General features: G+C 51.6%; 5 protein-coding genes and 1 non-coding gene across 7 annotated transcripts; 2 read left to right on the forward strand and 4 right to left on the reverse strand.

The window, feature by feature from the left end:
* Positions 1-9,034: 9,034 nt before the first annotated feature.
* Positions 9,035-25,804, reverse strand: fbxw10 (F-box and WD repeat domain containing 10). The gene is made up of 14 exons (XM_028408791.1): positions 25,318-25,804; positions 25,086-25,229; positions 24,868-24,998; positions 24,684-24,788; positions 24,497-24,603; positions 24,204-24,407; positions 24,004-24,125; positions 23,783-23,937; positions 23,565-23,707; positions 23,336-23,494; positions 23,062-23,261; positions 22,682-22,965; positions 9,160-9,440; positions 9,035-9,092 (listed from the first exon to the last, which is right to left on the reverse strand). The coding sequence occupies exons 1-14, from the start codon at positions 25,802-25,804 to the stop codon at positions 9,035-9,037; spliced, it is 2,580 nt and encodes an 859-aa protein (XP_028264592.1).
* A 213-nt stretch (positions 25,805-26,017) lies between these two features.
* trnag-ccc (transfer RNA glycine (anticodon CCC)) lies at positions 26,018-26,088 on the reverse strand. The gene has a single exon. It is a non-coding gene; the product is annotated as a tRNA-Gly (tRNA).
* Positions 26,089-26,306: 218 nt separating this feature from the next.
* On the forward strand, positions 26,307-30,006 carry LOC114437287 (histone-lysine N-methyltransferase PRDM9-like). Its single transcript, XM_028407895.1, has 7 exons — positions 26,307-26,420; positions 26,750-26,863; positions 26,934-27,020; positions 27,107-27,384; positions 27,463-27,530; positions 27,613-27,803; positions 27,890-30,006. The coding sequence occupies exons 2-7, from the start codon at positions 26,761-26,763 to the stop codon at positions 29,821-29,823; spliced, it is 2,661 nt and encodes an 886-aa protein (XP_028263696.1). The 5' UTR covers positions 26,307-26,420; positions 26,750-26,760; the 3' UTR covers positions 29,824-30,006.
* Positions 30,007-30,692: 686 nt separating this feature from the next.
* Positions 30,693-42,028, reverse strand: LOC114437288 (neurabin-2-like). The gene is made up of 10 exons (XM_028407896.1): positions 40,730-42,028; positions 34,602-34,734; positions 34,074-34,194; positions 33,805-33,909; positions 32,625-32,757; positions 31,936-32,088; positions 31,806-31,859; positions 31,499-31,728; positions 31,320-31,416; positions 30,693-31,244 (listed from the first exon to the last, which is right to left on the reverse strand). The coding sequence occupies exons 1-10, from the start codon at positions 42,026-42,028 to the stop codon at positions 31,194-31,196; spliced, it is 2,376 nt and encodes a 791-aa protein (XP_028263697.1). The 3' UTR covers positions 30,693-31,193.
* A 1,075-nt stretch (positions 42,029-43,103) lies between these two features.
* On the forward strand, positions 43,104-45,930 carry sgca (sarcoglycan, alpha). Its single transcript, XM_028408102.1, has 10 exons — positions 43,104-43,219; positions 43,655-43,783; positions 43,875-44,026; positions 44,375-44,441; positions 44,526-44,724; positions 44,797-44,965; positions 45,043-45,251; positions 45,340-45,366; positions 45,447-45,626; positions 45,711-45,930. Exons 1-10 carry the CDS (start codon positions 43,186-43,188, stop codon positions 45,739-45,741), a joined length of 1,197 nt encoding a protein of 398 aa, XP_028263903.1. The 5' UTR covers positions 43,104-43,185; the 3' UTR covers positions 45,742-45,930.
* Positions 45,931-46,419: 489 nt separating this feature from the next.
* col1a1b (collagen, type I, alpha 1b) lies at positions 46,420-58,864 on the reverse strand. 2 transcript variants are annotated; one of them, XM_028407634.1, is made up of 50 exons: positions 58,635-58,864; positions 57,325-57,519; positions 56,787-56,812; positions 56,661-56,696; positions 56,168-56,260; positions 55,791-55,859; positions 55,673-55,717; positions 55,513-55,566; positions 55,289-55,342; positions 55,158-55,211; positions 54,983-55,036; positions 54,857-54,910; positions 54,723-54,767; positions 54,582-54,635; positions 54,447-54,491; positions 54,286-54,339; positions 53,572-53,670; positions 53,451-53,495; positions 53,266-53,364; positions 53,119-53,172; positions 52,925-53,032; positions 52,741-52,794; positions 52,557-52,655; positions 52,425-52,478; positions 52,240-52,338; positions 52,103-52,156; positions 51,969-52,022; positions 51,831-51,884; positions 51,688-51,741; positions 51,555-51,599; positions 51,374-51,472; positions 50,918-51,025; positions 50,738-50,845; positions 50,565-50,618; positions 50,428-50,481; positions 50,221-50,328; positions 50,082-50,135; positions 49,952-50,005; positions 49,704-49,865; positions 49,519-49,626; positions 49,332-49,439; positions 49,200-49,253; positions 48,999-49,106; positions 48,750-48,911; positions 48,611-48,664; positions 48,390-48,497; positions 48,031-48,313; positions 47,758-47,948; positions 47,422-47,664; positions 46,420-47,341 (listed from the first exon to the last, which is right to left on the reverse strand). In XM_028407634.1, exons 1-50 carry the CDS (start codon positions 58,714-58,716, stop codon positions 47,195-47,197), a joined length of 4,353 nt encoding a protein of 1,450 aa, XP_028263435.1. In that variant the 5' UTR covers positions 58,717-58,864; the 3' UTR covers positions 46,420-47,194. The 2 variants fall into 2 exon arrangements, with proteins under 2 accessions (XP_028263435.1, XP_028263436.1); XM_028407635.1 differs by lacking the exons at positions 48,611-48,664; positions 48,750-48,911; positions 48,999-49,106; ... (4 more) ...; positions 49,952-50,005; positions 50,082-50,135.
* Between the last annotated feature and the right edge of the window lie 9,306 nt (positions 58,865-68,170).

A 68,170-nucleotide genomic window follows, 5' to 3' on the forward strand; every position in this document is an offset into this window, starting at 1 on the left:
GATGCTGCTCACTTCTCCAAACTCCTAAAGAGATTAGCACTTTGAACTCGGCTGGCTTCGTTTAAACTTCTTTTTTTTTTTTAAGGTAAAGTGCGTCAGATGACACAAAAAAAAAAGTTTGAGAAACTTTGTAAGATGCAAAAAACTTGAAGCTGATCAATATGAAGCAAACGATTAAAGCTGGAACATGCCCCGGCTCAGCAGGATGTTCTGTGGTTTACTCCGCTCGTCTAGACAGTGATGATAAATTTTAATGCTCCTCGTGCAGCGGGACAGATGCCAGGAACAAAAGCAGCGTTAATGGGAAGGTACCCGCACGCATGTAAACATTTATGGTCCAAACCCTGAATCCTCAGGCAAGAATAATCTGCATAATCACAATTTATATTACAATTTGCTGCAGTCACTGAGGTCTGAAGAGCAACTTTTTTTAACCCATAATGCCCTCTGGCTTTACAGTAGTGCACAGAAACCACACGGGCTGCTCTGAGCCGAGCGGCACCGCGGCGGCCTGAGCCGCTCGTCGTATGTGCAGATCGTTGGGCAAAGACTGTTTTCCCAGCTGTCTCCGGCACGCCAGGCATGAGAGAACGACAGAGGAGTGACGGATCCATATCCCCGAGGATTAGCATCCAGAAGACATCCTGGTGCAGAGCAGGAGCGGATTTAAAAGCACTTTGCTGATAATAATGAAACTCGTAAGTTGGCAGACTGAGGAGGAGGAGACCTCATCCCAGCACTGGGCGAGGAACCACCTGCTCTGTGAGAAGCGTTCAAAGGCATTCTTCTACTTTATGTGCTCATGTTTACTGACACAAATGGAACATTAACTTGTGCACATGCGCAACCGGACATTTTTTTGGATCTACTGCTGCAGAGACGCAATAAACAGGAACACTAGCATAGCAGGCGTCAGAGCTGCAGTAAACGGAGGCCTCCAGAACGCCTCTATGAAAACATGCAGAGCGTCTGTGGGTTCTGCTTCCTCATACAGCACAGTGACCAGCAGCAGGCCGAGGACGTCCTTTGTTTGAAGAACAGTCCAGTTATCAGCTCACATTTCCAAACCTTCTTCTTCAAAGTTTGTTTTCAAAGCTTTCTGTTTTGTGCGTCTCAATCAGCTGTCAGTATGAGGGACGCTCATCCATCGCATTGATCTCAGCATGCATCAGAGGCCCCCAACAGCAGCCTCCGTCACGCCACAGGTGGAGGATCTGCTGTGAAATGGCACCATTGTCATCTCTCTGTACCATCTGCCTCACTTTCTCCACACGCACCCCACCCCCCCGCTGCCACTTGTTGTCGTCACGGCGCAGCCACAATGGGCTGTCACCTTATAATGAACCCTGAGAGAGCGCGGCACTGATTTAAAGTCCCATTACCGTCACAATGCCAGGGGACCGCAGGAATGATGGCCGCTCGGCTGGCTCCGAGCACAGATGGTGCTTTTTCACACAGTGAGTGTTGCTGGGTAAACGGTGCAGAGGCGCTGCGACGATAAAGGTGAAAGTGTGCGCTGCAACAGATTGCTGAGTTTCCTGCGTCTCTGGACAGAAAACGTCTGCAGAAATCTGTTGAGTAGTTTGTGAAAGTGAGGCTGCAATCCTCCGCACCAGTGGAGAGGAAAATGAAAACAGACTTTTAGAAATTAATGAGCTTCTTTGAAAGACGCAGGTATGTTGCTGATGAATTCACAGAGGCCTTTGTGGAGCGAAAGAAAAGGACATGACTTCTGTTGTGTGTCATCGTGTTGACTCTTGTTGCCCAAGCTGCCCCGTGTCGTCGCTCTCTCCATGTGAGCTGCGTCTGAAAAGGCAGCGAGCAGCATGAGGCGTCTGCTCGCGTCACATGTTCCTTTTCATCTCTCCGTGCTGCCATTACGGCAGGTCGCAGGGTGAAGGGCACCACGGTGGCAAAGCATGCTGGGATACATGGACTGTGAGCCGCTCTCCCACCGGCGCCCGCAGCCCTGGAGAGTTGATGGTAGCTGTTGCTAGGGTACGCTGGCAGCTGCCGCAGCGCTGCGTGGTAACCGACCTGTGGGGCTGTTTGTTCCGGTCAGAGCGCCACGGGACGTCACTCAGCAGCTGCTTTTTAATTCTTCATCTCTTTTCAGACGGACCCAAGAGTTGCATCATTAGAGGTCGACAGGAAAAAATAAGATCCTGTCAGTTAATCACCTGCTCAGCCTGCTCTGAAGTTAAACTACGTGGGCTCCGTCCCTGTGTGTTAGCGCCATGTGTAGCCTCCAAAAAGGCAGCAGCCATCAAGAACATTTGAACTGTGTTTTTCTGCCCTTCCATCCATCACTGTGTCATCTTCTCTTATGTCTGCCTCACAATAATGGACAGAAACGTGAGCGAGAGTGAGGAGAATTCTAATTTGAGTGTGACTAAAGCTTGGCGCTCTCAGCCGCTCTGTGATGGACGTGCTACGTGTGGATTTTCAAATAAAAACAGCCAAGGATTACAGATGCTGAGGCTGTCACATCACTCAGAGAAACATCTGGATCAAACCTCCAGCTCAGCGTTCCCAGGAATCACCGCGGCGACCCGTGTGAACGCCGCGGGACTGACGGGGAGGTGTTGCGTTACACGTGGGGGAGACGTCTGTTTGAGGCAGTGTCGGTGCACATTTGTTCATCAGGTTGATGGTTTACATTGAACAGGTTGATTAGTGAATGTGCTTATCAAGGCTGTCAGCCTTTTGTTTCATTACACGTCTTTTTTTTAACCACTTGTGCTCATGAACCTGTTAACCTGCCAACTTTTTGCACAATGTTCTCTTCTAATCCACCACAGTGAGACATGGCAGCCATTACACCAAACAGACATCTCAGGCACTTTGTCAGAGAATAAAAGCTTGTTTTTGACCAAAAATAAAAGATCAGAGCCAGACGATCAAACTGAATTATCGAGTTAAGGCTGCGGCTGGACGCCGGCCTGACTTTTATGGAGACAAAGCAATAATAATCTCTGGACAGCAGAGCATGCTGAGCTCACGCCGTGAACGAGGCCATGAAAAAGAAGGGAGCATCCTCCACCACACTCATCAGGCATGCGGCCCCAGCTGGCGTGGAGGCAATATGAAAGACATAAACCCTTCTGATATTAATGACTCTGTCGAGCTGAAAGCCTCTGATGCTATTCGGAGATAGGCGCTAAATGTCCCCGAGTGCTGGGAGCACAACATTATATGCATTCATATAAATATCCCCTCATCTGCACAACACTGCCGTCCTTGAGTTCCCATGAAGATAATAAGAGGTGGGCCTCCTGTAACTCAATACCCAGATATTGCCTGCAATGGTGGCGCCGAGAGATGAAATGAAATCAGAACAAGGTGATGACAATGATGCCACTTGTGGTCGAGTTGGAGACTTAAGGATTCATTTCCCTCCTCCTCCTCCTCCTGATCCCCACCACCCCTCTCTAGCCTCCTCTGTGACTTTAAAATAAAATGCACTGACTGGAAAAGGATTACATTATAATATACTGAGTATCTGTGACAGCTGATCCATCCGAGCTCTGTTCAGTTTCAGCAACTTTAAAGTCAAAAAGTGTTCTACGAACACTCAGACATGTGACACCAGCAAAATGTCCAGAAGGGCGAAGGCTAAAAAAAAGATGACCAAGATGCCACTGTTCTTTGGCTAAGGAAGGTCTGACTGTGGTGGAGGACACCCCCAGCAGCCAGGCCTCTAATCACTTCTTGAGACGGGCCAAGAGCCTGTCATCTCTGGGGGGTCCCTGACGTCCTTTAACGCCCAAATCTGTCACACACCTGCCCCCGTCCTTTACGGGGCCTGAGGGGCAGCTCGCACACTGGATCTGAGCCGATGAGACCAGTTATCAGCCCCTCCTGCAGCACTTCAATAACAACGTCCGTGTCAGGTTACCCTACACACACAGACAGGGGGGGAATCAAAGGCCACTCTCAACATTAGGGAAGATTGACCAGAATTTAACCCTCGCCTGACCTCCTTGCAGGAGCCTCTGTGAGACAGTGTCCGGTTTCTCTGCTAGTTTAGCCCCTGAACTGTGAGGACGGATGGAGGGCTAGCTGAGCCTCTCACAGAGACCTCCAGGGACGGACGGCAGACTGAAGGCCTTTTAGGCTCAGCCTTTGTTGTCTCGCCATCCCTGATGTTTCCTGTGTGGGAATTCCCCGTAAAGAAGCTTGTTGCTCAGGTAAAGTTGTAAGAACGGCCCTGTGAAGCAGAATCATCTCAAATGAGGTCAGACTGCCCAGAGCGCGGTGCCACAGTCCATCATCAGCACGCCGCTCTGCCAACACAACACTCTCCACTCCTGCACCTGATTCCTCAGCAAAATGAGAGAGGAGAGGAGGAATTATTTTGGGATGTTGTACTCATTCTCTCTTTTCATGCCTGACGGGTAAAAGGGAAAAACCAGACTTAAATCACAGGCGACAGAGTGGTAAACCCGGGCTGGGTGCAGTGTTTGAATTGGACCAGCGTGCCCTCTTCATGAGACCAAGACCTTAAAGCGGCCCTGACAAATCCCCACCTCTGCTCCGCCGCAGATGGCAGAGCAATCCCCCCGGCCAATGAATAAAGGAGGAGGTGTTGAGCCCTAATATCCCGCTGCCATTCTGAGGTGACAGTCGCAGCCAAGTCAAACAGCACCGTGCAAAAATGACCCGATCACTGCAGCAGCTGTTCACTTAGGTACACAGGGATCCGTACAAGCAGATAATTGGACAGAAACTGATGCCGTGTTCAATGACGTCTGTGCAATCAGGTCTTTCCTCTGAACTCCTGCGCCACTCGGCCAAACCACCGTCAGACACGCTTCGTGTTGTTCTTACAGCTCTGTGTACTGAAGGCCTTCGCCATAATAATACTTATTTCTGCAACAGCCTGTGTGTGTGAGGGAGCAGGGATATATTTCATAACTCACTCACAGCCCGTCTCATGACATCAGGATGATAATTTTATGATGTACCGTTACTCTTATTAGGCTCATACAGGGGAGCATTGGTTCACTTTACCCAACAAGGAGCGAGAAGAAGAACTCAGCGGTAAAGAAGACACGCTGTTTGACAGAAAGAGCAGCTGATTGCGTGCAAGACCAAACACGTCAGATTACACCAAAGCCTCTTCCATCCGTGATATAATGACGCACGACAAAATAAAATAAACAATAAAGTGATCCCCGGCTGGAATGACCCACACGGATCCTGATTCTGCACGGCAGCTTTAGGAATCCATCTGTCTCTGGCCTGTCAAGTCCCACACAGAGCATCCTGCAGAAGTGAAGAGCAAACACGGCCCGCCATCTTTCATTTTCCTTTTATACGACACGGTTCTCACATGACTAGATAAATAAATCTGCGGCCTCTGTCCGACAGCTGGGCCATGCAAAGAGGAGGGAACAGGTGGGAGAAGCAGCTACTGTATCTGAGCTGAGGTCAGGGCCCAGGCTGAGGAGCCAATGACTCGATCACATCTGAAATTAATACGTTCTGATATTTAAATGTGCCATGAGCAGGGAAATACAATCAAATCTGACAAACAAGATTCAGTCCTGTCCTCCTCAGCAGCCAGCAGGACGCTATGATGGAGTCACATGACCAACACTCAGAGAGTCTCTGACCTGCAGCTGATCTCTGTCTGAATACCTGAGTGATTCTGCACACACACACTCTGCCTGCTCTCTGCCTGCAGACAGGATGGTGTGTGTGAGATATTCCAGGATTTGTCAGCCTGCATCTTCAGAGACAGTAAAATCTTGTCCTGGACTAAAACAGAACATCATCATCTAAATTCCCCGCGGCTGCAAACACCATTAAGGAATATGAATTCCATTCCACTCATGCCATCATCAAAGAATCAAATTAACATCTGTTGTTGTTTTACTTCAATTTGCTTGTAACATAAAAGCGTCATAAAAGTCTGGAGGGCTGACAGTGAGCTTACAGGATGCAGGAAAACGCACAATCCAGGCAGAGAGGAGGCGGTGATGACAGCTTCTGATGGTCTATGCATAGAGACATTAGTCCATCATCTGCAGCAGGCACCAACCCAAAACAAATGGCAGTCTGTGACAGCGGGACACAATCCATTAACCCCTATCACACAGCTCCCACTCTGAAGACGGAGCACGCCGATGTCCCACAGATAAGACAGAAAGACGGAGCCAGGGATGGGAGGGGCGATGTGTGGAGAGACGAGACGGAGATAACGGTGAGGAATTAAACTGCCATCATGAAAGCACAAAGCTCTTTGGTCATAGATTGTTTTGTTAATTGCCACAGGCTGAACTTCAGTTCCTGTCTTACTGGAAAACAGTAGCCGTGCGGTGTACGCAGGCCACTCGGTGGGTCTTCATTAAAACCAAACCGCAGCGTGAGGAGGAGGAGGAGGCCGCGGTCTCACTGCTCTCTGTGGGCGGCGTTGGCTTTGTCAGCCCTTCTTTGTAATTAGAACAGACCTCCTCCTCCTCCCACTGTAATTAAGAGCCAGAGGAAGTGTGCTGCAATTCAGCCTCCTGCTTTGTCATGCTGATCTGTCTCTGGGTCCAGGCTGATGCTGGGTGGGCCGCGGCTCAGACTGCTGCTGCAACATCAGCACGTATCGCTGATTACTGTAACAACAGATCAGATATTAACCGACTGTTTTGCCTCATGTATGATGTTCGGTTCAGTGGTTCAGTTGCTGGGAGCCTTCACAGGGTCACGTTACACTGAAATGTGTTTGATATTCTTCCTGTTTGTGAAAGTCAAACACATTTACTTCACACATAGAGAGCATCCACCCGTTTTAGATCATGTAAGGAACACAGTACGTATGTTTGAGACTTCCCGCTGACAACATTCAGTCAGGTTTGTTTTTTAATGACGACACTAAATGAAGTGTAACCGCTTTCACACACACAACGCACCACAAAGAGTCCATTTTCACCATCTTTCCTCTCTGTACGTGTCAGACGCTGCTTCCTCCACAACAACAATGGCGGCTGAAGTTGAGGTGCTGCTGCAAATTTACAGTGCTGTCCACAGAGAACTAGAGCCGTGTCACCAAAAGGTGCAAGAGTAACACACCAAATGTCATTTTGTGTGTGTTTGTGTGTAGTTAAAAGGTAAAAGTTGTGTTATACACCATGACGTGGTGTCACATTTCATGGCTGAAGTGTCAAACTGTCTGTCCTCCTGGTTGTGGTCCGGTCGGTCTGAGGTCAGTTGTCAGACGTCCTGGTCCTTGTTAGTCCATCACAGGTCTGATGGCAGCTGCACAGATGCATTGTTGGAGGGTGTGGTTGGAGTGAAGACATGCACGGGATGCTTCTGACCCTTAATAATCTGCCCCACAGATCAGTCAGGCCGTTTCTATTTATTTTCAGCTGATGACAGGTCAAGACGCGGATGGCGGCCATCGCACATTCTCAGGATGCATCCATGGGTTTTGATGTGGATTAAGGAGAGCTGTGATTGGCTGCTGGATGGTGACCTGAGTGTCTGATGCCACAGCGGGCCACACATTCCCAAAGGGACATCTCTGTTAGCACAGGGTGGGGATGTTTTCTGCTGCCGGTGAAGCATCCACTCCTGCTCCACCCGCTCCGCCTCGTCTCTCTGCTAACAAGACTGTGATTGGATGATATTTTTAACCTGTTTGTCCAAAGGTCCTTGGCATACCGAGGAAAGGAAAAAAAAGAGGAGCGACGTCTGGGAAGAAAGATGAGCCGTCATCGGAGCACATTTGTGTCAGGCCGTGTACGATGTGTTGCAGTAATCTATGGGAGCGCTTACGTCTGAGATGTGAAGGGGCATTCATCACGCTCCTCCTCAGTCTGTGGCAGAGGAAGAATTTTAATGCAACACTCGGAGATACATCACAGGTGGACAGTGAGGCACTCTCAGCACTGTGAGGGTCCTCAGTGAGAGCATCAGGAGGTCCAAAGCCTAAAGCCTACAAGCCAAGTCTCTTCTGAGCTCTGCCCTTTGAAGGACACAGTCTACAGAGGTGTGTCCACCTTAGGCGCCAAAGGTCGAGTCTGGAATGGCGGATGTGACGGACCATGATCTGCTTAAATCAAAGGCAGCCGGGCTCCACACTGATCCTCCAAACCGGCCAAAGAAGCAGCTCCATAAACACAGACATGTGGAATCAGGTTTCTGACATTTATATGCACCTGATATCAAAGCCAGGACAGTCCAGAAAGCAGAGCCTGAAGGCTCCTTCAAACTAAAGAAAGATGTCCCGCAGCCTCCTCAGACATCTCTTTATTCCTGAGACAAAGGAATGTTAGAACTCAGAACGCGTGTCTGTGTATTATTAGCACCTGTATAATGATAATGATGGAGAACATCAGTCACACAAACAGCTTCCCTCTGTTCAGATGTGTTTTTGATACACTGTGTGCTGATGCATCCTTCAAGTAAAAGAAAGCTGGATTTGTAGGAGCCTTCAGAATGAGACAGCAGTGCCGTGCCTCTACGATGCAGTTTAGTTTATCTGCATTTGACATCCTATAAGAAAGTCTCACCATCTGACTTGGCTGGAATCACACAGCATGCACACAGAATCGTCCCAAACCCCGGTACACATGCTCCGCCTCTCCTGATGCTGTAAAGATTCACTGCAGGGAGAAACACTTCCAGTTAATCTAAGTTCTTTCACGGACGCACAAACAGAAACACGGAGGATTTACAGGCCGTTGTGGTCGTGCTATAAAGAGCCTGCAGGCTGGATCTTCACCGAGATAAAAGGACGAGCTGATAATCTGTTCTGTCTCGGGCTGGGAGGTCATGAAATACACAGAGCTGCAACAATTACCCAGCAGCCCTGTGTGGACCAGGCCTGACGTTATATATTTATGAAGCTGTTCCAGAATGAAAGTGTCAGCAGTTTAAAAATCAAATTATCCATGGTGACAAAAACAGCCCAGATACACAGAGATAATCACGTGTGCAGCACAGAGCAGGCTGCATTTAACAACATGAAATCCGCCACCGTCTGCGCGCGGCTCGCCATCGTCTGGGCGGGATGTGTTTGTTGCAGCTGATGAGATCAGTGGTGGATCACGGCCGTCTGACAGCTCTGAGAACAGATCGGGTCAGGGTGTAATCTGAGGAAAACAAACTGAAACCATGAGTCATTACACACACCTGTGTCTTCCTCTGCGACACCCTGACCTCTTATATTGGTTCATTATGGTGCGGCTGATCATCATCATCACAGCAAACAGCAGCTCTGGCTCAGATTGTGAGGGGCAGGGAGGCCGGGCGCTGACAGGAACGGCTGCTTCCTGTCCAGACAGTGTGGATGTGCCGGTGTGGAACATGCCCCGCAGCACATCCCCGTCTCTCCGCACGGTGCCCATTATCTCCCATCGGGTACAAAGCAGCCCTGCTATGGCGAGCATTTCCTGCTTCCTCTCCTGCGGCAGGGCCAGGTACTTCCAACTGTAACCCAGCTGGAGAGCACAGAGAGGAGGAAGAGCATCTCGCCGGCCCGCAGTGTGCAGGAAGCACTGTTAAAGAACAAAGCCGCTCTGTGCTGGCTGGACTCAGCCTTCTTCAGGTCAGAAACTCAGAGGAGCAGCTGCTAACTAGGCCGTCTGTGGGCCTGTTCACACCAGATCACTGCTAAACTGATTCCCAAGTCTAGTTTTATTGTAGTGGTGCATTCAAAGGGTAAATGAAGTCTGTGCTTTCATTAAGTTTCATGATTCCTCTGAAGGAACAGGTGGCCCTGCAGCACCTGTCAGGCCTCATGAAACACTCTTTTTCACTCTTCTGATCAATCAGTGGATCATTTTTCTCATGTCTGCAGGTGAAACTAATTAAACTTATAAATATTCATGTTTGAATTTGTTTCTCCAAAAGTCTGTGGAATGCAGCAGCTGCTGGTGTTTTTCCATCTCTCTCTCGCTCTCCCAGTCTGTCTCTACCTGCACTGTTTGTCCTCCATGTCTGAGGACTGGAATCCTGCGCTGTACTTTGCATGTTTGCATGTTTGCATGTCACAAACTCACAGAGGTTGGGCCGTGCATCCAAAAACATGCAAAACAGACAGTTTGTTTAAACTCTTTGCTGAAAGCACATCTCTCCCAAACGCACAGCTTGGGTCTGAACAAAACATTTTTCTTTTCATGCGTCCGTCCGTCTGCTGCTCGGCTCGGCTTAGCTTGATGCATCTGTTTGTGGAGCAGAAAAAAAGCACCTGCATATCTCTCTCCCAGCTGAATTGCTCAGAAGCGCTGCCAAGTAGAACCGGACAGATGTGGGGACTGGATCTGCAGCAGACAACTCCATCACTCTCCCCGCTCATCCCTCCACATAAATCTCTGTCTATCACGCCTGCTGCAGCCGTCCTCTGAATCCCATTAGTCTGTGTCTGCTGCAGAGGGCGTTTGGAAGTGAAAATGTGGAAACAAAGGTGCTGCCGCTCCGCAGGCTGTGCGCTGTAGGTCAGGGGCGACATGTGTGGTCCATCCTCTTCCTACACGCTGTAACCATGTGCTGCGTGCGACTCACAAAGGAAGTCGATGAGGACAAAGGAAGAGCTATCAGACGCCACTTCCTCCAAACCCCGTCCCTCTGTGCGTCTGCAGGTTTGGGTGTTCTCACTGGTTAAAAATGCACCTTGGCACTAACAGGCCCCGCTGGGATAATAGCTGAAAATGAGTTTCTTGTTACAGTCCTGTGAATCTGACAGTGACATTCTTCACATTATTGAGCTCCATTAAAGACGCCGTCACTTCTCATAAAGCCAGGAAAGCCGTCCAATCCGCTGACCTGTATATGGGTTCTCCGGGCCAATAACTGGTGTGTAATGTTCTTGGTTACTTCCTTGGCTTGTCACTTGGTGCATATTAAATATTGTCCATGAAGTGTGTGTGTGTGTGTGGTAGGAAGGGAGTGACTACAAAGACATTATTCACTGTGAGGAACAGACGAGTGGAATGAAGTCCAGATTGGACAGGACCAGCCAGCAGGAGATGAAAGTCAGCCGAAGCGGTTCACGTGTCCGCAGAGAGCGGCGTCTGGACAGGTTTGAAATGATACGCGAGGCGGTGAAAGTCACAGCTACGGCGCATGGCTGTGGTCACGGTCGTTTTAACGGCCTCTCCCTCTGCTGAAGCATGAAAATAAAAACAACACGTCTGCTTTGACAAGAATGTGGGACTAATCAGCGCCAGGGAGGCCGGCACTCAAACGTGGCCTTCACTTCCATCAACCTCCAAGAAACCCTGAGTGTTTGCTCTGCAGCATACAGCTTGGTGGACGTGTGACACACAGACCGTCACACTAAGTGGACAGATATGCCACTGGAAGGCTGCAGCACAGATTTGACCCAGATCTCTGGAACTGTAGTGATGAGGATCGGGGTCTCCACTTCAGCTGCATGTTACCCAGAACCCCCTTTGTGTTGCGTGGCATGGCGGCCGTCAGTGGACAGTTGACGTTCTCCTCTGATGACACCAGCCTGTTCAGATCTGTTCGTCTTACATCGTTTAATTAAATTATTTATCGTCTAATGAATAAACTGTTGAAGGAGCTCCCTGCAAGTTTTACAGGAGGAAAAATGTAAAGAATATGTAGAGCGGAGCAGGACCTGGGTCCAGAGTGTGTGTGTAAATCTCATTAGCTGTATAACCAGCTGTCCGAGCTGTGCAATTACTGAATAATAAATGTGAGATTAATCAGAAAAAGGGCTTGGTGTTTGTGCGAGGGGATTAATCTTGTCCTTGTTACGCCAACGGCAAGAGGCATTATTCATGATCCCTCCGTTCCTCACTCCCGCCCGCCCCCTCTGGAATGAGAAATACAAGTCTAAGCCAAGAGCGAGCAGTTACCCTCCAACTCCACGGACCCTGACAAAACACAGTGGTAATTATGTTAAATTATTGGTATAAACAAACTGATGAATGGCCTCTGAACTCCGTGTGTGTGTGTGTGTGTGTGTGTGTGTGTGTGTGTGTGTGTGTGTGTGTGTGTGTGTGTACAATAAGAGTAGAGTGGCTGCTCTTTGTCAGAGTGGGAACATTTGTTTCCAAATCAACACTGCAAATATTATTTCATACAAAGTTATTAAAGCTATTATTAGAAAATTTAAAAAATACAGTCACAAGTGAAGACCTGCTTGTGGGACTTAATTGAAAACGCTCTGCTCTCCAGAGAGAATATCGGTGCCAAGCTCAGACGTGCTGGCAGTGAGGAGGAGCGGTTAGAGAATCTTTAACGGGCCACAATCCATTATGGAGTCGTAAATGTCCTCAGGAATACACACAGCACTGCAGAGGGGGACGTGTCCGTACGCTGCACATTTATGTGGCTGTAAGAAGAGCTTTTATAAGGACTTTGTGCCGGTTTATGAATGTAAAAGCTGAGACGTTTAATCTGGAAAAAGATCAGAGTTTTTATCTAATAATAACAAAAAGCGTGCAGTCTTTGCGGTCGATGATCGGCTCTGCCTCTGGATCCACTCTCAGCCCGTCATGGAAACATGGACCTGTGTCCTCTGCCCCCAGACCTGCAGCACCACCTCAGAGGACGAAGCTCTCTGGAGGTCTCACGTCTGCAAAGACCTCATTTATGGAATCCAGGGTGTCATCAGCGTGTCCCCTTCATGTGGGACGGTGACAAAGCTGCTCAACGCGACGTTGGAAAGGCTTCAGCATCAAAAGACACGTTCAAGGAGACGTCATGTACGACTTCAGGTCCACAACTTTTAACACAAATATGAAAAACAAACCCTCCTTTCGGCTCAGCATTATTCAGTCCTCTTTCATCCCTTCCTGATGGGGATGCCAACTTTCACAAAAGCATATTTGGGTTTTACAGCCACTTTTATGGGCACACCTGGAAACTGCCCCACAAGGGTCACAGATTGAAATATTACGAGCATCATGGCTGCCAAACAACAGTCCTGTTTAACCACATTTGTCTCCTGCCAGTCTCTGCCTGAGGTGACAGGCAGGCTGTGTCTCCGCTCTCTGCGCTCTAACAGTTTATTTTCTGCCTGCTATAAAAAGACGCGGTTATCGGTCCTTTCAGTAGTTTATGGTCCTTCTGGATCTCTGCCACAGTGTGAAAGGCTCCACACTCACTCAGACCCAAACCTACACAGAGGGCTACACTCGCTACAGAAACTCTGTACAAGTCAGAAACTGTACGAGTCAAAACAAACATTCAACATGAAATCCAGTCTTAATGGGTCGCACATTAATCTCTGCGGCCTGCGCCGCTTTTCATCAGCAGGTCGTTGTCATCACAACGCAAAGAGCTGCTGAGGAATGATAAGTAGAGGGTTAAACCTTTGTGGGGGGGAACACGGCGTCAAACAGACCCTCAACCACCGCAGAGCATCCGGTTTCAGGGTGGGGGGGTGGGGGGGGACACACAGAGTCCCATTCAGAAGCTCTCACTGCAACACTTCACATGCACAGGTGGACACGTCGCTAAGATCACCAGCAGGAAGATGAGTTTCACTTCATAAAACATTCTCTGTGCAGTCCGAGCTGCGGCTGGTGCAGTTCCTTCAGTGTCCACCAGAGGCTGGTTCCCAGCAGTGAGTCAGTCCTCACAGACCTCCATCTTTACAGCAGCAACATGTTTACAACCTGCTACGAAACACACGTCCACAAATGACTGCTGCCGCAAGTGTCGATCACTCGATGCAACGAAATAGTTTTGATTTAAGAATAATAATGAGCCTGTCAGGTGTTTCCTTGTTACCGCCTGCCTTTAAACATTTGCTGGTGTTTTGATGAGTTAATTCTACTTACACCAGAATTAATGCCAGTAACAAGGTGTGGAATTATTGATCACTGAACACATGGACGCTTCAAACATCACTTTCTAGCATAACACTTGTAGAAAGACGTGTTTTAGACAGAGCCAGGCCAGAGGGTTGTTCCTGCTAAGCTAGCTGTTGCTTCATAATTTCATACAGACATGAGAATCACGCTGACCTTGTGTGTTTTGTTTTCCGAACATTTAAAATGAGTCATTAATCAAGCACATACTTGCAGGCTGTAACAGTGAAGCAGCTCCTGCAGAGGGTGAAGTGTGTTTGTTGGTTTTTGTGTGCGAGCGCCGTGCTGTGCAGGACTCCAGCATGTCTGATTTTTACCCTGGGACCTGAACGCAGCCAAATAATTAAAACACAGATCTGGATCATCACTTCCTCTAACGAGCTGATCCTTTAAGCCAAGGCCTCCCTCTGCCCACGGCACTTCACCAAGAGCTAACCTCCAAACAAAGAGACACATGTAAAAACAAAAGCTCGCTCCAGCTACACAAACACACTCATTACAGAGTAAGAGCCATCCAGCAGGAGGAGGGTTCTGTTTTTCTGAATAAACGAACCTTCAGAACTTTGAACCAACATTCCTGACCAAAGTGCGGCCATTTAAATTTTGTTTGTCAGCTGGTGGGTGCCGATAAGCCGGGGAAGGACACTTTCAAATATCTGAACCCGGGCGCCTTCATGGCTTTTCTCCTGTTTGCACTTCAAAGGCTGAGCGACATATTTACACATAACATCTCCACCACAGTGAGCACTGATCTGATGTGAAGCTAACTGAAGACCTGGGTCATCTTCCTCACTCACCTCCAGCTCTGATGAAGCACCGCTGCAGACAGGACGACTCTGAGGGCCCCTCCATCACTTCCTCTGCTCCTACAGGGTCAGACAGGCACAGTTAGCCCTCAGAGGTAACAGGCGTGTGTCTGTGTATTGTGCATTAGAGGAGCCTGCAGCTCTTTATCTGGGCTCCTGCTGTTTGTTTGTGATGCTCATAGCCCACGTTGCCATGACACCTATCTGCATTTTTCATTCGCTGCTTTATCATGTGGCGGCCCTCCACTTTGTGGCTCCACAGATATCGTTTCCTTTTACACAGTGAATTTTATGGTCGGCTCCGCCATCGGCTTCGCCCGGAGGGTGGCCGTGAGCCGGCCGCCTCTGATGTACCTCCTCTCTGTGCTGTAATGTTGTCCTGAAAGCTCTGACTCAGACCAGGACGTGGCTCAGGACTGACTTACCACTCAGACCTCTGTGTGTGTGTCAGCTTATCATTTATGGTAACACACACCTTCCAGGTGGATGTATGAAGGCACCATTACAGAACCCAGCAATGGCGGCACAGTAGCAAAGAGAGACGCTCCTGTTAAACACAGAGAGAGTTCACACACGAGGCTCTCAGTCTGCGTCTGACAGGTTGTTTCTCCCGGGGTCAGTCCACCTCTGCAGGTCAGCTGTACACAAACATCAGTTATATCACTATGTCTCACATCTTTGTACACTTCTTAGTGTCCTGTACACGGCCACCTGTATCTTTGGTCCAGCTGTCCTTTAACACAAACATTAACCAACTTTAACCCTTAGTTTAGCACTGCCAGAGAAATAAGAGATCATTTCCAATAATAAACAAACAACAAACATGACTTCAGCTTTAAAGTGTTCACAGAACAGTTTTAACCAGTGCAGCGCTGAGATGGACTGTTAGCTCTGAAGTACCGGTACCGGTCCACACACAACATGCACACAAACAACACGACATGCACACAAACAACACGACATGCACACAAACAACACGACATGCACACAAACAGCACGACATGCACACAAACAACACGACATGCACACAAACAGCACGACATGCACATAAACAACACAACATGCACACAAACAGCACGACATGCACATAAACAACACAACATGCACATAAACAACACAACATGCACACAAACAGCACGACATGCACACAAACAACACAACATGCACATAAACAACACACAAACAACACAACATGCACATAAACAACACACAAACAACACAACATGCACACAAACAACACACAAACAACACAACATGCACACAAACAACACACAAACAACACAACATGCACACAAACAACACAACATGCACACAAACAACACACAAACAACACAACATGCACATAAACAACACGACATGCACACAAACAACACAACATGCACACAAACAACACACAAACAACACAACATGCACACAAACAACACACAAACAACACAACATGCACACAAACAACACAACATGCACACAAACAGTACCGCCCGCAGCGCGGGAGCGCCGCCATTAATGGCCGCTGCAGGTACCGCGGGGTTTAAGCCTCCTAACTTCGCTCAGAACGCTTCACTGAAGCTTCCACGCTGCTCATCTTCATCAGTTACTGACCTGTTCAACACGGAGCGGCTGCAGTTAAAGGACGCGAAGATCGCGCGAGTTGTGTTTGCGGTGTAACTGCGTCCCCCCTCCCCCCGGAAACAACCCTGCGCGCAACAGTTCCGGTGCCGACAGGCGCGCTCACGGTCTCTGTGTACGAGCACAGTTCATGTGAAGAATACATAAAATATTATTATACATTATACATAAACATGAACAGGGCTTGTGTATGAACCCGGTTATATTTTGGTTCTTCTGACAGAGCCGGGCTGCTGCCTGCGGCTTTATGCTAAGCTAGGTGGCTAAGTGGCTTTAAATCAAACATCATATTATGAGTGTGTGTGTTTAAACGTCTCGTCTAACAGTTGGCATAAAGTAAATGTGTGTTTCCCTGCTCTGCACAGCAGGACTGTGTTTACCGTTCTTCTGACCGTCCGTCAGTCCGTGCCTCTCTGCGGTCCGTGCCCTCTGCTAAGATGGAAAAACATGTCAGCGCCTCGTGGTGCTCGCCTGTCCGCCCGCGGCCCTGTTAGCACCTTCTTCATCATCCGCGCTGTGTTTATGTGCTGTACCAGCGCGGCGCTGCAGCCGCTGACCTACAGCGGATTGTTTACATGTCCCCGCGGGGATGATAAGTGACTCTTATCCTGCTCTTGTGTGCGGCTCAGTGTGGTTTGATATGTGTTATTCTTCGCCTGCGTGTTTGATGATGAAATGCCAGCAGGCCGTGGCAAAATAAATTCAGAATGATAAGGCTGCAGAAAAATAATTAAAGCCCCTGAGTGGTGTTTCTGTTGGCCGGCAGCGAGGTCGCTGTGCGTGGAGGTCGATGGCATGTGGGGCACGCCAGACTGACAAACACTGCTTTATACGTCGGGAGGGCGGCGAGAGTGGATGGAAACCGCAAACATCACATCAGCGCACATAAAGAGGCTCCGAGGCCTCGCATGGCGGCCCTCAGAGCGCAAGAACAGCAGCGAGGCGGGAACAGGTCAAACCCGTCCATAGGCATCAGAGTGATGGAGGTGATGGCCTCTCAGACTCTCAGACCACAGGCGGCGACTCGGTGCCTGTGACAGCATCTTGAGCCAGCTCTCAGGTCTGAGGCCTTCCCAGGATTCTGTGGGAAAACCTCGCCCTGCGTGAGATCTGAGGCGGGTTTGTTGTCGTGTTGAGCGCCATGCCAGAACCCGCTGTCACGTCGTCACGCCACTTCCAGCACTAAGCTGAATGAGAGCCTTTAAAACGAGCATGCTTGGAGAACATTCCGGTGTGTGCGGATATCTCCACATCTCCGGAGTGTTTTCACCACACGGTCCATGCCAGATGTGGCCTTTGAGTCCTGGTCCAGCCGGGCACTCTCGCTCTAACCCTGCCCCGGGACGCCCGCCACTGTTCTGGGCCCCTTAAATCACGGCTCCCCCCCGTTTTCTGTTTATACGGGCCGTGCCAACTGGATCCGGGATCGCAGGCCGCGGGTTTATTTTAATTATCCATGGAGAGCAGTTCCGATGCATTTTAGAGTGACTCACCCACTGCTGCTCTCTGTCAGATCAGTACCAATAGAACACATTTAAAAACTGATCGATGAGTCACAGGAGCAGCGTGATGATGTCACCGACATCATTTTAAACCTTTGATTTGTTGACTTCATATCTCTGAGCTGCAGAGCTCCTGTGTTCTTCTCCATGAATATGTACTTTATCCAGGTTCAGATGAGATCTTACACATATGTAGAAGCAGCAGGGGTTGAGCCGTGCTCTGTGAGTCCCTGTGACACCGGCTCTCTGCCAGAAGTCTGTTTTATTCAAAACACATGAGTGGCTGTGGAGAGGCCGAGCCGAGGCCTCCGCTCGCCGTGCAGCCATCAGGACTCTGAGCACAGACGCAGACATTTCCAACTTATCGGGCCGGGTTTCGGGTTTCCTGTGTGTGCACGCGCAGCGGCTCGGTGTTTGGAGTCAGCTCTGGCTTTTATTCAATCAGCCCAAAGATTCCATCTGTGACTGCTTCCTGCTCCACCTCCACCTCCTCTCTGTGGCCTGCAGCGCGTCGTTCAGACCGCTGAACATGAACTGCAGCCCGGCGCAGAGCGACAGCTCCTCCAGCCGCGCCTCTTACTTCAGGTTTTTATTGGTGAAGGAGAACAGCACTCTCACACAGAGCACCTTTTCCCACACCGCTCAGCTCGGAGCGCTGCAGCTGCAGCAGGATCGCTTCCTTTACCTCACCTGCTCCACACTCTCTGACTGAGGACTGTAAGTTTAGTGCTGTGTGCAGGTCTGTGGACCTCTTCCTGTTTCACACTCTGGATTTAAATTCATTTTCGTGCAGATGTTGAAAGAAAGAAAAGTGGGGCTGTAGTTATTAAAACTCTGCAGGGGGAGGTGACGTAAAGCAGCCGAGACCTGAGTCACCGCGCTGCAGAGACAGGAGGGAGGAACGGCCAAGAAGGTCCTGGGTAAATCACCAAACCTGGGGGGAGTGGATCTCGCCATCACTGACAGCGATCGCTGAACATCCAACAAAATGACGTCTGAAGCTTTTCTACACGATGAAAGAGCGTATGTGGTTCTTCAGAAGGTCAAAGGTCACATCTACAACCAGACCATGGTGCCATCAGGTTGCTCCTCTTCATCAGACAGCTCCTCCTCCTCCTCACCACACCAGCTCCTGGGAAAAGCAGCGAAGGCGCCGTGACCCACAACATCTGCTGCTAATGTGGGTCAGTTTGAAAACAGTGCTGCACATGACAACTACACAAAAAACACAGCCGCCATGAATCAGCGCCGGCTGCCTGTTATTCCTCAGCACTTGTATCAACACGCCAAGACGCCCGCTGAGCTGTGAAATTTTCTGCACCGAGACGCCCGTCGGTTCTCCTCCAAATCCAAAAAAGGTTCTTCCTGGGCCGGGGTCAGGCGAGGAGAGCGCGAGGAACCCGCCGAGTGTTTAGTGGACAAACAGCAGTCGAGTTATGCTGTGTGTTGTGACTGATCCAGCTGCAGGCTGCGTGGGTCAGAGAGCCCACTCATCCCGGGTCCATTAATGCAGATTAAAGAATCCACGGTGGGACTGAAGCTGCCTCACTGCAGGCCTCCTTATCAGAAACCGTGACCTCTGCAAACAGAGCGCGCTCCTGCTATCAGCTTTCAGAGGACGGCAAACATCTGCACTGGACATGAGCAGGCGGCGACTCTGAGGAGGAGCTGTGAGGAGGAGCACTGATACGGCGTCCATTAGCTGCTCCAGTCCCTCCTCCAGCCTGGAAGATGGCCGCCGCCGCCACACAGGACACAGCACCACGCTGTCAGCTCGCCGGCCGAGTCGAGTTCATCACACGTCAGAAGATAATCTGCCACTTCCGAGGTGGATGAGACCATGTGTGACTGAAGAACCGCATCCAGCACAGACCCCTGATCCTCTGCTGTGGCCTCCCTTTTATTCTTCTTCTGTGGTGCATGAAGAGCTTTTCTTACAATTCATTTTCTGTTCGTGTGGCGGCAGGAAGTCGAGTCAGATGCCATTTTTTTTCTCACACTTTTCCTTTTCACTTTTGTGAATTGCCTTTTTGTTCCAAACTGCCCCCCCCCTCGCTCAGACGACATGTGTCAGCTGACCTCTAAATAGGGAAGTTTTATGCAGCTGACCTCTGACCTTTCACGTCTCTGTATTTATGTCTGAGAAAATAGTGAAATTATGACACTTAACACTGTGTCTGAGACAGCTCTGTGAGGACCGGGGTGGGGGGTGCAGGTCAGACCATGACAGCCTTCTCTGGTTTAACAGCTGAGACACATAAAAACCAGAGAAACGCCACATTCAGCCAAAGGCCCGGGCTTCTGATCCACAGCGATGTGTGGAGACAAACTTACATAAAGTTCAGTTCATTATCAGCAGCGAGGCGCCCGTTAAAAACTCTTTGACCTGCAAAGACCGTGACGACTGGCTGAAACAGAAACAGTGACATGGGGCCCCCTAGAGGACAAGAGCGGAACGTCAGCTCTGCCAGTGAATAATGAGAGAACATCCGACCTTTACCCGCCATGTACGCCATCCCCTCTGTGTTTGAGCTCCAGATTGTCTTTAATTGTTTTTTTTAATAGAAATAATCTTTTGGCAATTATCAGAACACCTTCCAGATGTTTTCCAGATGTCTTTAAAGACAGATGGTCTCTGCACAATCAACAGAGCACAGACAAACTCAGCTGAGAGGAAACTTTCAGTCCAGTTGTCAGCTCAGAGGCCGAAGCCCCGTCACAGGCCTCCTTTTGTCCGCTCCTGTCCCAGAGTCCGTGGCGCAGCAGTGACGGTTGGATGTTTAGAACAGAGAGCAGCAGCTCAGCTGTCAGGGCTGTTGGACGTGTCAGCACAGCAAACCTCTGCAGCCTCCGACAGCCGCCCTGTGATTTGAGACGTGGTGGAGGTGCCGCCTCTGACACGCCTTAGCACAGAGCCATGTGTGAGCAGCAACTTCACGCATCCATCCCAGCTGAGGCCTGGCCTCCGCGCTTTGATCATCCTCCTGATGGGCGGTCACAGTGGTTGGTTGCACTCTTTGGCTCAATCAGGCGCTCTCTTGATCTCCGAGCTGCAACTCCACCAAAACCGGAGACCTGCCCGCCACCGAGAGCCCGTCAACGAGCAATCAGACTCCCTCTTATCTGTTCGCCTGGCTGCGTGCGGATGGTAATCAGTCCCATATCTCAGTAATGGTGTTCCTGTTAATTGCCTCCCTCCTTTGTGGCTGTATTCCCTTTCGTTTATGATCTCTATCTGTAAATGAGGTCAGAGGCATATGGATCTCGTTCCCAGCCTGGCTCTGCTGAGTCCTATAAGGGGACGGTTGGAGGCCTGCCGCCTCACATCTTGTCACCGCTGAGGTTGTTGGTTGGGATCCTTGTGTGACCCTGGACTCAGTACATGGCGGTGCTTGCTGCAGTGGGAGCACTTCATCATGACTCAGGTCCCCATGAGAGCGGAGTCATTTGCATATTCATGGCGCTCAGACCTGGTAACGGTGTGATATCTGAATGCCTCCGAGGCGCCTCAGCCTCCTGTCTGAGCTACATGCAAATACCAGAGTGATGATTGGGTTGATCACACCATCACGGGGCCCGGCCTGACCCGGTGGAACCGGTCAGGATGGAGCAGCGGCTGACACCGCATGACAAACACTGAAAAAATGAATTTGACAAATGAACTATGATGCAAATATTCATCTTTGGAGATGGAGATCTGTGCAGATCCAGGGTCAGCGGGGGCAACCCGAGTCCTCTTTTGTCTCCTTCTCCCCCACCTCCAACCCTCCAACCCTTCCTTCTCTGGGAGGGGGGGCTGAGCCGTCACTCCTTTCAAGCTTCTCCTCATGCATAAATAAACCTGTGCCTTCCCCTCCCCGGGCCTGCTCGGGGGAGCAGGAGGTCTCAGAGCATTCCTCCATGAAGACTTTCCCTTTTCTAACTTAGCTTTGATTTTACGCTCGTTATCCCCCCTGCAGCTCTGCTGGTCCTGGACAACAGAGTCCATACCTGATGAAACAATGAGGGGGGGCATTGTCTTCCTGCTCCACACCACCACCACAAGAGGAGAGGAAAAAGGGGGGAGACACCATCCTGCCCTGTTTTCTGCCGACCAAATCAAATTGTGAAAGAAGAGCTTCTTCAGTCTCACCCCGCCAGCTCCTCAGAACCTTTTGTTATTCACGGGTGCCCAGCTGTTGTTGCTGCTGCCGTCAAAGCAGAGGACCTTCTCTCCATGATCTTCAACCTCGTCCCTCCTAATGATGCCCCGAGGGCGGAAAGGGGAGGAGGGTGAGGAGGGTGAGGAGGACAGGTGGCGGGGGTGAAAGGAGACAAACTCTGCTCACTCTCACACAAGACAGCCATCATCAGAACCGCAGAATAACCCACAAACAGAAGGAGTTTTTAAGAAAAGGATCATCGAGCTTTAATCACAAACTCTGAGCTCACACAACATTTAGTGCTATTGTTTGTAGGTTTACCCAGACCCACCCCCTGAGGTCCTCCACCACATATAAACCATGTTTCCCACCAACGGTTAGAACTGATGAAGCTGCTTGGATGAAGTCCAGACGCCTCGCTTCAAGCTTCTCTACGTATTATTAAGACCTGGATGACTGAGAATCTTCATCAACATATCACAGGCCAGTCAGATGGTACCATGCTGACCCCTAGTGTCACTCCAATGAAACTACAGTTTTAAAAACACAAAGAGCCCTCACAGGAGGACTGCAATCATGCTGCTTTCATGACAGAGCTTCATCTGTCCTCATGGACGTGCAGGGACAGAGGACTCCCTGGATACCCCCCCTGAGTCTGCAGGGTTAATCTTAGGCAGGCTGGTGCTACTTTTCCTGCAGTATTCCGGGCTAGACCTCATCCAGTCAGGAGCCTGTGACCTCACTGTGGCACTTTTACTGAGCCTACCCACCCTCTGGATGGGCCTGCGTGTCTGAGGGGCCGTGGAAACCCTTCTGACTTGTGGAGGGACCGCTCGCCACGGATCGGCCCCCGGGGGATCTTGTGTGAGCTGCGGTGGATCCTGCAGGCGATCAGGAGGTCCCCAGGAGTCTCGCAGCCTGGCATTGTTCTCCATGTTAATGCTGGCTTGGTCCGTGCACCGCGCCTTCTGGATGGCATTCAGTCTGAGGAGGATGGCGTCACGGGTCGGAGGATGATGAGGACCCCTCTTCCTCATCCGCTCTCGTGCTGCCTTCTCGCTCACAGCCACAGACGGTTCAGCGCTCTCACAGCGCTCTTTGGCTGTAAAGGAAGTGAAGGAACCGTTTAAAGCCTTTAGCAGAGCCTGAGAGGACATCTGGAGACAGAAACCCTCCAACCACACATGAACCTGCTTACCCTGTAAGCACACGGAGCCGGATCTGGACAGCAGCTGGGCCCTTCTTGTCTTCGTGCTGTGAACCAAAGGCCGCTGCGCTGCGTCGCCTGCCCCGAGCAGAGCTGCAGGTGTCTGTCCCTGAGCGTCACTATCTGCGTAATCCCAGAACACTTTGGCAAACTGGTAGAGCTTCACGCCGTGTGTCGAGTTCACCAGCATCCTGAAGGAGAGCGGACCAAAACTGGTTAGAGACAGGAGGACTAAACCAGTCCTGCTTCAACGAGAGAGCGTCACCTGTCATCGTGGACGTGCAGGGACAGAAGACCGCCTGCTTCAGTCTCTGCTGTGATTTCTTCCAAACGGTCTCCAGTCAGGAAATTAAAGATCCGAATCTTCCCGTTCACACAGCTGGTTATGACCCGAAGGTACATGAGGGTCAGAGATCTGACCTCCCTGCGGTCAGAAGACGCTGTGAACATCTAAACTTCCAGGTTTTTTACAGCTTCAGGCGTTTCTCACTTACATCGGGTGGTCAAAGGTCATCAGACAGTCTATGGCAGCACAGTTGGTGCTCCACGCCATCACTCTGCCGTTTGTGTCCCCAGAGAGGAGGTGCCAGTCGTCACAGAACAGGCACTTCACCGGACTCCCGTGAGCGCCGATCACCTTCAGAAAAGCGTGATTAATGTTTTATCCACAGCAGAGAGTCAGAGAAAGAACCAGAAAGAAAGGCGTCCTCACCCTGAGCAGAGCGGCATGCTCCACGCTCCATATCTTGACCAGGCCTTGATCGCAGCTGCTGTACACGGTGGTTCCTCTGATCCTCACACAGCGCACCCAGCTGGGGTGTTTGAAAAAAAGGCCCGCTAAACGCTTCCTCGTGTTCAGGCACCACACTGACGAAACAGTTCACACGTTCAGGAACACCCTGTTCTTCAAATGCTCTTTAAATGTGAACAAACCTTTAACTGAACGGTCTTTGGCTCCGGACACCAGCCTCCCAGCGTGGACATCCAGGCAGCTGACGGTGCCGGTGTGACCATAGAACACCGTCTCACACCTGTCTGTCTTCAAACTCCAACACCTGCAGGTGAGACAGCGGCATTAATAAACTCCCAGCGTCCTCGGCCTCGGTCCTTTCTCAGGATGTGAGGACGCTCACCTGATACTGGCGTCACAGCCGCCGGTGATCAGCAGACCTCTGTCCTCACACAGCAGCACGGCCCGCACGCTGCCCAGGTGACCTTTCAGCACCGCCACGTGCTGTGCGTCCAGGCCCACGTGGAACAGGTGCACCACGCGGTCCTTTGAACCCATGGCCATCAGCGCGCCGCCCCTGAAGTCCAACACTCTCCAGGGGTCTTCTCTGCAGACACAGCTGAGCTCCATCAGTGGGACACAGTGTGTGTGTGTGTGTGTGTCTGTGTGTGTGTCTGTGTGTGTGTGTACACTCACTTTTCCAGCAGCACTTTGGTGAAATAGACGCAGCAGTAAACGTTGCGCTCCTCCATTTTCACTGGTTTGGTTTTGATGTTGGCGTAAGCGGCTTCAAACGTCCTGACCTGTGGAGACAATCACAACAACCAATCAGGGAGGAAGGATTCTGGTGCGGCCTTACGAGTGAAGGTGTTCGTGGGCTGACCGTGTGGCCAGCAGAGGTTCCGTCCTCCTCCTCCTCCTTCAGGGGCACCAGAACATCGACAAAGTTGGCATAGGTAGGACTGACCCTGTGAATACTGCTGCACCGCTGCAACAGAGAGGACTCATTACTGCTTCTTAGCCTGTAAATATGTACATAAATATTTGTACATCGGCTGAATCTGCACCTTCATCATGTCCTTCATCTGATCCTGAAGCTTTCTTCTGAACTTGATTTCCTCCATGGTTTCCTGAGCGAGGTGCCTCCAGTATGAAGAAACCTTCTTGCATCTTTTCAAAGTGTGCTCCTCTAACAGACCTGTTACACACACACACACAGAGGATGAGTTCTACACAGGTCTTAGACCACTTCTGAGTTACCAGCTGAATGAAACCACCAGCTTGCCTAAAATCCTCTTGGCCAGATCCACAGGCAGGCAGCCTATGAAGTCTTTGTATCTGCTGACTCCAGACAGGGACTTGGAGGCTCCAGGCACGACCATGAGAGCGGGGTCCTCCGAGTCCTCCGAGTCCTCATTGGTCTCACTGGCTCTGTGGCTGCTAGCTGTTGAGGTTGAGAAGGATAAAAGTCATCTTGCAGAGTGGGCCCACAGTGAACAGGAGTGTGAAGGTCTCACCGTTAACCCGCAGGAAGCCTCGTCTGTGTCTCACCAGCAGCGTGCTGGCCAAGTTGTAAACTGTGCGTAAAAGTTCCGCGTCACACAGCGATAAAATGTAACTGGACTTGAGCCAGTGTGGACTGCCGTCGAACCACCTCCGGATGCCGCTGACATCCAGGCCCCGCGGTCCTCCGTCCTGCCGGCCGTGTGAGCCGCGGCTCGGGTACTCCTCGGGGAACACTGGCCTTCTTGACCTGGAGTAAGCGAACAGCGTCCAGGTTGTCACTTCCAGCGCGGCCTGGATGCTCTCCAGCGCCGGAACGTCTCTGCAGCGTAAAAGCAGCTCCAGCACGAATTTCCTCTTAAACTCATCCGACGCGGTCCGCGAACCCCGAGCGTGGTCCGGCGGGCTCGGGTCGAAGATGCAGGAAGGACACAGCCCGCACCTGACGCGTCCGCCCGCCGCTTCATGGCACGACGAGCCAGCCTTCACAGAATCCATCATCCCGTCGATGCTGGGAACAGTTTGTGGAGTTTTTTGGTTGACGTTGCCAGGCAACAGTTGTTGTTTTGTTTTTTGAACAATAAAGGCAAACACACAACAAACCTCATTCATCTGGTTGTCTTGCAACAGCCGGGAATGGATGCTTAAGTTTTAATTAAATAAATTAATAAATAAATAAATTAAAGTTTTGTTACTGTAAAGACAAAAACGACGTGCGCCGCCCGGGAATCGAACCCGGGTCGCAAGAATGGGAATCTTGCATGATACCACTACACCAGCGGCGCTGCCATCACAGTCTGAGTCACAAGTCCTTATAAACTATTTAACACTGACAGCATCATTGACATAAAAGTAGCCGTTATGGCTTCTTTTTATCATTAAACAGAATGTTATCTAGAGAATCTGTGAATTGGGTTTTGTAAACGAAAACACGAACAAGAAATTTGAAGCGAGGCTTTTATTTTGTAAAGGAACAGGAAGACATGCCCTTACACTGAAAGGCGGGTTTATTTAGTTCCGGGGAATTGTCGTCGGTCTCGGTTGTGTTTGGATCTCATGTGCTAACGGCTAAATGCTACAACTGTGGAACGTCTGTTAGCAGATAATAAATATTACAGTAAGTGTTAGACAACTTTGTACAAACGCGTCTGTACGTCATGATGTGACGTATTAACCGGAAACAGTTGGCTTTGTATTTTAACTCCAGGCGGTTGGTTGTGTGTTGCTATATTTATTAAGCTGCTTTGGTGTTCGGTGTAACAGAGCAGCAGGACTGTGTAGCCCTGGTTTTACCACAGCGTGGGTTGTTTTCAACTGTGTAAAATAAACGTAAAGGTGGAGTACTTACATCCCACGGTGTGTAGTCTTTAGCGAGCTAGCTTAGCCTGCTAACTGTAGCTGTAGCGCCCTGTGTGTCTGTATTTAAAGTCCTCTCACTGTCCGCAGGGTGTTTACTCATGTCGGGCAGGAGCAACGGCGTGGAGTGGGTTGAGACGACCGAGGAGGTGGTGGTGGTGACAGAGGAGTGCCTCCATCCTGAAGACAGCTCCTCTCCTGCAGGTGCAGCACACAGCAAACTTTAAGCATGTACGGTCTGTCCCACAGGCTCTGAGACTGTCTCTGCTTGCAGTGACCCCAGTGTTGGAGCCAGAAGTCACACCCATCCAGAAGCTGCTGGAGACTGTGGGAGAAAACCAAGAGGGAGAAGATGGGTTCTGTGAGGAAATTGAACACTCTGCTGTCTGCTCTGTCTGCTGCGTTCTTTGTGATTAACTCCCTGCATGCCTCTGTCTCGCTCTTCAGGCTGTGAGGAGTGTCTGACTCTCTTCCAGGATCAGACTGATCCGCACAACCTTCAAGGCCCGTCTTTTATTCTGGACTTCCCAACGAGCATGGGCGTCCCGCAGAGGGCTCTCCTCACTTTACCCTTCGGCCTGACTGTGGGCAGATCCAGCATTCCCAGTGCAGGGATCGGGGTGCTCAATCACGGACCAACCGTGTCTCCGGGAATGCATTTTGGGCCAATGGAGGGGGAAGTGACGACGAGGGAAGCGGCCATGTCGAGTGACTTCTCCTGGGAGGTGAGCTGGATCTATAAAATAAAACTAGAAATCAAATTCAGTCCCAAAGTGAGGTCTAAACTCTGTGTGTCCTGTCAGATCTTTAAAGGCAAGGATCAGTACGAGTACATTGATGCTGCCAAAGAATCTCACTCCAACTGGATGAGGTATCGATTCCTTTGATTGTTCCACAGTTCTGACTCACGCACAGAATTCTTTTTAAAGTTTCTTACCTTCTGTCTGACCCAGGTACGTCAGCTCTGCTCGTAGTAAAGAGGAGACCAACCTGTTAGCAGTCCAGTATAAAGGCAGCATCCTCTTTCACTGCTGCCGCACCATACACACCGGGGACGAGCTCATGGTGTGGCCCAGCAGCAAGCGTGCCTCCCGCTTCAGTGAGGCGTGGACACAGGCGTGGTTGTTGAAGCTGAATGCAACAGGTACTTTCAGGTTTCTGTCATCTTATGATCAGATCTTCTCGGTGTCAGTTGACATATTTCCTCCTTCTTCTCCTTCCTCCACACAGAAAACATAACCATATCTGCGAGCTCTCAGATCTTCCTGTGCTCCCTCTGTCAGCTGTCCTTCACCACAGAGGCTTTCCTCCAGCGGCACATGGAACACTGTCACACACAGCCTCAGCCTGAACAGGCTGAACATCCTGCTTCCAGCGGCGACTCTGCAGCACCCTCTGAATTACCCGTGGAGTCGAACACCTGCGAGGACTGTGGGAAAAGTTTCAAGCAAATGCCTCATCTGAGGAGGCACAGGCTGTGCGTGCACTCCAACAAGCGGCCCTACTGCTGCCCACACTGCAGGCGCAGCTTCAGCCAGGCGTCCGGCCTCCTCAGACACCAGCAGGTCCACAGAAAGCAGGCGGTGATAAAAGCTCCTCATCAGAACAGCGAGGAAGAGCATGGGACGCCAGGGTCAGACCTTCATAGTGTAGCTGTGTCCGAGGAAACAAAGGGAACGAGTGAGGATCAGCGAGAGGTTCGGGAGGCAGCGTCCGCCCAGTCCAGCTGTCCAGACTGTGATAAGTGTTTCTCGAACGAGGCAGCCCTCAGGAAGCACAGGGTGACCGTCCACAAGAGGCCGTACGTCTGCACCGTGTGTCAGAAGTGCTTCGGCCAGTACAACGACCTCACCAGGCACCTGCGGCACCACGAAAAACGACCTGCGGGTGGCGGGGAAATACAGGAGGATCCACAGGGCGCTGCGGCCACCATGCCCTTCAGCTGTGCAGAGTGTTCGCTGACGTTCTCCTCAGTGGATTCCCTGGAGCAGCACATCAGCGAGCATCAATCTGAGGACGCTGCAATGGAAAGTCAAGAGGAGGATACGTCGGCTGATGTTGAAACTGTTAAACCAGGCCAAGGTCTCCCTCCTCGGCCTCAGAGAGTCGGAGCCAGGTCTAAAATTTCAGCCATAACGAAGCTCATAGCGCCTAAACGAAGAGCGAGCAGTCCTCCTCAGACGGAGAGGAGCTCCGCCGAGCAGGAGGCTCCTGCCGGGAGGCGCGGGAGGCTGACAAAGTACAAATGGTTCAGCTGCAACCGCTGCAAACACACATACGGAAACCCAGAGGACCTCAAGGCGCACAAGTGCAGTAAGAGACAGCACAAGTGTGGACAGTGCGGAGCCACCTTCAGTAAGTCTGGTTTCCTGAAACGTCACGAGCTCACGGTCCACGTGAAAGCGAAGCGTTACAACTGCGAGCGCTGCAGGAAGGTCTTCAGCACGCCCGCCAACCTCAAACAGCATCAGAAGAGCAACACCTGCATGAAGTATCACTGCGCGTCCGAGCTCTTCCCCTGCGCCCACTGTCAGTTCTCCTTCACCGTGAAGAGCTACCTGATCAAACACATCAAGAGGCACCACCCGGTGGAGTACCTGTCCCACTACGAGTCCAACGGCGTCATGGACCAGCTGGAGGAGGAGGAGGAGGGAGAGGAAAAGGAATGTGTGTGTCCTCGGTGTGGGAAGCGCTGCACAAACTCCAAAGCTCTCAAATCTCACACGTGCTTCAGGCAGGTGAAGGTCATGTACCTGTGCACCGACTGCGGAAAGGGCTTCACCAACCACTACGGACTGAAGCAGCACCAGCGCATCCACACGGGCGAGAAGCCGTACAGCTGTCCTCACTGCGGCAAGAGCTTCTCGTACGTCGGCCAGCTCAACGTGCACCTCAGGACCCACACGGGGGAGAAGCCCTACCTGTGCACACACTGCGGGGAGAGCTTCCGCCAGTCGGGAGACCTGAAGAGACATGAGCGGAAGCACACGGGCGTGAGGCCGTACAGCTGCCCCGAGTGCAGCAAAAGCTTCAGCCGGCCGCAGAGTCTCAAAGCGCACCAGCTGCTGCACCTGGGACAGAGAATGTTCAAGTGCACGCAGTGCGGGAAGAGCTTTTCCCGGAACTACCACCTCAGGAGGCACCACCAGAAGATGCACACGTAGCAGGTTCCACACTGCCGCCTGTGTGGAACCTGAAGAATTGCACTAAACAGTCTGGTTTGTGGTGACTGGGCTGTGAGGATGAGGATGATGAAGAACAAAAGGTTCAAAGCTGCAGCACAGACTCACAGAACGAATCATCGTCACTGTCGGCCTCAGCTGTGAAATAAACACGAGCTGCTCGGCGTCACTGTTGACCATTTATTCCACAAAACACACAATGCAAAGCATGTGCACTGTACAAGCCTTAATATTATGAAAATACTCATAACCATGCCTGTTGTTGTTTTTTTAAGTCATCTTAAATTGTGTGTTCCAGATCTACGTTTTTTACATGACACAGTATAACTTCGTCTACTGGACACGACCTCTTTGCATTGCTCCCGTCAGTGTTTGTCTCGTTCATACTTCCACCTTGACTATATTATAAATATTAAGTAAAATTAAAATATTTCAGTCTGACCTGAACTGTACAAACATACTGGTATGACAGTTGACACATTGACTCATTGAAACTGTGCGTAAACTGAAGCAGGTAGAAACCTGGCAGTGTGTTCCCGTGTGCTACACACAGCGGCGTCTCGAGCAGCTGCTGGTTAGAGACGAGCTTCTGAAAACTGCTGGTAGAGATCCCAGTAATGTTTCTTACATCAGTAGTCCTAACTAATATCAGTTACACAAGTCCTTCACAACATCCATTTGAGAGAGGGGGGGGGGGGGTCCATTGTCATTTGTGGCACAGCAGAAGAAGAAGAAGAAGCGAGGGGGGGGGGGGGCTCGTTAACGAGTCCTGATGTGTAGAAAATACACAAACACTTCTGAAGGTAGGCAGCAGGTGGTCCTCAGGGTGAAGGGCGGGTGACTGTCTGTACAGGAGACGGCTCACGCTCCTCCTCCAGGTCCAGTGAAGCCCCGCGGCGTCCTCACTGCAGTGTCCGTCCCAATTCACGCAAAATATACAACCCTCAATCTCATTAGTTTATATTATGTTAAATGTTATGCACATTCAAATTTTTTACAAACCAAACTGATTGTTAAACCACACGGCATCACGTCTGTACAAAAAAAAGAAAAGGTCACAAAACGAGGCAAACCCAAAGAAGGACTCTTTTTGGCAATTAAAAAGCAACAGCTTGGTCTCACAAAAACCACAAAGTAAAGGGTTAAATACAGGAAATGGAAAACGGAACTCACACCTAGAGCTGGACACAGTCTGTGTGATGGTGGATCTGCTCTGTCTGGAAGTGTTAACAGAAAAAGGGTTAAAAGGTTTAAACACGAAGGACCAAGCTGGAGCAGGGAGGAGAGACGCCCTGCGGCGAGCTCGACTCCTCCATCTGCTGTGATCATGGAATGAAGAACAAACAAGGCTTTTATAAAGGTTCCGATTTCAGCTCCTCCACCCGGCACTCCAGGTCGGCCACCTGGAAAACAGAGAGGGGAGAGTGAGGAGCAGAGTCATCGGCAGACGGCAGGTCAGAGGATCTGTGGAGCCCTACCTGCTCCTGCAGCTGTCCGGACTCCTCCTGCAGCTGCGTGGCCTCGGCCCCGACCTGGGCGCAGCGCTGCGTCTCCTTCTTCAGGTACTCGATCTCCCTGCACACACACAGAACCACAGTATTGATCTCTGAGCGCCCCACGCTGCTGGCCTCAGCTTCCTGCGGGGACGCCGTCCTACTTTTGCTGATACTCCTTGATGAGGCGCTTGGCTTTGCTGTATTTGCGCTCCAGGGCCTGATACTGAGCCTGCGTCTCCTTCAGGTGCTCGTCCACCACCTGGCACAGCCGCTGGGCCTCCATCCAGTAGCCCTCCAGCTTCTCCATCCGCTCCTTGTTCTCCTGCAGGGTCTGCTCCAGCTGGGCCTTATCCATGCGCCAGCGCTGCTTCTCCTGCTCCGCATGGTGCAGCTGGGAGGACGGAAACACACCCGTCAGCCACAGACCCACAGAATGCTCCCAAACACCGACATGTCATGTCAGCTCACCTTTCTTTTCAGCTGTTGGATCTCAGCCTGGGTCACAGCATGCTTTATCTGGAGCTTTAACAGAGAGAGACCCGTGTTAGCCTCAGCTCCATCAGACCATGAAGCCCCCCCGGAACGCTCGGCGTCTCACCTCTTTGTACTTATGGGCCAGCTTCTCAGGGTCCGTCTCCAGAGGAGACAAGTCCTCGTTCTCTGCCAAGTCGAACACCTCGATGGCGCTGGGATACGGCGGGCTAGCCTCCTCATCCTCGTCCTCTTCCTCATCTGTGCCATATTCTCCGCCCTGCGAGGCAGAGAAAGAGTTAGAGAGGTGCTGCTGAAGGACAGTTTGTTCATCTGTCCGCAACGTTTCTGAGGGAGCGACTGAGGACGAACAGAAGTGATGAAAGATCTGTGAGCAAACATGGAAAGCTTCCCTTCTGTGTTATGACACCAACTGGACACTAGATGGTGCAAAAGAACACTCTTTTCCCTCCCCTTATAAAACCCACTGCTTTTCAAGAACCACCCCCCCCCCCCCCCCCCCCCCCCCCCCCCCCCCCCGAGCGCCTTCCTCGTCCGTCTCACACCAAACACCAGAGACACCAAAGTGAAGGGGCTCCTGAGGACGCGGCCCGAGTCGTCCTGATGTTCTGTGAGCTGAGCCCACTGTGTGACTGTGTGAGGCTTCACACCACAACAAGAGGTGCAGGGATAAATGTCATAATCCTAAAACCAAAGGGGTCAACGGAGGATTCTGGATGCTGTGCACGGGGCAGCATTAAATCATGTTTTATATCAGAAAACAGCAGAGAGGGTTGGTGACCCCCTCACACTGACCTCCTGTTCGTCCATGTACTGGTTGTAGCGCTGCTCCATCATCTCCCTCTGCCAGCGCTCCTGCTCCAGGGTCTGCTGGATGAGCTGGGCCACCTCGCTCTGCTCGCCCGGCTTCTCTCGACCAATCACAAACCTGCATTCAGACATTGGATCAGTGAGAGGATGAAGGTGATGAGGAGGAGCTCGGCGCTGACACTTTAGATGCTGATAGAAGTTCCTTCTACCACAGAACACGTACGCTGGCTGAGAGCCGAGCCATCCTTCATCTGAATAATACATGTGAGCAGTGTAGGCCCTGGCTCCATGGCTGTGTTTCCATATCCACTGCTCGCAGCCTTTATGTGATGTGTTCGTGCAGTGAGGCTCTCTGAGGGCAGAAAATGGCTTCCTGTTTACAGCCATCCTCCTCTTAGAGGCTAAAGACTCGGCCCTGCCCTCTGCTCTGGGGCAGGTGATACGTGTTTGATACAAGCTCACAAATCTCCGTCCGCCTGAAGCCACAGACGGCTCTTACACCAGCCACCGCAGCCGCTCAGCTCCTGCAGCGCTAACGGGTAATTAAACGCTCACAAACACTTCCTGTCCCAGCCTGACGTCTTTAATGAATAGGTCTGAGCTCTGCTGCCCCTCGCGTCACTGCAGAGGATCCATAATGAATGAGCTATCAGTGGAGCAGTCTGATCTGTGCACGTCAACAATTATCCCAACATCCCTGACCACTAAACTCTGAATTATGAATGACGAGCCCACAGGAAGAGCCTAAATAACCTGCTGATGCCCGCTGTGTTCCTGATAACCCGCCCTGCTCGGGACTGAGGGGTGTAATCAGGACCCTGTGAGACCTGCGATAGAGATCTGCAGTCTGCTGCAGAGTGGACCGGATGTGGTAGAAGCCGGCCCTGCGTGTCAGACGGGCTGCGGCTGCATATCAAAGGGAAGCATCTCTTCAGGGACGACTGCTGGATGTCACAGCAAGTTGTAGCAACGAACCAAAAAAGACTCACAGCTGAGGCCCTCAGAGAAACCACAGACCAGCAGCTGTGCTCAGCAGCGCCCGGAGCTACATGCTAACACTGATTAGCAGTCTGCTGTGCTGGGAGTTTCCTGTAAATCCATCCTGCGGCTGCTGACATATTGAAACGGACACACGGACTCAAGCAGCAACAACAAAGACTCTTACTTGACGGTCCCTGACGTGTTCCTGAGTACAGAGGCGGCGAAGCTTTGGGTGACTCCCACCAAACTGGTCCCGTCCACCTCCACAATCAGATCGTTGACCTGGATCCTGCAGGAGACAGTTCAGACAGCTCAGCTCGGGCTGTGCGCTCGCTGTAAGCCCACACAGGCTCCGCTCCTCAGTCCTTGTTCTTGGCAGTCAAACAGTGAAGCCTCCACTCCTGGAAATAAACTGCTAAGCTAGCATGCAGCCGTTATCATGAATGAACGTACCTGCCATCCCGGTGTGCCGCTCCTCCCTCCGTCACCGTCTTCACGAAGATGCCCAGCTTCTCCAGGCCCATGTCGGCGCCTGCACCCATCCCGATGATGCTGATGCCCAGGCCGTCACCGTCTGAAACACAGCAGCACCACAGGGTGACCCACTGACCACAGGGGGACCCACCGACCACAGGGGGACCCACCGACCACAGGGGGACCCACCGACCACCGACCACAGGGGGACCCACCGACCACAGGGGGACCCACCGACCACAGGGGGACCCACCGACCACAGGGGGACCCTCTGACCACAGGGGGACCCACAGGGGGACCCTCTGACCACAGGGGGACCCACAGGGGGACCCTCTGACCATAGGGGGACCCATCGTTCACACTGAACATGTGGTATCTGCTGCACATGTCTACATGCAGCCTGCTGTGTTGTGTTATATGTGTGTATATGTTAATGAGCTGTAACGCTGACGCCCACCTGCACTGTAACATGTCTGAGTCACATCCACTGATACCGCCACACTGTACCTTTCTCCAGCTCCACGGGGAACAGGTCCAGCCTCTCCACCCTCTTCTCCAGCTCGTACTCAGCCGAGGCCGCCATGGGGTCCACATCCTCATTACGCCTGTCGTAGTCCTCGTTGGGATAGGTGGCAAACACCTGCAGGAGACAGACAGCGGGTCAGACTCAGAGTCATTGGTGTTTGTTTACAGCTCCATCTGTGTGTGAACAGGCTTTAAGATGAACTGTCAGAGGAAAGCCTGACCTCTGCATACACAGCGTCTGTCTGATGGAAACCAGCCCATCACTTGCTGTGTCCACCCTGAAGAAGCTGACTGTGTTTCCACGTCAACCGTCCATCACATACAGAAGCTGACTTCACCCTGTGAGTGTGTATGATGAGAGTGTGTGTGTGTATGATGAGTGTGTGCGTGTGTGTGTGTCGTGGTTTGATGATAACCGACCACCACTGTGAACATAATGCAGCAGAAATGTATTGATCATCTGTGTGTTGACGGCCGCAGCGCTCTGGTCGGCCTCTTGGCGGTGAGGGGGGGGGGGGGCTCTCATGGAGACAGAGGCCTCTGTTTTTCCCACATTCAGCCTGCTCTACCAGCAGGACAGTTTACATAACCACCTCCCGCATGCTAATGGAGGGCCTTCTGCAGCTGCTCGCTCTCACAGACTAAGCTGAATCTTTACAGGCCTCACTCTCACTCCTCTGAGGTGATTATGTATGCAGCAGCGAGCACTCACTCCGAGCCGGACCTTCTCCTTTCACACCTTCTTTGATTTGTTTGGTTAGATATTTTCTCCTCTGCTGCACTTCCCTCTCTCCAGCCTGTTCCTGTGTTAGCACAGTGCTGCATCTCTCGGCTCCAGAGCCGCTCTTCAGTCATACAGTACGGGCCCCGTCGCCCTGACAACCCCTCAGCAAAGAGCCCGTCACCTCCGACAGCTCCTTTCAGATGTAGCCGGCCCCTCCTCCTGCAGATGAATTCACTATCATTGTGCTCTCGTGCATCAGTGGACTCTGTACAAGCGTCTTATTTACAGTTTCAAATGTCATCATCACCGTCTCACGCACGAGGAGGCTTTCTGTCATGTTTTTATTTGAAGTATGAATGTAAACATGTTTAATGCCAGCTCCAGGCTGCCCCTTGTTTCCAGCCTTTATGCTAAGCTAGCTAAGCTAAAGTAATGATCTTGAGTGTTAATCCCCTCATCTAACACACAAACTTCTGATTCTTGTGGGCAGAATAATAATGAGGGAGCAGCAGCGCTCGTGCTGTCGGTGCACGCTGCAGAGGACAGCATGGGAGCAGCACTGACGTCGAATGGCTTCTGATTTAGGTTACCTTTGTATTTAGAGGGATTAACAGAATGTGGATTACAGACACACAAAATACACTGTTTGCATCCCAAGTAGCGGAGCGGCGTCCGAGCCCGCCCGCCCTCGCTGACACTCTCACGTGGCTCTGCCTCCCTCCTTGAGATCAGCAGGCCACAGCTGGTGGCGTGCGGCCGCCTGAGCACAACCACAGCAAAGTCCAGCACGGGTGGGCTGATGCAGGCCGGGCTGGGACCCTGTTAACACTTTCACCTCCGTCACACCTCCCACTGCAGACAGACTAATTAGGATCCCGCACCATGACACCTCTGACCCCCGCCTGAGCATGCTGAATGAAGATGAAGTCCTCGAGTGGTGAGGTGGCTCTTTGGAAGACAAACATTGGGATTAAAGGCAGGGTGGTGGAGGAGGGGGGTGGAGAAGCACGCTGCTCCAGTTGTGGCAGATAGTAGGTCAGAGGAGCTAACAGATGGCCAGGAAACTCCCTTCCTCCCTCCCTCTGCTACCAGCCGCCTGGGATGTCCTACAAAAGCTCTGTGGGCAGCTAGCTCCAGCCACTCAGCCTCTGACAGATTGTGTTTGTGTGTGAAGAGCTCCCACTGTGGACTGTAAAGTGTATTAAAAGCAGCCCGTAAGTGACAACTACCGTTTTACAAAGCAGTTGTGGTGAGATGGCTAAATGATAGAGCTGCTCTGCTGCACAGGCCTCCACCTCCATGACCCTCAGTGCCTGCACTGTGACTGGGTAACACTGTGGTGTTAACAGGCAGGTCTGGAACACCCCCCACCTGCCCCGCTCCACCCACTGCAGCCTGCCGGCTGGAGACACAGCTCTAATTTTGGTTTGAGGCTGTTGGATGTGCGGAGGTGGAGCTGCTGGAAACAGTGTTTTCCACTCAGCCTGGCCGCTCTGCTGGCACGCCACACTGATGACACGTCTGTCTGCATGCGATTCACCCAGCATCCTACATCCTCCCAGTGTCACACCTTTCCTCCTCACAGGTGAATGCCGCCGCCTCCGATCGCTTCTTTAATCCTCCTAAAATTAGGGGTTAATCAAGATCCCAGATGTGCAGACAGAAAATAAGGATGTGGCCTCGGCGGCCATCACACTGGACCAGCCTTCGCCCGGCCAATAAAGTGGATATGCTGGGTTTGTCAGTCGCATGGCACCACAGCCCTGACCGTGTTTTTTTTTGGCAGGACAGTCTTTGGTCAGCAGTCATGTTCAGGCTTAGCACTGAGAGCCACATCAGGTCAGACACACACACACAGGGCCCAACAGCAGCACAGCAGGACGGTGGAGGGGTGTAAAGTACACATACTTTTATATTTGCTGTTGTACTGAACGTCTTTTAGTTAGATTTCACAGCTGGAACGTGCACACCAGGCTCGAGCTGTCGCCATCTTGTTTGGAAGCTGGAGATCTGAGGCTGCAGAGCGCCGTCCCTAATGTCACCATGTCTGTGAGGATGGACCCTCACAGGTCAGGGTTCTGTCATTCGGACCAGATCTGTTAAAGGTAAAAGCACCATCAGCGGGAGCTGGAGCCGCCGCGGCGTGCAGCTGGAGCCTCAGACCCGCCTCCAGTGTCTTTCTGACAGGATGATGGCGGGTTGATCAGCACAGTCAGTGAGTGAGACGTTGCATAATGTGGCTCGTCGCTGAAATCTGAGCGAGTGGGCACAAAACAAACCCACACAGCAGCAGCAGCAGCAGGAGGAGGAGGAGGACGGAGAAGTGGGACAGCGTGACCTTGTTGATAATCTGTCTGGTCTCCCACCCCTCCTGGCTGTGAGTAATGCACTGCGTGGAACACTGCAGGCCTGCTGAGTCCGGGTAACCGACAGTTTGAGGATACCTGGACACACGGTGATGTATGACGGCTCCCTGAGCTGCTCCGGACCGGCGGACCGGGGCGGTGAACACAAACCAGCAACGGCTGCACAACTCTGGCGGCAACACACAATTCAACATCGTCCATTTATTCTGAACACACAGGTGTTGTTTGGGTTAATAATACGCCGCCAACGAAAAACCATAGGTGTCCTGTGAGCAGGCTGGCAGGACGGCTGCTCAGAGCTGTGTAGGCAGCAGAGCGCCACAAAGGTGTGTGTGAAAGGAGTAGGTGATGAGTGAGCAAGGTGATTCTGCTGCATGAGAAACAAATCTGATTATAATCCAGTGGAGATTATCTTTTTCTGACAAACTGTCCCTACACAACCTGATAAATGAAAATCACAACAACGCCAGGAGGCGATGTCGTGAAGCAACACAACACCGATCACACACAAACAGGCCAAAACAAACGAGGCGAGCAGCAGATAAATAAGACATGAGACGCAGCAGCTTCCTGCTCCTCGACAAGGAGGCGAGCCTGTGACGGTAACAATGCTGCTATTTTTACAACAGCAGCAGCAGACCGGCGACGAAGAGCGAGAGGGAGAAGGAGCGTCAGGAGGAGCACACAAAGAGAGCAGTGTGAAGGCTACCCGGAGCTGAGAGGACGGAGACAGACAGGCAGAGAGACACAGAGACAGGCAGGGAGACACAGAGACAGGCAGAGAGAGAGAGAGACAGGCAGAGAGACACAGAGACAGGCAGGGAGACAGACAGGGAGACACAGAGACAGGCAGAGAGACAGGCAGACAGAGAGGCAGAGAGACAGGCAGAGAGACACAGAGACAGGCAGAGAGAGAGAGAGACAGGCAGAGAGACACAGAGACAGGCAGAGAGACACAGAGACAGGCAGGGAGACAGACAGGGAGACACAGAGACAGGCAGAGAGACAGGCAGACAGAGAGGCAGAGAGACAGGCAGGGAGACACAGAGACAGGCAGAGAGACACAGAGACAGGCAGGGAGACAGGCAGAGAGACACAGAGACAGGCAGAGAGACACAGAGACAGGCAGAGAGACACAGAGACAGACACAGAGACAGGCAGAGAGACAGACAGGCAGAGAGACAGGCAGAGAGACAGACAGGCAGAGAGACACAGAGACAGACACAGAGACAGACACAGAGACAGGCAGGCAGACAGGCCTTTAGTGTGAAACGGGTTCAAAGCGCCCAGACGTCCAAACACCGTCACCACAACAACGCCTCCCTGCAGCACAGAGAGGGAATGTGCACTGAAATGGCCACTTCCTGTTTGCTACAGAAGCGTCCTACAGTGTGACTTCTGGCTCTGATACAGTCGCGTGACATTTGAGCGGCACAATAATCACCCCTCCCATTTGACCTCACCCCCCCACACTCTCATCCACCCTGCATCAATCTCCATAACAAAGGCCACACTGATACAGTGTGAAGGCCTCAGTGGGGGGTTGTTCTCCAGCCACGGCTGCCGGGTCACAGCCAAACTCTGCTTTTCATCCAGCCGATCAGCTCCCGCAACACACAACACTTCCTCCGGCGGCCATCTTTGATGTCACAAAGATGAAAGTCTGAATGCTGCGCGGATGAAGTTCATGCATGATTTATATGGAATACTTCACTATTTAGCGAGTGTATTAGAGACATCCATCAGCATGCTGGATCTCCGATGTCCGCCTCATGCCTCATTTTTCATACAAACACGCTGCATTAACCGTTTAACTGATACTTTGCCTCATCAGCTTCAGCTCCACAGCGCCCCTGCTGGTCAGAAAAACCCCCCGGCGCCTTCAATTTTATTACTGCCCTCCCTGAAGCCTTCAAAAGTCACACCAGCTCTGTGGAAGACTTCCTGTGTCCTGTTTACCATAATGCACTGCTCCTGTTGCCTAGCAACTTAACAACTTAACCCTTCAGCCGTTAAGAGGTCTGTAGAGTCCTCTTTATGGAATCCAAACAACAATCCAACTGTCACAGGTGTGCAATGAATCCTGGGTAACGCTGGACCGCCATCCACCTGACAACATCCTTCACAACCATGGGGGGGGGTGGACATGTGACGCCGCCGTCAACAAAGGTGACAGCTGATCTGACCACTGTAACATACTGTGTTAGATCACCTGAAGGTAGCATGCTAATCAGCTAGCTGCAGACCGGACCGCAGTGTAATACTACTTCACACCACCGGATGGTGACGGTGAGTCCTCAGAGAAGAACAGCCATCTATCTGTCTACTGATGTTATGTTGAACTTTTCATGAAGCCCCTGTGCTGCTGGATGGTGTGCAGCTCTGGGACCAGAGCAGCTTCTGACGTGACTCCCTGTGATGTGGGACACCAGCTCGGAGTCCCTGTGCGCCTCAGAGCTCGCGGCTAACAGCCGAGCAGCAGGACTGAGCTGGAGAGAATCCGAGGCTTCTCTCCGGATCGTCGCACCACCCCCAGACACAGAGAGACACTTCACATCAAGTCTTCCTCCTCCTCCTCCTCCTCCTCGTCTCCATCACAGCATTCTCACACACTCCCAGTACACTGACCTTTCATTTTCCACCAATCTAAAAGCAGGGTTAATCACCCTGTTCCTTTACAGAGGCTTTTCAGATAAGTATCTACATGGCGGCTCTTTGGGGCCCGTGTCAGCTGCACAGTAGGAATGTGGGGCCGTCCATTAGGCCGCTGGTGAGGGAGGGTGTTAGCAGAGTGCAAAGCCCCGTGTGGACACAGGGTAAAATCAAAATGTCAGCATCGGCCTGCCGCTGACAGAGGCACAGTGAGTTCATTAAAAAAGCTGACAGAGACGCAGCCGATAAGCTTTAAGGTCAACAAACAGCACAGACGTAATTACAGCTCAGAACCAGCACCGAGCCTGGTTACACCGGCCTCTGAGGGCTCCTCCACGCACACTGATTAACATTCACTCCTTCCTCACCTTGATGGCCTCTGTGCTGAAGCGGATCTTCCTGGAAGGGGGCGGGTCCTCCTCCAGGGGCAGCCCAGCAATCTCCACACAGCTGGACTCTGGCTCGTAGCGGTCATCCTCGGCCTCGTCTTCGTCCTCGTCCTTCTGGCTCCCACCAAAGTCCTCCCCCACCGCGCTGTAGGTACTGATATCCACAGAGTCCCGGCCCGACAGGTCGTCCCTCAGAGTCCTGTCCTCCTCTTCCTCAGCATCCTTGTCCCGCCTCTGCCTCTCAGCAGCATCCTCTCCGTTCTCCACAGAGGTGCTGCAGGGCTCAGAGTGGTCCCCGGGTTTGACCTCAGCTTTGGCCTCCACACCGGCCTCGGCCTTCCCTCTCTGTTCGCTCGGCTCTCCCACATTACTGCAAAGTTCAGCGGCTGTGGCACCCTGGCCTCCATTAATGCTTTCAGACGGGGAGGTCCCCCTTCCTCTGGGGGCCCTTGTGGGTGTCTCCTGGCCCTTCAGACTGCTTATGTCATCCTCCAGGCTGCCTGATGCAAAGGCACTGACCCTCTTTGTGATGATCTTGGAGTTCAGGACTCCCACCTTGGTGCTGACCCCTCTGGAGGGGAGCGGAGGTGTGGAGGAGAGGCGGTGGAGGTTGTTCCGGAGCTCTGCTGCTCTTTCGAACACGGCGCTGAGCTGACTGACCGTGGGGGACACCGCTTCACTGGTGTCCAGGCTGTCCAGGGACTCTGTGCTGCCGTTGAAACGGGCCACCACGTCCAGCCTGCCGTCCTGGAAGCCTGAGGCCTTGTCGGTCTTCAGCAGGACCCTGGTGGTGGCCAGCTTCTCCTGCTGCTGCCTCTCCTGCTGCTGCTCGAAGATGCGGCGCGTCTCCTGCAGCTTGGAGTAGCTGGGCGACGAGGCCCGCTGGTGCCCGTTCTCCGGTTTGGTGTCGAACTTGCTGACGCGCTCGGACACGGTGGATCCGAGCTTGAGCAGCGCGCTGTGGTCCACGTTCTCGTTCAGGCTGCCGGCTCTGGGGAGGGAGAGGCGCACGGATTTGTCGGCGTTCCTGGCGGGGTCCTCTCCCTCTGCGTCGGCCGGGGCCGTGTTCTGCATCTGCTGGAACATGTTCTTGATACGGTGCACGTTGGATCCGTACCTGCGCCCTCGGGGGCCCTCCTGCAGATCCCCATTCGCAGCATTGTCTTTGACGGGCTTCAGGGCCTGCATCCCCGCCTCGTACGCGTTCCTGTGCGGGGATGGGCTCCTGAGCGTAGAGCCAGAGCCGGTGCTCTTGGATGTGGATTCGGTCTTCATCATGGTCAGTCAAGCGTCGCAACGGATGCTCAGCGACGGCATGTCTCCCTTCACGACCCCCGGCGGTAAATCCGTGCGATCCCCCAGCGGCGGCGGCGGCTCCTGACGCGAGGTTGCGGATCCAGACGAGCCCGGCGGATGGAGAGAAACAACAACAACGGAGCGCGTCAAAGGCCCGGCTGCATCCGCTGCAACGCTCCTCTAGTGCAGCGGAGAAAGTGAGCGCGATGCATCTGTCACAGCCACAACGACGCAAACCTGCCGGAGCCCCGCGTCATCACAAAGATGTCTGCGGACAGGGGAAGGACCGCGGGCTGCGCGCGGCTGACGACAGCTTGCTTACGTTTAATCCCTGTTTTCAGGCAGCATCATTTTGATCTCTTCATTCTGGGAGCTGCAGATTTCTGCTCCGCGTTCAGCGGCTGCTGCTGCTGCTGCTGCGGCTGCATGGAGGCGGCGGCCCCGGGTCCTAGCGCCCGGCAGGAGCTAGCATCAACTAGCCTTCAGCTAAGCGGGATTACAGAGTCCCGGCGCAGAGCAGGGGCTGCTCTATGGCTCCTCTGCCTCTGTGTGGGTACGGCGTCCCGCATGTGCCAAACCTGCACCCACACTGCTGAGACACGTGTTCCTCAGTCCCAGTCCTCCACGTTAAACCTTGTTATCAGTCCCCTACTTAGCCGGTCTGTCTGATACCCCGCCGGCTCTAGGACCCGGCGGCTCCTCCCACGTCAGGCCTCCGTGTCCAGTAACATCCGTTCCTCGCAGGACACATTGTTGCTTCCTGCAGACACGTTCCCAACATCACTGAAGGCAGACAAAGCCTCTGCGGCTGCGCACTGAGGACACAGAGACACCTGACAGGACCGAGGCTGTCCAACAGCTGTCCAACAGCTGTCCTCCGTGCGACGGAAGTTTAAGACTTGTAATAAATAAAATGAATCTCAGTGTTTAATAAAGTGTGTTTGATTCGTTTCTTTCAGGGAGTGTCGATGGTTGATGGAGAAATGGACAGATCATCAGTGATATTTATTTATGTCCATAAACACACACACACACCTCCCCCTCCTCCACCCTCTCAGACTGTTATTAGGTGAGGGAGGCAGAAATAGCTCTGACATGACCCCCCCCACATGGCTCTGTCAATCACATTCTGAAACAAGATGGCAGACTGCAGGAGCTTCTTCTTCCTCACAGGCGAGTTTGATCTGCAAACATTCATGTAAACAAAGACAGGACGAGCTGTGAGTGTGTGTGTGTGTGTGTGTGTGTGTCTGCTGTGAGTGTGTGTGTGTGTGTGTGTGTGTGTCTGCTGTGAGTGTGTGTGTGTGTCTGTGTGTGTGTGTGTGTGTGTGTGTGTCTGCTGTGAGTGTGTGTGTGTGTGTGTGTGTGAGTGTGTGTGTCTGCTGTGAGTGTGTGTGTGTGTCTGTGTGTGGAGGCCTTGTTGTCAGCGCTCAAGGACTGTAGGTCTGTCAGGGCCATGTGTGTGTGTGTGTGTCTGTGTGTGTGTGTGTGTGTGTGTGTGTGTGTCCAGCTCTCCGGTACTGTAGGACTATCAGGGCTGTGTGTGTGTGTGTTGTCCTGTGTCGGGCTCTGTTTGTCTCCGTTAACCCTTCATAGGGTCTCTTTCAGTGTGTGCTGCCAGCCTGTTTGGGGCCAATGCAGAGATCAAGTTCACCATTCCTGTGGGGAAGTTCTTCACATACGAGCTGATGAGAGAGACTTTCCAGAATGACTTTGAGCCGCTGTCCAAACTTTACGGTAAGCTGCAGCAACACGTTCGCTCTGCACAGACCAAACTCTCCCTGATCCTCTGTGTGTGTGTGTGTGTGTGTGTGTGTGTGCTGCTCAGCTGGACACCTGTACGACGACCCCATGATCTTTAAGTGCAACAGGCAGAACTATCCGGACCTCCCAGAGTGGCTGCGCTTCACCCAGAGGCACCCCTTCGATAACGGCTTCCTGTACGGCACGCCGACGTCTCCGGGAAAGAGCATCATTGAGGTGGGTCGTTTACACCTGCAGGCCGGAACGTCGCCGCTCTGCAGCTGAACGTCTGAAGGGTCCGTTGACAGCAGAGCCTCGGGCTCCTCTGCTATTTTAAAACCACACATTAAACATTCAAGGCGTCTTTGAAGAAGAAGGGAAACACATTTCTGAAGCGTCACAATCAAACAGAATGAATCAGGGATGATAGCAGCCCGCCTGCTCCGCCTGCTCCGCCTGCTCCGCCTGCTCCGCCTGCAGCTGGCCTCTTTAGAGTGTTCATCAGACAATAAACTGTCACACAGAAATATCATCTTTATATTCAGTGTGTACACAAATACAGCCGAGATCTGTGTTTCCTGACAGATCCACGCCGTCAATAAGCGGAGCTACGACACCGCCCGACACATTCTGGTCATCAAAGTCGTCCCAGGTTTGTCTACTATAACCTAACACAATCAAACCGTAATGATGATGGATGAGGTCATAGGTCAAACATGCCTGATGTCACTCACAGAGAAGCTGCTGCCGTACCAGGCTGAGTTCTTCATCCAGCTGAGAGAGATTGAAAAGGTGCTGCCCTCTGCTGTTCAGGATGAGATAAAGCAGGATCTGCAGAAGCTGTGGGACACCGAGGCCTTGGAGGTCACCAACATCACCAACGCCCTGGACCGCGGCGGCAGAGTGCCGCTGCCCATCGCCGGACACTTCGAAGGGTAAGGAGCTGGTGGGTGCAGCCCGGCCGTGGGGTCCTGTTCTGGACTGACGTGGACTCTGCTCTGTGTCAGTGTGTACGTGAAGGTGGCGTCGGAGCAGTATTTCTCCGGCTGCCTCCTGAAGGTGCTGACGCCGGAGCACCAGCGGCAGTGCGTGTCAGGCGCCAAGGTCAGGGTGCCCGGAGGCTGCAACTTCTGCAGCATCCCCAGCAACTGTATCACCTGGTGCAAGACGGAGCTGGTGAGGCCGGGAGGAGGAAGAGTCCCTGCTTCAGGTTAGCACGGAGCCTGTGACGCCTCTGCTCTCTCTCCCTGCAGTTTGACCTGACGAAGCTAGAGCCCGAGCCGCCTGCTCCCACCATGGGCTCCGGGATTCTGGAGGCCAGAGGTGACTTCAACCCTCCGGAGTCTCCCCCGAGCAGAGACTATTTCCCAGACTACTTAGTGACGGTGATGGTGCCCCTGATCCTCGCCCTCATCCTGTGTGTGCTGCTGGCCTACATCATGTGTGGCAGGCGGGAGGGCGTGTACGTGTCGACCAATGAAATGACATTTTTACTCTTTTAAGACAATGATCCTCCCAATAATCCCTGACTCACATCTCTCCCCTCACAGCACCAAAAGGGATTCCAGAACAAACCAGTAAGTATGGGGATGGGGGGTCAGGCCCGCTGACAGGAGGCCGGCTCTGACACCAGGTCATGATGTGATGTGTGCTGCAGGATCCAGCTCTACCACCACCACACCATCCACGGAAACACTGACGAGCTGAGGAGCATGTCCGGGAACCGGGGCGTCCCGCCGCCTCTGTCCACGCTGCCCATGTTCAACAGCCGCACCGGAGAGAGGGCGTCCCCGCTGCGGTCCGACAGCCCCAGCATCCCGCTCATCATGGCCCAGCAGTGAGCGCAACATCACCTCATGTCACATTGATACAGCTGATGGACAGACGTCACTGAAACCCGTCTGCTCTCCTGTCTCCACAGTGATCCGTACAGCGACACGCTGCCCAGGTAAACACGGCCTGTGGCACCGCCCTCACTGGACCCCAGGAACCTCCACGTGTTCACCTACAGGACGTGAGGAGAGCAGTTTGTTTCCTGCCACAGTCTCTGCTTCCAGATTTGCAGTGGGATGTTGTTTTTTCTTTCTCTTCTTCTTTAAGCTCCACTATAAATAAATAAAGTGTGAATTTGTCAGAATGTTCTGCTGCCTTCACTCGGGATGTTTTTTTATCCAATCAGCAGGTTAGTCTGTTTTTACTGGACCCCAGTAAGACTTCCATCTGCAGGGGTCACTACAGGATCAATAAGCTCCTGTAAGGATCAGCTGTTATTGCATCGCACGTCCACCAGGGGTCCCTGCTGTGGCCTGATCTCTAACAGCTGCACCGGCCTGTTTTCACTGCTCACAGGGTCAGAGCTGGTTTCTGAGCAGACTCGTCATCACTCCTCTGATCACAGCTCTAAAGTCAGATCCTGCAGTTTCACAACGGGACAGTGAACACGCCGCCGCTGAGTAGACCACTTCACATGCTTTATTTCAGCACCCAAAAATAATTAAAAACATCTTGATTTATTATACATGTACAAAATAAGTACAGAATCTCTCTTTTAAAACCATGAAAAGTGGGTCTGCTGCAAATTCTTTTCTAAGAAACCTTCAACAACAAACATCAACAACAACAGGGCAGAGTGTGCTGATCGGTCTGGTTTAGTGAAGAACACACAGAACACTGAACACACGGCAGGAGGATGAAAACAGTCCAACAGAGACATGATCGCATGCATTACATGTGCAGGGGTCGCCTCTGTCATCAAAACCAACACTAGAGAAGAACACAATTGCACTGCATAGACAACAAGACAGCCAGTCAATGGAGTAGCACCAGAGGTTCTGCAGGGATTAGCGGCAGTGGTTATACAGTATGACAATAACTGGACCTCACTGTTTAGCACCTTTGAGTGTGTGGGTGACTTCTTGTTATGAGGTAGCCATCTACATATTGCAATGAAGGTGAGCTTCTTCCTCTGTGGATGAATTTAGAACAAGAAGACACTTCACACTTTTTACAATTTATTTGACACCAGAGACATGGTACATATCATTAGTTGTTTTCAATGTCCTTCTGCAGCGTTCGAACATGGCAAAAGTCACCTGTGTTTCATTGTGTGTGGATGTTTGTTTTCTCTTTCAATCTCCAGGGGGATTTTTTTACACAAGTATATATTATTTTCTTGTTGCCAGTGGAAACAAAGGATTCTTTTTAAAGTGTCCGTGTGGTCGGGTTCAGTTGAAGTAGCAGTCCCAGGAACTTCTCATGATTAGAAAAAACACCGTCTTCAGTAGAGTGGTTTTTAAGCGTGTGGACCAATGGCAGCCGAATGAGTTTTGAATGCATAGAAAAAAAAGGATTTAGAGATGACTGCTAGAAAAAAAACAACAATGTCATGTCCATATTTTTTCATTTTTACAAGAAGCAAACAGGGCCGACTTGGACGCCAAATTCCTGATCAGGTGCACCAACATCCATAGGAGCAATGTCAATGATGGGCAGGCGAGATGTTTTTGATGTCTTGTAGTCGATGACTGTCTTGCCCCATGAGCCAGTGTGTGACTGTGGAGGGAAACACAAAGGTCAGAAAAAACACTCGAGACCACGAGGAGGAGGATCAGGCTCCTGCAGAGAGCACTCACCGTGCAGCCATCCTCGCTGACGGTGTATGTGAAGCGGCTGTTGCCCTCGGCTCTGATCTCGATGTCGTTGGAGCCCTGGAGCAGCAGGGCCTTCTTCAGGTTGCCGGTGGCGGAGTCCATGTAGGCGATGCTGTTCTTGCAGTGGTATGTGATGTTCTGAGAGGCCTGGTTGGACATCAGGCGCATGAAGGTCATCTGGATGCTGACGTCCTCGGGATCAGCTCCATTGCTGCCATACTGGAACTGCAGGACAGAGGGAGGAGCAGGGACAGTGTCACAGGTTGTATCAGCGTGACCGCACGCTGCTCTGGGATTAGGGTTAGTCTGCGTTCTCACCTGGAATCCACCGGTCATGGACTCGCTGAACCAGACGTGCTTCTTCTCTCTGATGTTCTTGCTGAGGTACCAGTTCTTCATGGGAACGCTGGACTCACTGGGGGAGATGCAAGTCTCACCAGTCTCCATGTTGCAGTGGACCTGGATGGCGTCCAGAGGAGAGCCCTGGTTGGGGTCCACCCAGTACGTGCCTGTGAAGCAGGGACAGAGGACGGTTTAAAGCTGAGCTCACTCTGACTCTTTGGCCGCAGCCTCTGTCAGACCCGCACTCACCGCTCTTCCACTCAGGGTGGCACATCCTCAGGTCGCGGCACATGCGGGCAGGGCTCTTCTGGGTACCGTCAGGGCTGCGGATTTTCTCCACCCTCTGGGTCAGGGTCTTCAGGGTGGTGTCGACCTCCATGTCACGATCGCGCATCATGTTGGGGTCGTCGGCGCGGTAGTGGCCTCCACGCAGGGGATCGGGGGCCTTCTCCTGAACAGGCTGGCTGATGAAGTCGAATCCACCGCCGGGAGATCCAGGAGGTCCTGGGAGACCGGGAGGTCCAGGAGGACCCTGTTCAGAGACATGGGGAGTTCAAAAAATGTGTCTGAAGGTTTGTGAGAAAAATAAAGACGAGAACACAACTTACAGCAGGTCCCATCTCTCCATTGCGACCACGAGGTCCAGGGGGTCCAATGGGTCCAGGCATGCCGTTCACACCATCCTTACCAGCGGCACCAGAAGATCCAGCAGGTCCCTGTGGAGTGACGACAGAATGAATACTGAACACACTCTGACAAACTAAAGGTCCATTTATCTCTGCAACTAATACCAGAAAAGGTGAATGTGTGATATAACAGCTGCACATACTCTAGGTCCAGCAGGGCCGGAGGTACCGGCAGGTCCTCTCTCTCCAGCAGTTCCCTACAGGAGAAAAACCACTTTAAGTATCGCTTGTCGAGCACTGCAGGAGCAGGCGGCAGATATCTGATGTCCACGTGTTACTCACAGCAGGTCCGGGCAGACCCTGCATGCCAGTGAATCCTCTGTGTCCCTTGTGGCCTCTGTCTCCAGCCTCACCAGCCTCTCCTCTGTCTCCCTTGGCACCAGCAGGGCCAGCAGAACCACGGGCACCGGCGGGGCCAGAAGGACCAGCTGGACCAGCGGGACCCTAAAGGCCAAAAGATGAGGTTTAGTTCTGCACAGTAACTAGCTTTTAATTATGTTTTTAAAGGCAGGCTTGAAAGGGGGGACTTACAGACTCTCCACGGTCACCAGTCTTGCCAGATGGGCCAAAAGCACCAGGAGCTCCAGGAGCACCGGGAGGTCCAGGGGGTCCAGCCATACCAGTCTCACCACGGTCTCCCTAAAGAAGTACGTCACCTGTGAGGTCAGCTACAGACTAAAGCAAAAGGCCAGATATTTCAGTATGATGGGGGGATGGGGGTGGGGGGTGTACCTTGGGGCCAGAAGCTCCGTCGCGACCAGGGGCACCATCGTGACCAGTAGATCCCTGTGGAAAAACAGTGGGAGTCAGCCATTATCCCGTGACAGTGACTGTGAATGTCTGAGGTCCAGACAGAGCTCATACCTCACGACCGGCCTCTCCAGGGGCACCTGACAGTCCAGGGGGTCCAGCAGGTCCAGGAGGTCCACGCTCACCAACAAGTCCAGAAGGTCCCTGCTTTCCAGGCTCACCCTGAATACACAAGGGAAAAGGTCAATGCTCTGGATTCTGGATGCATACAAAGTCTGCAGAATGGACCCTGGGCACTCACAGAGGGTCCGGGCAGACCAGGGAAACCACGCTCTCCACGCTGTCCAGTGAGACCTACAATACCACGCTGTCCAGCAATACCTTGGGGTCCTGGGAGACCAGAAGTTCCCTGCAGAGGAGCACATAGAAGTCAGAGCCTCATTTACATCAGCAGCAGTTCATCTACAGCAGGACAACACCACTTACGGGGCTTCCATCAGAACCAGGAGAGCCCTTGTCTCCGGGGGCTCCAGGAGCTCCAGCAGCACCAGCCTCACCAGGGCGACCAGCAGGGCCAGTCTCACCACGACCTCCTCTGGCTCCATCTTTGCCGACAGGTCCGACAGGTCCAGGGGGTCCAGCAGCTCCCTGAAATGTTTCACACAATGATGCTTTAACACATGAACAGGTCTAAGGATCTTCAGTCAATGATTCTGTGCATGGGGGCCACTTACAGCAGGGCCAGGGGGGCCAACTCTGCCGGCGGGTCCGGGGAAACCAGTGGCACCCTATGAAGACACACAAAATGAATGCAAACAGTGTCCATCACTATGTCCCCATGTCTCAGCTGCCATGAATACTTACGGGGGATCCAGCACCACCACGGGCACCCTTGGATCCAGGGGGTCCAGCGGGTCCCTGTGCACAGAAACATTTCACACTGAAACACAAACACTGACACACAACTATGGGTTTCGCATCACTCCATTTATAGCTGCCCTACCTGAGGACCAGCAGCTCCAACAGGTCCGGAAGGTCCGGGAGCACCAGCGTCTCCTTTGGGTCCGGTGTCACCAGTCTCTCCCTTGGCACCAGGCTGACCATCAGCACCCTGAGGTCAGAGGACGAGAGGACACAAACATCAGAACAAGGTCTTCTGTGGTCAGTGAGACTGGAGTGCTTTATTTAATGTAAAGAGGGAGGGACTCACAGGAGGTCCAGCGAATCCAGCAGGTCCAGAAGGTCCAGTCTCTCCACGCTCGCCCTGCAGGAGTCACAGTCAAAGCTCAGTCAGGGGATTTCAGCTCGTTATAGAACATTAAACTGTGTTTGTTTCACAGAACTCACAGGGGAACCACGAGGTCCAGTGGGTCCAGCAACTCCAACAGGGCCACCCTCACCCTAAAAGAGGAGAAAGAGCAGGAGAAAGAGGAAGAAGAACGGGTTCAGCAGACATTTGGTTGTTTCATCCGACTGTTAGGAATCATGAGCCTGTGTGGAGGGCATCTGCCTGATCTCACCTTCTCACCCTGAGCACCGGGGGGTCCAGGGACTCCAATAGGACCAGTCATACCGCGGGAGCCATCTTTGCCTGCGGCACCATCAGCTCCCTTAGCACCAGCGTCTCCCTGAAAAGAGACAGCAGGTTATAGGAGATGATCGGTGGCTCCTGCAGCCGGCCGTGCTGCCTTCACACTCACTCTCTCTCCTTTGGCACCGGGCAGGCCACCGGCTCCGCGCTCTCCGGGCATTCCCTGCATACCGGGGGAACCGACACCACCGGGAGCACCACCAGCACCGGGCTCTCCCTGCAGAGGTTAACACAGATGAGTGGGGGTTAATCATGGAGTAATACAATGGACAAATTATAATAACATGTGAAACAATATCACAGCTCATTATATTGAACATGTCGGCTAATTCATGTCAGCTGGAGACCTCAGCATGTTTGTCCTTCACTTCAATAAATCCTGCACGTACGAGAACGTCTACAGGAATCATTTAAATTAAATGAAGTCATGTTTTATCACATTATCTGTGTCTGGTTTCTTCTTTTTGATGGTGTGCAGAAGCAGACTGGATGTAAACACTAAGATCTGATCCAGTGTCACATGTCTGTGGTTTACAGGGATTCATTCTGCATTTTGTTAACCTACCTTTGCTCCATCGTTACCAGCAGGGCCAGGGGCACCACGGGGTCCAGTAGGGCCAGCAGCACCAGGACCACCACGCTCACCAGGGAATCCTCTGTCACCCTGACGGACAGAAGAGGAAACATCAGGGTTTTTTTTAACGCTATGTTTACCAAAGAAGGTAAAAATGAGATCAGATACTCACTCTGGGTCCAGATGGGCCAAAAGGTCCGGCCTCACCAGGAACACCCTGAGAGGAAGAGGGGGAGGGAGGAGGTTACTATGATGTGGAAACAGAATATTGATGCAAAACAAAACATCTACCGGTGGATTCGTACCTGCTCACCAGGCTTGCCAGTCTCACCAGTAGCACCTTGGGGTCCGGGAAGACCCTGCATAAGAATACAATGTTAAACAAACAGCGATGAGCCGAGCAGCTGGAAATAAGAAGAAAGAAGCTGCTGGAGTCTCAGACACCCACCTGAAATCCGGGAGGACCAGCAGGTCCCTGCTCTCCCTTCTCTCCAGCAGGTCCCTGATCAGAGAGCACAGAGGACACATGTCATGTCACCTGAAATGGAAATGTTAAGACATAAAATAATGCAGGTGGGATACATACAGCAACACCAGAAGGTCCGGGGGCACCAACGTCACCATCTTTACCAGGAGCACCCTGTGGAGAAAGACATCAGTGTTCAATCGTCATGTTTTATACGCAGTTTATATTTAAATATGCATCTTATATTCACTTACAACAGCACCAACAGCTCCAGCAGGGCCTCGCTCGCCGGGCTTTCCAGCATCACCCTGTCAAAAAGAAACAGTCCTCACTTACACCTGCTGCACAGACTCCTGTTTGACTGTCACTGAGCACAGGTCTGCTAACTCACACCAGGTCCCTTAGGTCCGGGGAATCCCATAACACCAGGCTGTCCTCTGGCTCCAGAGGGGCCAGGAGGTCCAGGGCGGCCATCTTGTCCAGAAACACCCTAAACAACAATGGAGAACATCCTTTACAGCTTCCATTCCTCCCACTGACTCACACCAATATTCAAAAACTACCATCGGTACTCACAGAAGGTCCAGCTTTGCCATCAGGACCGGGGCTACCAGGGCTACCAGTCACACCCTGCAGAAACCAGGCCACATATCAGACACACCAGGATCAAACAGAGTCTTTGTTGTGCTTCATCTCACATAAACTCACCTTGGATCCAGGAGCGCCAGGAGCACCAGGGCTTCCACTCTCACCGGTGGCTCCCTGAGATCCCATTGGTCCAGGGGCACCACGCTCACCGGGGGCACCCTGTCACACAGGTGGAGATGAGTCGGCACAGGTTCTCTAGTTAAACAGAAGCTGTGGGAATTGTGGGGTAGACAGACGGACTCACCTTTCCACCAGCAGCTCCATCAGCACCAGGGAAACCACGAGCACCAGGAGCACCCTGAAGGACAGACACACACCGTCACTACTCGACCTGCAGGTCCGAATCCCCCCGGGAATTTAACATACGTAAAAGACATGGAGGTTTCTGACACACAGTCAGAGCCCAACATTTGAACAACATAACATACACGCTCTCCAGGGGGTCCACGGGGTCCAGCACCACCAGGCTCTCCACGAGGTCCTCTCTTTCCCTCCTCACCAGAGGGGCCAGGAAGTCCCTGGATTCCAGCTGGGCCCTGAAGGAGACACAAAAGTCAGTTGAAGCAGCCGGCTTAAATGGTCAGGATGCAGAAGGAACCAGCTGAGCATCAATGGCACTTACAGGCTCTCCCTTGACACCAGCCTCTCCCTTAGGACCAGGAGCACCAGGGTCACCCTGTGGGCAGGAGCACACACATTTCATGTTTGTGCCAATCAGGTCATTCTGATATCAAAAATCTCAAAACTCCACACGTCACTCTGCACTCACATTGTTACCCTTGGGACCAGGAGCACCAGCACCTCCCTGAGCTCCAGCAGGACCACGAGCACCGGGGAAACCAGGAGCACCAGCAATACCAGCAGAACCCTGTGGGAAGGAGAGGTCGGTGTGTAACAACACTTCCTGTGCAGGAACCGAGTGGAATAAACAGGAGGGAGGGGTTTGACACTTACAGTAGCGCCCTTAGCACCAGCCTGACCATCGGATCCAGGAGCACCCTGTTCAAGGAGCAACACAAACCATTGAAACATGTGCAGCTGTGACAGTCTGTACAATAGTGCAGCTTCTACTCACAGCAGGTCCAGCGGGTCCAGCAGGTCCTGGGTTACCGGGCTCACCACGGGCTCCCTGGGGTCCATCAGAACCGCGGCCTCCCTGAGGGCCAGTCTCTCCCTGTGGAGGGAAGAAATAACATCTCAGAGATCTGCTCCTGTAATGCTGCGGTGATCGCTCACAAACAAACACACAGCAGCTTCACAACACGCACACATGACTGAACACCTCCGTCTGCTCACACCACAGACACACACAGCTGGTGTAAAGGAGGTAAACAACAATGCAGCCTGGAGTCTTTGAAGTACAAATACAGACTCTAACAGGGGCTCAGACACTGAAGTGATGTGTCCGTCATCACTGACTGCTGCTTCTAAAAATAACTCAGACATGAGCCACACTTTAAAGCTGACCCTCACTGATGGGGTGGGAGGTGTACTGGTGCCATCTGGTGGCTGACAGGTGTGCCTCCTGGTGCGGTTTTCTTGCTGTTTAATGGCTGACAAGGCAGAGTGTGTTACCCACCCACCCCTGTGCTCATCAGGCACAGACCCCTGTGATTCTAATGTGATGATGGCACAGCCAGTCAGGAGACTGAAGGGTTAAAATAAGCCTCTGGTCCTTATCTGAAGTTATTAACGGCAGGTGAGCTGCACTGATCTGCTGTACTAATAATCTGGTAATCTAAGGGCCATATGATCTGATATGACATATCAAACCTGCTGGGTGTCTCACCTTAGCACCAGCACCACCAGGGAATCCAGGGGGACCAGCGGGTCCGGTAGGTCCCTGAAAATAAAGCACAGATAATGTTAGCATCCATATTTAGCATCAGTTTGATGCCACACTGTGTGAATCTATAAATAACCTGCAGGAAAACAGCACCAGGTACTTACAGGGGGACCAGCGGCGCCGGTGTTTCCATCATTACCACGAGCACCCTGCAGAGGAGAGAGGGGACACATACATCAAACATCTGCCATCAAACATTCAGGGAGAGGAGGAAGAGGAGGAGGAGGAGGAGAGCTTACAGAGGGGCCGGCAGCTCCAGGGCGGCCTCTCTCACCAGGGAGACCACGAGCGCCCTGAAAGAGACATGAAACAGAACAATGTTAGCAGGTACGCAGCTTTTAATAGGATCAGATAGAACCGAACCCTGAAGAAATGCCCACCATAGCTCCGGGGATGCCGTTCTCACCAGAGGCACCGGCCTCTCCCTGTGGACAAACACAAAGGAAGGTTATTTTCCAACATCTGATCAAACTGAATCATTGATTTGGAATTTCTGATTTTCTGCTGGTTCTACCTTAGGACCGGCAGGTCCAGCGTCTCCCTTAGCTCCATCCAGACCGCTGAATCCCTGCAGACAAAAACCAGTGAGTCACCGCTCAAAAAAACAAAAACATAATAACTCTTCATCCTCCAGACTCACTCTGTGTCCCTTGATGCCGGGGAGTCCAGGGGTTCCAGGGAATCCACGAGCACCCTGCACGAGGGAAAACAAGGTTTCAAAAACATCTCATGGATTTTTCAAGACCACAATTACCCACAATTAGGTAAGTGTGGTTGACCCCTCCTGACCTTTGCACTCAGCAGGGACCACTCACCTGAGGGCCAGCAGCTCCACGCTCACCGGGGCGTCCAGCTTTGCCAGGCTCACCCTGCGGAGGACACACAGGGAGAAGGTGAACAACTGGACTGCATCAGCACACATGGATGGAAATAAAAAGTCACTTACATCATCTCCGTTCTTTCCGGGGGGACCAGCAGGACCACGGGAACCCATGGCACCCTGAAAACACCCATTAATGACAGTGTCAGCACAGGGGGAGCATCTTCATATTTAAAGTGAGAGTTATTAGCTGAGCTGCTGTGTGTGAAGACAGATGTGGAAGAGGACATGCACTCACATCTCATCACACACACAGCAGGTGGTCTGAGCAGAAGATGGCGTATACTCACAGCAGCTCCAGGCTCCCCAGGCTCTCCAGGGGGTCCAGTGAAACCCTGAGGACCCTGAAAAGCACATCAACACAATATCTCAGAGACACTGTCGCAGATCTGACAGAAGAAGGGGAGCAATGTGAGCATGTCGTCTCATAGCTGATAAGGAGATACTTACACTGGAGCCAGAGGGTCCAGGAGGACCACGAGAACCCATAGGACCCTGTTGATAAAGAAAAGGGTTAAATTGAAGTCTGTTACATGTTGTTGATGTTCTGACAGAAAGCTCCTCATACCATGGGGCCAGGGACAGGTGGGCCGCTGGATTTGGAGTGATCAACGTAGCTCATTTGAGGAGAGAAGTTCTGTGAGGACAGAAGACGAGACAAATATGTTACATCACATGGGACACGACTGAAAAGTGTCCTCATTTCCTCATGGGTGTTTCCTGTGGACAGGAACTCTCCTGAGTCTTATCAGACTTCCTAAAGGAATCACTACTGCTCAGATGTTCAGTAAACCTGAGGACAGGCGGCTGTATGTGTCTGAGACACACAGTCCCACCCTGCCTCATGTTCCTAATGTTGGACTGCAGAAATAACATAAACCCAGACAAGGCCTTAAGACAAAACTTTTTAATGAGTAGTGTCCTCCGTGACATGGTGGTACTTACTCCGCCAAGGCCAGGGGGACCTGGGGGGCCAGGAGGGCCAGGGAGGCCAGGCTGTCCGGGGATTCCATCATTGCCAGGGGGACCAGGAAGACCCTGTCAGAAAAGTCAGGGAGGCGCGGTGAGGGGTCAGTGGTGAGCTTTATTCATCAGTCCAAACAGCCTGTCACACTGTTTGTGGCTTCACAAAACCAGGTGAGAGGAGATGTTCTTAATCATTTCCTTTATGTGAGCTTCGAACTCTCAGTGACCTACTGACCTTGTGACCTAACTATTGAAGCTCATGGACAATACAGCAGATTAATCCGCAGTCAGGTCAGCTCACGGCGGGCTAACAGCAGAGCTGTACACATGTTTATATTTTTACCCAGCTAGCTGGTGGAATGTGACTAAAACCAAACACTAGCCTTAAGAATCTACTCGGGACCGAGGCAGAGACTGTCCCTACAAAAACATCTGATGTGACAATGAAGACAGATGTGTTTGTGGAACCTACCCTGTCTCCCTTGGCACCAACGTCTCCTGGGATTGGCTGATAGATGGACAAAGAGTAGAGCCGGGTTAAGGTGTGAGGATTAAACGTGATGTAAAGATTAATGATGAATGATTAAAGACAAACTACCTCTTTGGTATCAGGAAGTGTGACTCCTACAAACCAAGAAAAACAACTGTTAACACAACATTCATTCACATTCAGATGCTGCATGCTGCTCAGCGGGCTGGAGACGGCTGCAGCTTTATATATTTAACTTTAACATTATGGCTGATAAACTGAGTCAGGACAGGGACAGCTATTAACCCTGCTGCACCCTGCAGGGCACTGCTCAGGACGGCATGATGGGAAATTACACATTCACTGCCACACTTCGCCAAAGATCAGGTATAATCCATGTTTAAAGAATGCAAATTAAAAGTGGGAATATAATCCAAAGCGATTCTTTAATAAAAATCCTCAAGCAAGCAAGCGTGCAGGCCGAGGGAGGCCGAGGGAGGCCGGGGGAGGCCGAGGGAGGCCGAGGGAGGCCGAGGGAGGCCGGGGGAGGCCGAGGGCCTGGGGTCCATTTTGAGGCCAGTAATGGTGCGAGGAGAGGTGAGGGAGAGGGTGGGGACTAGGTGGCGCCACAGAGCTAATTAAAGGTCAGAAGTGGTGTGGGAAGTACCATCTGTGTCGGGGCAGATGGGGCAGCACTCTCCGTCGGGGATGATGGGGTCGGCGCAGTCGGTCGTGTCCTCACAGATCACCTCATCACACATAACAGTTCCGCTGTCACAGACGCAGATCTGGCAGGGCTCTGGTTTCCATACATCCTTGTCGTTGTACACCTGTCCCTCTGATGTGCAGCTGCCGAATGTGACTGAGACAAGACAACATCAGGGTGAGTTCAGTGATAAGAAATGACTGGTGAGGTCTGACATGAGTAAACACAGCGTGCAGGTGTGTGTGGTCTGTGCTGGAACAGCTCAACTCAGAAAAAGAGGAGGAACGCTCAGTAAAATCATCACCAACTATAAATATTATTCATGTTCTGTTAATGAGCTACAGTCCTCATGTTTGGTGGCAGAACGTCCACACAGGTCTGTGGGAACTACAATAATAATCCAGGCTGTTTGTCAGATTACCAGCTGAAGATTAAACAACAGTTCCGGCAGATTTTCTCCAAAAACAAAAAAAGAAAAGTGGGACATGACTCAGAACCTGAGGCAGGGCCTCACACCCAGGAGGGCAGAGGTTTTGGAGGATAGATGCACGGTTCTACTTCTCGCCACCAGGCGGCGCTGTTACCCCGCAAACAGAGGCTTTCCGCGCCCTCTCCTGGATGGTGATTAATTAATGTCTAGACCTTTTCACTGTCGACGTCAGATTTTTCCACTGTGACCTTTTTTCGGTAAACTAAGCTCAGTTTTATACAAACTGGGAGAAAAACCCCCCAGTGGCTTCATTTAGAGTGTAAGAACCACAGGGGAAACTTTTACCAGCTGAAAACTTCTCACTTATTAACTCTTAACCTCCAATCTGTTCTCCTTTGATGAAAAAACAAAGCAATGAGCTGGAGGGAGCCTTTGTTAAGCCCAGGGAGGAGCAGGCTGCTTTCAGAGACACTAACAATAAAATGGAATCACTGGGTTTTTTCTGCCTGCGCTTCAACTCTCTGAACCCAGACGTGCTCACTGCGCATCAGAGAGGGCGCAGCTGCTCCCTCAGGTCTGCGCTCCAGCAGGACGCACTGAGCGTGTATCTGCACGTCAGTGCGAGGAGCAAACAGTAAAGAAGAGATCCGGTCTATAAACTCCTATCCGCCCGCAGAACTCCCCAAAAAAACCGTCTGACTGTAACAACCTTCACCATCTGCGCGCACTGGAGGCAGGTATCCAGAGGACGGCCAGTCCCAGTCCCGGCTCAGCATCCTTTGGGTCTATCAACATCCTGAGGTCCCAGATAACTCAAATCAATGTGTAAAGTGATACTTACTATCTTCCTCGCCTTGACCTCTCGCCAGAAGCACCGCTGCGCTGAGCAGCAGCGCTAACCGAATATCCACAAAGCTGAACATGTCTAAATATTAGACATGTAGATTCTTTGTGTCAAGGGAATCCTCTGTTTCTCCTCAGACGCCACTCATACACGGTAGGGTCCGGTCTGTGTGTAACTCCAATCCAGACCCTAGCAGAAACTCCCTACTGCCTAAACAAATGACTTAGCTTGGCTTTTATATGCCGCAGGTTTTGGGGAGGTCCTGCGCGCACCAGAGAACTAAACATGTTCAGGGGACGGAGTCCCTCCTTCAGCAGAGAGGGGGGCCGTCTTAAACCATGTCAAACAAGTTCACGTTTCAGCTCAAACGTGGATGATGAGGAGGCTCATCATTCACACACCGGCCTGCGCCGCGCACACGGCTCCGTGACGTTCAGCGGATTTACTTTGTCTTTTTGTCTTCTGACGCGAGGCTCTGCGTCTCCGCAGGTCTTTACTGGTCTGGATTTTAATAAGAGAACAGGGTACGAGTACGTCCTGTTTTATTAAGGCTGTGCAGGGTGGTTAGACTTCAGTTATTTACGTTCATTTGCTCAGTGACGGATGGAGATATGGTGTCACCTGGAGTCAAGCGTGCGTAATTTACGCACGAAGCGCAAACCAGGCGGAGGTGAAAGCATCAGGTGTGCTTCTCTTTATGATTGTAAACAGTTCTGCTTATGAAGCACTTCTGGCCCTCACACACACACACACACACACACACACACACACACACACACACACACACACACCAAGGAAAGTAAATCTGTTCACACTGCGGACTGTTTGGGCCTCCTGAGTATCAAGCACCTGCAGATAAACACCAGCATTGTTTAAATAACCTGACACACATCCAGCTACTGCCAAGTTATTATTAAAATAAAGTGAATAAATATGGTAATATTTACCCCCCCCCCCCCCCCATTACCCCAACACTTCATGTGCAGCTAGCCCAGCTAACTGCAGGCACATTAGTGGTGATGTCTGAGGAAGAGGAGGGAGGGAGCAGTGGGAAGAAAACCTGGCAGATCCTCAAAGCCGTCTGGTGAAACTGTGGACACGTTGCAGCTTCTACAACAGTGAGGCCAAGCCTGACCTTTCCTGCACACGCACATACATGTCGATGATAGAATATAACCTGTGATTATTGTGCTGCTTGACACAATGCATGCATTTAAATTAGAACCTTACAAACTTATTTCCCAGTTTGGAGATGGTTTGTAATCAAATACCAAAAAATCCAAACAGCAGAGCACTGACTGCACCAGGCTGCAGAGCCCCGTCATCTGTGAGATGTTGCTTCAGCTGTGAGCAGCATTCACAGTTATGTGGTCAGCAGGTAGCAGGTATTATTTAGCACCTGTTCCTCATCTAATGAAAGCACAGTTCACAGCTGTCAGTCTCCCCTTCAAATTCCTGCTCATGTGTCCTCCTCCTCCTCACCCCCACAGTGCCGTCACAGTGCCATCCATCACTGGCTCATACAGGGAGAGATGAGTTTAAAAAACAGGAGCAGCACATTCACTGTGATTTATCTGTGAGATGTGGAGCACAGTGAAGCCTTCAGACATAAAGGAAAGAAGTTTCCATGGTGGGTAAAGTGTGTGTATCCTGTGTCAGAGTGCTGCAAACAATGACATATTATGAATATCCTGGTCCTTTCATCTGTGATCAGAGCAGACTAGGAGTGAATCTGTGAGCAGCGCTCTCAGTGACTTTCCATGAGTGAAATGAAGCTGCAGCTCACAGCAGTGTTTAAATAGAACTGGTAATTTTCTGCTGTTTGCCTTGGACTCAGCTTTCTGCAATCTATAATATAAAGAGCTCAGACTGGTGGTTTGGGTGGAAGCACTCGCTCTGACTTCATGGCATTGTAGCTGCCTTCAGCTATCGTAGCTGGAAGCTACATGTTTTCTCACTGCCAGATCAGATACCGAGCATATTCCAGCTAATAAAAAACTGCAGCGCTGTCCTGCAGTCAAGATAATCTGACACAATCCAAGCAGTCTTTATTCGCCAAAGCAGGTAATCAATAGAAATCTACCCGTGTCCTTGTGTCATGATGGGAGAAGCAGAAAAATAATTGTACTGGAGGATTCATGCTCTGCAGACTCAAGGGAGGAAATTCCAGGTTTGTCATTGGCAGCCTGGGGAAGAGCACGAGCCCAAGATGTAACAGGTTCTGGGAAAAGGTGTCCTCAGCTGTGTCATGTTCTAAAGGTCTAAAAGTTCTTAATGAGAACAGAGCCACGAAAAGTAAAGAGAGATGAACCGACACTGAGGGGGCAGCTCTACTGAGGGGTCCGCTCTAACACTGAGGGGTCCGCTCTAACACTGAGGGTCAGCCTTAATACTGACCTTCATGGGACTATAGTAGTGCTCCTAATAGGACTTAATATTAGGTCATTATTAAACCCCTGGTTTACATCAGGAGTGTGCAGACCTTGCAGGGTACATAAACAGGCCTGCATTCCCCAGCAAGCCTCTGAGCTACAGTCAGCAACACGTAGCATCTGCCTGCCTCGTCCACGTGTTTCTACTTGTAGCTCTCTGAGCCTCCACTGCTTCAAACTCTACAAACCCTCTCTCTCCCTCCCTCCCTCTCTCTCTCTCATTGTCTCTCAGTCTTTTCTCTTAGGACGTCTCTTCCACCACTTTTAGGTTCCTGGAGGGCCTTTATTTGCAGTTTAAACTCTGATGTCTCCACGGACCTGCTGCCTGCTGCTGTTAAATCTTTGGGTCATTATGATGTGTATTATCTTCAATGATGGGTTTTCATGCTTTGTTTAGGCAGCAGCTCGCTGCAGGCCAGCTGCTGCAGACAGATTACAGGGTGGAAACTGTACAGGATCACAAATAAAACCTGTTGCTGCGTGGTGTGTCTTTATCTTCATTTTCAAAATGGTGATTAACACAACAACTTTCCTGACAGTGACTCGGAGGCGGCTGCCTTGAGTTAGGAAGCGTTTCTGTTCCTGTTCACCGTGCAGAACAAAGCATCAGTGAGGAGGACGCCACCTAACTCCAGACTGATCCAAACAAGATGGAGTATGAGTGGAGCTCAGGCCTTCACTATGCATGATCTTACACATTAGTACAATGAACATAAGAATTCCAGCCTGTATTAATGCCCCCCATTTTGAAGCCATGAATATTAACATGAGCATCAGTGTCCTCTGTGTAACACACAGGCCTCCAGCAGAGCTGCCACCTTCACTCCCAGCAGTGAGTCAGCTGTGTACGTGTGCAGACGGGCAAATCACTGCTGTCACTGCAGCAGTCGCCTTTCACTCACAGTCACTTTCCAGCTCTGAGACTGCAGCTTCAGTCAGAGCGGCCGCAGAGGGACACACAGCATGAGGCTCGATGACAGGGCGAGCGCCTGGGCCTACTCCAGCCAGAGCTGCCAGCATCTCATACAGACCTGGGTCTCCTCAGTCTGCAGGCTGTTTGCAGGCTGAGCGCCGCTCTCACCACCACATGTTCTTATTTGATCTGTTCAGTTTTTAGTGACATTAAAAGATATCACAGTCCTATCGAACCCTGTCTGAGCTGTTGACCCACAGCCATCATTATTCACTGAAACATCACCATGTGATCACACAGTCCCGGCCCTGCTCTCCTCTTCATCCCAGTTTTCTGCTGTCTGATGTGACGTGTGCACACAGTGTTATCAGTCGGCCTTGTTTCTCTCACAGGCTGTTTCTGGGTCTGGTTTTCCGTCTCTGGCTTTCTCCACAGTCCCAGCCCCCCATCCAAACTCCTGCTCTCCATCCCTCCCTCTTTCTTTGCCCTGCCTCCTCCTCCTCCTCCTCCTCTTTCGCTCCCATCCTTCCACTCCCCCACCGCTGCAGACATCCACTCAGACACAGAGAGTGGATGGAAAATATGACTGGATCCTTCCCTGACTTCAGATAATGTGCAGGACTGCTGGCAAGAGGGGAACCACTTAAAAAAAAACAGGGAGAATCAGAGAGAGAGGCAGAGCACACCGGACAGCGAGGGGTTAAGAGAAGTGAAGAGAAGCACCTGGTACAATGTGCACACACTGACTTTACAGCAGAGGATCACACAGTCCCTTCACGTCTGAAGGTTTGTGTTGATCATGTTAACACAACATCAGAGCGGAGGCCACTAGACGAACAGCACAGACCCCGCCGCGCATGTGGTGTCAGATTACTGCACCACAACAGCTCCAACCGAGGGAGGGCATGCAGGATGGAGGTTTCTGTTCTGAATGAGAGACAAACAGAGAGGAAAAACTGACGCAGGGCTCTGATCCTGCAGCTTTCACTGAAGGTTCCTCCTCATTCCTCTCCGAGCGCTGGTTCCAGCTGACCTGCAGCCTCTCCAGGGCGGCTTGGTGCTGGCGTTTCCCCACATCTGGGAAAGTTAGTCAGCCTTTTATGACGCCCTGTTAGCCCCTCGCTTTCTCTTGCTGTTCCCTGGTTTTCATCGTTGCCTCTCTATAATAGTCTCAGCTCATTTCTTAGTCATGAATCCAATGACATTTTGTACACTTGATGTTAAACTGTGTCTGTGATTTGAGGCTGAAGGCTCCCTCTCCTTCACGGGGCATATTTGTGAGGAATCTTTGGGGGGAAATGAGCTCAGAGATGCCGTCTGGAAATGTCGTTACTCCTGCCTCCCTTCTGCAAGCACTCGTAAATACTGCGGCCTACAGATACTCACATGTGAGAAGGGGGGGCGTAGGAGGTGCAGCTGAGTATAAGAGAGGGGAAAAGACCCGAGACAAACACAGAGCAGAGACAGATTTGTGCAGGAGGAGACCTCCGATCCTAACGTGTGTTTAAAAGTATGAAGTGAATAAAGCTGCATTATTTCCACAGGAGTCAGAGACAAAGGGCAGCAGAGCACACAGCAGGTAGACTCACTCTAAGAGACACTGGAAATGGAAACAGGGAAGCCTGTCGCTATGCAGGGAAAAAATTCCCATCTGTGGGATGACTCATACTCTCCCCTCAGCCCCAGAAATGAAAGCTAACAGCGTCCTAGTTTTTACACTGCAAGACAAAGACATTCAGGAGTGAGAGCAACACAGAGCCTGTAACCGACTACAAGGTTCATCCCTGCAACAGAACTGTGCTCGATAACCTGACTGTCTGTAAGGGATCGAACTGTCACACAATAAAACACAGGCTGTCCTGTTGTCACAGTCTTGGCAGGACTGCAGGGTTTTCCCTGAGCAGCACGTCTACCTGGCCCCAGTGATCCTCTGTGATCCTCTGTCTCTACCTGGCCCCAGTGATCCTCAGTGATCCTCTGTCTCTACCTGGCCCCAGTGATCCTCTGTCTCTACCTGGCCCCAGTGATCCTCTGTCTCTACCTGGCCCCAGTGATCCTCTGGCTCTACCTGGCCCCAGTGATCCTCTGTCTCTACCTGGCCCCAGTGATCCTCTGTCTCTACCTGGCCCCAGTGATCCTCTGTCTCTACCTGGCCCCAGTGATCCTCTGTGATCCTCTGTCTCTACCTGGCCCCAGTGATCCTCTGTAACAGACTCAGACTTACCTCAGGCTTCCAGCAGATTCCTCTGTGATGGAATGAAGCACGCTCCTATGAATGTAGACAGCAAAGACACCATGATTATCTATATACAGCTATAAATCTACATATATATATATATATATATATATATATATATATATATATATATATATATATATATATATATGTGTGTGTATGTGTGTGTGTGTGTGTGTGTGTGTGTGTGTGTGTGTGCATAAACACGTTCAATATGATTTTCTATTGTGTAATCAGCTCATTCTTCACTTTGTATTAACATCCGTTAGCATGATAGCATTTGTTCGTTAGCTATTAGCCTTTTTTAGTTATCACTGCCTGGTAGTGTAACGTTATCAGTCAGATTTACTGGTTTCATATTTGTGCTCTCTCTCTCTGCTACACGCCGCTTCCCTTTGTGTATAACTCGCCGTTCAAATCTGATCGATGTGTTATAAATAAAATTAGCTAACACTTCTCAGTTTGTCACAAAGCTAACCCGGTTAGCATAACGCTCGGTTTTAGCTGGCACGTAAGCTAGCGGCTGTGTAGCTAGCAGAGCCCGGGATGCTAACGGAGTGATTGAATCACTGACCATGATCAACACAGCAGCATCCTCACAGTGACGTTAGCAGCTGCTAACTCCTAACTTACTGTCAAATAATACAACGTGACGAGGCGCCTTTAACGTGCTTTCTACTCTATATTCGTTCGTTAGCACAAGCTATAGCTAATAGCTTCATTGCCGCTGCTGTTTGTTTGCTCTCTCCCTCAGAGTAAGCTAGCTCTCAGTCTGCACCACAGATAGCTGTTTATCATGTTTGGGGACTTCTGTCCCTCATGACCGTCCATGTGTCCATATAGAAGACAACAAAATAAATCCTGTGACTGTTTAACGTGTGTTTTTCAGTAAAGGGTTAATCTCTTCACGTCACCTTCTGTACGGCCTCTCACCCTCAGGCTCTGTGAAGGGTGAAGAAGGCCCGCTTCCTCTGAGCCTGGCCTGGGGGGACTCCCTGGAGGACCAGGACTGATGGACACCTTCTGTGTGGTTGGACCGAGTCAGTCCTCGGCCTGAAGGCTGGCTTCATGACCTCAAACCATCAGTGATTCGATCACATGCTGACTCTTTGCATCATGCTGATTGAGCTGTGTGTTAATGTGTTAATTCATTTTAATTCATATTATTTCAGTCTCTTCTTCTGGGAAGAGGAAGCAGCCGGAGACACACGTCCCTTCTGAGCATGCTCAGTGGATCCATTAGTCTGAGCTGCAGTCCAGCCCGAAGTTTGCTGAGTACCTCAGAATGGTTGAGAAGAAAAGAGTGACCTCAATCCAGAAGAATGCAGTGTGGTCTGCTCTCCCTCCCCTCACATCCAGCAGGGTGAAAATGACTTCTGTTAACCCTCTGTGCAGCAGAGGCAGCGTGCAGGCTGCAGCCAGTTAAACAGCCGCGGTCTGCCTCCATCTTCCTCATGTTCACCCCCTCCTTCCAGAGGATGTGTGTAAAGCTGCCACGTTAAAGGCTTTCTGTCCGTCCCTCTGCATTGTTCTCACCACGCAGACACACACACACACACACACAAACTTTCTCATTAATCTCAATAAGTCAAATAAACCTGATCACACATATTGATAGCATGTAGCAGGGGGAACCTTGACCACAGAGGGTCCAGGAGAAGATGTTTCACCATGAGGAGGTCGCCTGGTGCCAGCAACATGTCCAGAAACCATCACTGCTCCTGCTGGAGGAGGAGGAGGGGGAGGAAGAGGAGGTGAGAGTTCTGCTCTGCTCCTGTTTCACCCTGGAGTTTAGGGATAACCTCTTTCAGATGTCTGAGGAGGAAGCAGTGTCAGTGTAGGACGGTTTATATATAACATACTGCAGGAGGCCTGAGGAGGTGACAGACGTCTGTCCTCCAGCCTCACCTGTGAGTCTTTACAGCTACACCTGTCCCTCAGAGGAGCAGGAGGAGTTCCTTTTGTCCCTCTCTGGATTGACTGCAGAGCCATTGTCCTGTAATGAGTGAGCCATAGATGAGTGCACAGGGCAGCGACTGAAACCCGCAGCCAGTCCCAGGCTCTGCTCTGCACCGAGACGTGGGCTCAATAAACTTTCATCCCAAAATAAATGCTAAATTAGAGGGTTACAGAACGGAGAGAGCAAAGGGCCACTGGGCTGGGCTGCTGGCCCCACATGCTCACGGCTGCTGTGGACGCTCTCTTCCTGTCTCCTATTATTGTTGGTCGCCTGCCTGGGTGAGTCAAGAGGAGGAGGAGGAGAGGGATGAAGGGGACAGAGACAGAAGAAGAAGAAGAAGAAGGCAGCGGGGAGAGGTGGAGGGATGATCTGTGAGGAGGGAGATGCAGACATGACAACATGGGAGCTGTTCAAGCAGCCATTTTGTCAGACCTGGTGTAAATGTAGATGAGTCCACATCTCAATATGTCTATTGATCCACAGCACAGGTCTAACAGGGGCGTACACTCCACCCGAACCTTTCCAGACTGATCTTTTCCACCTTGTCCTCCACCTAATGTCTTCTGCAGTCCTCGTCCAGAGGTAACTAAAGCAGATGTCTCTGGATGCTGCTGCAGCCTGAACACTGTCCCTGCAGCGGCCAAGCGTCCGATAAAACACTCAGACTACAACCAGAGTGTCTCTGGAGGAAGTCCTCAGAGTGTGCCGTCCCTCCTCTGAGCCTGCTGCCATCACAGCCAGCCTGTGTTCGTTAGGAGACAGACCTTTATTAGAGTAAGCTGAGATTCATACGGAGGGACCCTCACAGAGGCTCCGCCCCCTGCGGCCTGATCAAAGCCTTTTACATGGAGGTGCTGCAGCCCCCCGGGTGTTTTACAGCAGCTTCAGGTGCTTCTGTTGTTCATTTAGGAGTTTGGGCCCCTTGGAAAAAAATCACAGCAGAGAGGACTGGGGGACTCAGAGGCCCCTCCTGAGGACCAACTGTTCTATGGTGGTGGAGAATGAATATGGAATATGTGGCATCAGTCATCATGCCATCAAAGAATATGTGTACTTAGAACACACGTCCTGCTCCTCCAAACCACAGAGCTGGAGGTGATGAAGAGCTCCACAGTAAGGGTTAAATCAGGCTCTCCACTGACAGAGCTCCATAAAGGCGCCTGCCTCTAATGGGCAGCATGAGGCAGGTGAAGGGGGAGGAGCTGGGGCGAGGCCTCCACATGTGGCAGAGGAACACAGGTATGTGTTAGTCCTACCGTAATGAGTTAATCCCAGACCTTAATGCTTTGTGTTGAAGTGATGCTGCAGCTGCACACAGACCTGCAGACGCTCTGAGGGCGGCAGGCTGGTGAAGACGAGCAGAAGAGGCAGCTGTTAAAGGTCAGAGTAAACCTGTAGAAGATTCATGGTGAGCCGAGGTGTGGACGCCCCCTCTCTCCCTCTCTCCCTCTCCCTCTCTAACTGGCTCCAGTCGGCGGCCATATTTAGACTAATGTCCTGTCCCTCCCTGGTTTGTGTCCAGCTGGGCTTTGGAATGAGCTTTGTCTCTCTGCACATCACAGAATGGACTCAGAGAGCTGAGAGCTGGCTCAGCTCACCTCACCCTGTCTGTGACAGATAAACAGGAGGTGAAGCTGGAAATCACACCACTGATTCACAACAATTCACTTCTTCTGTTGTTTTTCAGTGATGGAACCATGATGAACCATCCGCCCCATGCTCTCCTCTGACCTGGATAATCTGTGTCATCCTGCTAGCTAACCCAAATTAACTTTTTTTTTTCTTTTCTGTCCACGTTTGCAAGCAAAAGTAAAAAAAAGAAGACGAGGAGGAGGAGGTGCTCCTCTCTGCTTTACATGAACTCTTCATTTCCCAGGCCTGCCACATCAACAAAGGGAGTATACTTGGCTGAGGTGCAGGGAGGAGGAACAGAAACAGTGTCGAGACAAAAAATGTAGGACTCGGCCTCAGAGGGAAAGAAAGGAGGGAGGA

Source organism: Parambassis ranga, chromosome 6, assembly GCF_900634625.1.
Source record: "Parambassis ranga chromosome 6, fParRan2.1, whole genome shotgun sequence".
Taxonomy (NCBI): Eukaryota; Metazoa; Chordata; class Actinopteri; family Ambassidae; genus Parambassis; species Parambassis ranga.

Excerpts from the sequence above, each read along its gene's own strand:
- fbxw10 (XM_028408791.1), bottom strand. The coding sequence starts at position 25,804 with ATGATGGATTCTGTGAAGGCTGGCTCGTCGTGCCATGAAGCGGCGGGC. Across the intron at positions 23,262-23,335 it reads CTGCACGTCCACGATGACAG|GATGCTGGTGAACTCGACAC; the intron begins GTGACGCTCTCT and ends GCTCTCCTTCAG. Across the intron at positions 9,441-22,681 it reads GGCGAGCGGTCCCTCCACAA|CTGGGTTACAGTTGGAAGTA; the intron begins GTCAGAAGGGTT and ends TGTGCTCTCCAG.
- LOC114437287 (XM_028407895.1), top strand. The coding sequence starts at position 26,761 with ATGTCGGGCAGGAGCAACGGCGTGGAGTGGGTTGAGACGACCGAGGAG. Across the intron at positions 26,864-26,933 it reads AGACAGCTCCTCTCCTGCAG|TGACCCCAGTGTTGGAGCCA; the intron begins GTGCAGCACACA and ends CTCTGCTTGCAG. Across the intron at positions 27,385-27,462 it reads CGAGTGACTTCTCCTGGGAG|ATCTTTAAAGGCAAGGATCA; the intron begins GTGAGCTGGATC and ends GTGTCCTGTCAG.
- LOC114437288 (XM_028407896.1), bottom strand. The coding sequence starts at position 42,028 with ATGATGAAGACCGAATCCACATCCAAGAGCACCGGCTCTGGCTCTACG. Across the intron at positions 34,195-34,601 it reads CCCCGTGGAGCTGGAGAAAG|ACGGTGACGGCCTGGGCATC; the intron begins GTACAGTGTGGC and ends GCTGTGTTTCAG. Across the intron at positions 32,758-33,804 it reads AACACGTCAGGGACCGTCAA|GTTTGTGATTGGTCGAGAGA; the intron begins GTAAGAGTCTTT and ends GTCTGAATGCAG.
- sgca (XM_028408102.1), top strand. The coding sequence starts at position 43,186 with ATGGCAGACTGCAGGAGCTTCTTCTTCCTCACAG. Across the intron at positions 45,252-45,339 it reads TGTGGCAGGCGGGAGGGCGT|CACCAAAAGGGATTCCAGAA; the intron begins GTACGTGTCGAC and ends CTCCCCTCACAG. Across the intron at positions 45,367-45,446 it reads AGGGATTCCAGAACAAACCA|GATCCAGCTCTACCACCACC; the intron begins GTAAGTATGGGG and ends TGTGTGCTGCAG.
- col1a1b (XM_028407634.1), bottom strand. The coding sequence starts at position 58,716 with ATGTTCAGCTTTGTGGATATTCGGTTAGCGCTGCTGCTCAGCGCAGCG. Across the intron at positions 54,636-54,722 it reads ACGGCATCCCCGGAGCTATG|GGCGCTCGTGGTCTCCCTGG; the intron begins GTGGGCATTTCT and ends TGTCTCTTTCAG. Across the intron at positions 47,949-48,030 it reads CCACCCTGAGTGGAAGAGCG|GCACGTACTGGGTGGACCCC; the intron begins GTGAGTGCGGGT and ends CCTGCTTCACAG.